General features: G+C 37.5%; 2 protein-coding genes across 2 annotated transcripts in view; both read right to left on the bottom strand.

Moving 5' to 3' along the window:
* LOC139739590 (kielin/chordin-like protein) overlaps positions 1-5,605 on the bottom strand; it is a 15,876-nt gene extending 10,271 nt beyond the window's left edge. The window contains exons 1-7 of the mRNA XM_071650193.1: positions 5,599-5,605; positions 4,930-5,073; positions 4,001-4,111; positions 3,518-3,619; positions 2,587-2,679; positions 1,777-1,959; positions 730-864 (exon numbers count right to left, since the gene is read on the bottom strand). Coding sequence (XP_071506294.1) covers positions 730-864; positions 1,777-1,959; positions 2,587-2,679; positions 3,518-3,619; positions 4,001-4,111; positions 4,930-5,073; positions 5,599-5,605 — 775 coding nt within the window. The remainder of the gene's footprint in view (positions 1-729; positions 865-1,776; positions 1,960-2,586; positions 2,680-3,517; positions 3,620-4,000; positions 4,112-4,929; positions 5,074-5,598) is intronic.
* A 6,364-nt stretch (positions 5,606-11,969) lies between these two features.
* LOC139739591 (uncharacterized) lies at positions 11,970-59,201 on the bottom strand. Its single transcript, XM_071650194.1, has 10 exons — positions 59,054-59,201; positions 57,820-57,927; positions 56,873-56,983; positions 55,529-55,639; positions 54,812-55,024; positions 53,915-54,022; positions 50,721-50,825; positions 49,340-49,444; positions 48,635-48,771; positions 11,970-11,996 (listed from the first exon to the last, which is right to left on the bottom strand). Exons 1-10 carry the CDS (start codon positions 59,199-59,201, stop codon positions 11,970-11,972), a joined length of 1,173 nt encoding a protein of 390 aa, XP_071506295.1.
* Positions 59,202-72,089: the final 12,888 nt, after the last annotated feature.

Genomic DNA, 72,089 nt, shown 5'->3' on the forward strand with positions numbered 1-72,089 from the left:
CTGAGAGGGAAAGAGCTGAGATCTCATCACCTTGACTTCATGGGGTCTGAGAAAGGGTGAGGAGGTAAGATATGAGATTTCGTATTCTCTACTTCTCGGTTAAGAAAGGCAAGAGAGGTAAAAACAAAGCTCAATTCAATACAAGGCAAATTACAAGATCTCGCGTTCTTGCTTTATCCAGGAGGCTAGGATGAGATGATTGACAAGGAATTGTCTTGTCTTCTTTATGGCACTAATAAACTTCACTAAATACCCATCACAGATCTTGCATTGCTCTGGCGATTGAAAAAAAAAAACACCTCACACATACAGTGTACACCATCTCATACGTCTCTTTATTAACCCATTAACTATCATAATCTGCTGGGCTGTGTGCAAAGCCAGTGGGTATTCAAAAATCTTGGAATTAAGGGGAATAGGACAATATAGGAGTGATATCACTAAATTGGGGAATACAATGTATGATAGGAGGTGTTAGTCTCTGGCAGCCTAAACCTAGTGAGATGTGATTTCCAGGCATGTAAAATGAGTGTACTCACTGTCAAAATGATTTTGTCACATACTTGTTTTTTATTCACAGTAAAATTATCAAGAGGTGTGAGCTGAAGTGCAAAAGAATCTAATTCCAGTTTTGTTTAACTGTTTGCCTTCCATAATGTCCCAGTGTGTAGTGGGAAGAAAGAACAGACCTGAGGGTGGAATTGATAGCAAATGGCCAGTCATACTCACTTTCTTCCAGCGCCTTCACACACATAAACCTAGATCCAGTGTAGCAACACATGTAGGGCAACTCACAGTCCTCTGCAGAATCACATCTCTTCTCAGAGATGATTTTGGGTTCTCTCAGTGACGGGCAACGCATTCCTGAATGAAAAAAAATTTGATATTTGCAGTGACATACAGACCATCTCGCTGGGAGCAAATCTGACTGACACTCTACGTTTCCAGAAGTCCTTCACACTGAAATGTTTAATATTTGTAATTACTCATTAAGTAAGTGAAAAATTGAGTCCATCGGGATTCGAACCTGAGGCCTCCGGATGCTAGCCTAGTGCTCTACCAACTGACCTATAGAAAGCCCTAGTACAGTGTTCGTACTACATTTGTAGTTTCTGACCATACGAGCATTGAGATTTAAGGGTTTCTTGGATGAACACTGGACTAGGATTTTCTAGGTGTACAATGTACGTACAGCAACTGTAGCTTAGTCGGCAGAGCATCGGGCTAGGATCCGGAGGTCTCGGGTTCAAATCCCATTGGAATCACATTTTCTTTGCTCAATTTTTCACGCATAAATCACATGCATTTCTGGTCAGTTTCCCTTTGTTTGCATTTATTCATGAAGTACATAAAACATCCAGAAGGAGGGAAAGAGAGAAAGTGTGTAAATTCATGAATACAAATATGAATCCAGGGATAACTGCCACTTCTTATTCAGCGAGAGTTTAACATTACTCTTACAGGGGCGGATCCAGGAATTCTGTAAAGGGGGGGGGGGGCAACTAATATTTCTGGTGCCACTTCCGGGTTTCATTTTATTTTTTCATTTTTATTTCTTTTGTTTTTAACAAATATTAAAGGGGGGGGGGGGGGGTGTGCGCCGGTTGCGCCCCCCTCTGGATCCGCCACTGTCATATATCTATCATCAAAATAATTTGGAATAATACTTCCCACACGAAGTTCAATGAGTACATGCATCACTGCTTTCTGCATGATCTTATAAACAACTACTGCTAGTACCCATAGTGAAGACAGCCAAGTTTTCAATATACTTACTGTTGGTACACTGACATGTTGGACATCCAGTCAGCGGGTCAAGATTGTATCCTTGGTGACACTGGTTAAGACAGAGTTGGTCTGGACACCTGTATTGACTGCTTCCCTCAGCCGAGACCAGACTCGAGTCATTCAGCATCGGGATACGGGTGAGTTCAGCCAGAGTGGACACAGTGTCTGAGTCTTTCAACAGACAGAAATGAGGAGTAGAAGCACAAAGTAAATACATGTAGCTCAGACAGGCCCATTAGCTCAAGTCGGGTGGACATAAAAATGTTTCATTATGTTCCACATTTCATATCACTACTTCTGACCTCTCAAGTCATGCATACATGTGGAACATCTTGTGGAGGTCACATCTTCCTTTAACTTGTTGAGAATAAGCTGATTTTGCTGTAACACATTTCCCATTTACACCTGCCCAAATTAGAATAACTCACATGGTATACAAGGGACTACAAGATGTAGTCTTTAACAGGTTAACAATTTTCCAATGGAATATCAAATTTTAAAACCCCATTCCACAGCTTTCCACACATTGCATTCCAGGGTTTCAGGATGTTTAAATGACTGCCCTCGATAGACAAATGGACAGAAAACCAAAAGACATGCTGTCTCTAGTATCCTGCTGGTTCTGAGGCAATAAAATGCACACACTCGTATCTTTCACATCACATACACACACACACAAACAAATTATCAAAATACAGGCTGACAACAGCTTTACTTAAATAATGACCATAAAGAGTAATGCACAAATTGAGAAAAATATATTTATCTAATTTGAATAATAAAAAGAGCAGAACTCACTTGGCAGTTTACATCTACAGATGTCACAGAGGCAGGGGCAAGTTGCAAGACCCAATGGACAGGTCAAGGAGCATGAATCCAGGATGGGACACCCTGTCATGAGGTGGTGAGAAAAGTTATCAACAGTTTCAGCTGATGCCTAGAGCTGCACAATTCTGATACAAGTGCTTGTCCCATTTATTGGTTCCAAGCCCAGTAAGTCCAGGTAGACTTTTTTGTGTGATACAGTTCCTTCCATGCAGATAAGGATGAAAGCACTGCAGTCCTTAGATATGACATTGAAATGGACATTTGGTGAGTGGGGGAGACATAGAACTCAAACCACCAAAAGATCCCACATGCTTTGCCATCAAAACCAATGAATGAATGAATGAATGAATGAATAAATAGATGAATGAGTGAATGAATGAATTAATGAATGAATGAATGATTGACTGATAGATTGATGGATTGATGGATGGATGGATGGATGGACGGACAGACAGTTGGATGGATGGATGGATGGATAGATGGATGGATGGATGGATTGATGAATGGACGGACGGACTGGCTGACTGACTGACTGACTGATTGATTGATTGATTGATTGATTGATTGATTGATTGATTGATTGATTGATTGATTGATTGATTGATTGGTTGATTGATTGACTGATTGATTGATTGATAGATTGATAGATTGACTGATTGATTGATTGATTGATTGATTGATTGATAGACTGACTGACTGACTGATTGATTGATTGATTGTTTGATTGTTTGATTGTTTGATTGATTGATTGATTGATTGAATGATTGAATGATTGAATGAATGAATGAATGAATGAATGAATGAATGAAAGAATGAATGAATGAATGAATGAGTGAGTGAGTGAGTAAATGAGTAAGAGAGTGGGTCCAACTTAGGCCATAAGATGCCATCTCTGGCTCACCTTGTGTTTTCTTGCACTGGCACATCTCGCAGCCAAACTTATCGGTAGCAAACCCCCAGGGACACTCCAAGTCACAGTACTCTGGCAGTGGCTCACATATTCCTGTGACAGGTCAATTGTACATCATATAAAATAACGCTCTCCAATTTGTTATGAGCTTAAAACTGAAGAAAGGGAGACAAAAGATCTACAGTCAATGTAACTTCCCATCATCATGCACTTGGAATTGCACCAGCATATTTAAGTTGCTGTCACGGGGACTTATCTTATACTTTTGAGGCATATAAATATATGTTATAACAAATTCTAATTTGGCACACATCCAAAGAGCACAATTAGTTCACATGAAATTAATTCTAGCACACTTTTTGGAAGTTGATGTGACACATGGACCTGCAATGAGAAGCTAAAACTGATTCCCTCCTCTATTTCAAAACACAGTTTTCTTCTTGCCTCAAATGTATGTGACATTTCTAAGCATACCTGGATGCCTGCAGGCACAGCGTGGACAATGGTTCCTGTCATTGGCCAGGCCATAGGGACAATTTGAGAGTAGTGGACAGCCATCCATTGGTGGACAATCATCAACAGAACCTAGGACACAGATGGTAACAGGGAAGAGTTAAGCAGCCTCACTTGGACGGAAAAGAATAAGAAGAAGAAGAAGAAGAAGAAGAAGAAGAAGAAGAAGAAGAAGAAGAAGAAGAAGAAGAAGAAGAAGAAGAAGAAGAACAACAACAACAACAACAACAACAACAGCAGCAGCAGCAGCAAAAAAATACATCAATGCAACTGGTTCCTGCCTCCCAGAGATTCTGAAATTTCAACAAGATGTGCACATAGGACTCAATGTCCATCAAAGTAATAAGATATGATGAAACTCTGGCAATATATTCTGAAGTACAGTGTATATGTATACCCCCACTGTGAGAGGTGGTGAACTATGTAGCAGTGGCAAAATCTGTAGATAACAGTGTCATGAATATGCATTTGTACAACAAAGTGGGTGTGGCCTGTTGGGGCAAGGTGGAAAAAAAGATGGATCGAGACTGGGACGATGCCATGTGAGGCGAGGGAAGAATAAAGTTTTGGTTACTTTAAGTTTGATATTATTGGTGGTGGTGATTTGTTTTGATGTCAGAATGTGCGACATGTTGTTGGGCCACCAAGATTTTCCCTCCCTTCCATAATAATAGCATTACAATAATGTCATGCTCTTTTACAGTTGGGTTAAAGAGCGAGTCCATCAATACATCTCAAAGTACCTCTTCATAGGCAAATGAGGATAGCTATCCTCAGTAATATAAAAATTAATCATCTTTACTGAAGACCTTGGTCCATTGATCTTGCCACACCTTTGACATTTAAAGACGCAGTAATGCTGGGACACGACAACGAGGTGCCATACTCACCAGTTTGATTGACACACTGACATATCTGGCATCCCAGGTGGTTTGTGTGGTAGCCCTCGTCACACACAAGAGTGCAGATGGCGGCGCTGAGGGCGGGGCAGTGTGATGGTTTGCTGTCATAACCCAGCAAGAAGCCACTTGCAACTATAGAAACAGAAACAAAGAACACCATTAATAAAAATCAAAGTGACAACAAGAATTATCCAATTGTTTATCAAACTTCCATCACACAAGTTGAAAAGATAAATGGTTTTGGTACGTACACATGTAGGCCTACATACGGTATTTAACTCGTTGAGGACGGACTGGTTTTGCTACAACACGCATTTCCCATAGACACTTGCCCGAGTATACTCGGGACTCGTCCTCAACGGGTTACAGAGAACTACATTATTGTAGCAATCCAAGTATGCAGACATAGTCATTAGCAAGTAAAATAGTATCAGTTTATTAGATCATAACAGATTCTAGTCACACATTGAGCCCTATAAAACAACTCATATGTTCAACAGTCCAAATAATCGTCTTCCCTTAAAATCCAGCCTCTCAATTGCCGACAACCATTATCACTGTTATTGTGGTAATGGATGTATATGGAAAGAGATATTGGAAAATAGAATACAGTGTGTACTACACTGTACTTTGTCAAAAGGTCAGGTTTCAACTTACCAGACATTTTACACATGCAAATCTCACAGCCGTTGCTGTCAGTGGCCAAGCCAAATGCACAGTTCATTCTATCCAGGGGTACCTGACACCCCTCCCCACATTCAGACCCTGGTAGAAAAATAAAGGTGGGATGATGGTAATCAAAAAACAGACAAACAAACAAACAAAATGCTGAAATGATGGTATTCAAAATGCCAAAATTAGTACAGTGCACCATCTTAATACTTTTAATCTGTCAGAGCTACAAGTAATTTTATCCTGCTTCCTACATGATTCTTGTCATCACAAGGTTAGATCCATAACCACACCTAGAGATCATACTAATTAATGTATGCAATAGGAATACGAAGCATGTTAAATGGGTATAACTGAGTTCAATTGTGATCAACTTTATGGTTTTTCCATTTGGGTGCAAAAATTACTTTAATAAGGACTTTTTTTTTCAAAGCTATTAGGAAGTGGGTACATTATGAATTAAAAGTATAGGAAATCAATTTACCATTTTTGCGCCAATGTGTTAACTTCGCTCCACACCACAAAAATACAATACATGACATGACTACAGATTTTTAACCGGATATGAAATCCTGCACGTTTTGCCTGTGATTTACATCACTATTCAAGGAACTAAAGCAAACTCATGGGGAAAAAAAGAAGGAAAATAGTAATGAAGGATGAGTTTAGGGCAAAATTCATGTCATATCTTCAACTTGCTTACTTGGCTTCTTGCACATGCACGTTTCACATCCATGGATGTCGGTGCCGTATCCGTGGTTACAGGTCAGATGACAATTGAAAGGAGTGACATCTCTGCAGTGCACTAAATTCAGAAAGTTGGAAAATCGCAATTATAGTAAAGTGGGCAGAATCAACACTTGTTAGCAGCTCATTAGTAGAAATGTTGCATCATTGATGTGAAAGCAACTTTAGCAAAGGGTGTCACCAAAAGGCAATGAACATCAATATAAAAATGATCACCACTTCTCTATTGATTCATGTTTTTTTTCTTTTTATGTGAACATTGATGACAGGACACAAAATCTATGTTCTGTTACTTCTTATTTTGAGTCAGAAAAGTAGCATACAATGACAATTAACTGACAAGGTTGGCAGGTTGGCATCACTTGATGAATTCACAATGTACTAGATATTAAATTGTCTACCAAGTTGGATGTACATGTACATACTTGAACATGATCTCCATTTTGTGCACACACACACAAAGCTAGCATGAGCCTACTAATGTTAACTTTACAATCATGTGCGACATGGCCCTGTAGGAAGTAGATAGTTCTGTACAAGTGTAATGGAAAACATAATTGGTTGAATTATAGAACCACATGGATAGCAACTACTCAGATATCATTCATGACTTTGCAGTTTGCAATTATGGAAATGGGCAATGGCTTGCTCCATACTCATTTATTTGGCAATCACGTACAGTGAATTCTACCTTATCACGATTTGGGATACATTGTAGTTAACAAATCTTGTTGGTTTTATTTCTATTCAAGGCAACCTTCTCCAATCTAAGACCATCTACCGTAAAATCAGAAACATCTGCAGCATGATACTTTCATGCATTATCACTGGTATTCAACTCATTGTCTCGACAAAATCTTTGAATGCAGTTTACTTTGGGAAATCTTGGCTCCTCACAAAAAAATTATGAAAGTTTCATGCTCACAAAAATCTATGGTTTTACAGTATATGCTGACATGCAAATTGTCCTTTTCTAGAATCTATCTCATCAGAAATATATGCACCTTGATGTTAATACATAAAATTAGAGTTTTCTTTCAAAAAAAGATTTGGGATTTACATTATCAGTCTGTTTCTCTATAAAATGTGATATGGTCATAATTACAAATGACGAGGGTGTTCATTCCAACTTTACACTCAGTCTGTAGAATCAAAGGAAATGAATGTTTTCAGTTGTATAATGTTCTTAGCACACTAACCACTGTCAGCGGATGAAAGAAAATCTTGCATGAAACACAACTGACCTGCAGTTTTACACTGACATTGCTGACAGCCATCCATGCCCACAGTGAACCCATAGGGACATTGCATGTCACAGTGCAGCTCCGAACACGAGTAGTGCGTCACTGACAGAGAGAAACAGGGTTGTATTCTGTTAGTGAAAACTGTAAAAATGTGTAAGAAACGTTGCGAAGTTTGCTCGGAGCGAAGATTCGTGAAATCAAAATGAATACAAAAGGTAACTTTCGTCTACACAATCCATTGAATGCCAGTGGAAATTTGTGAAAGTTTCATGCCATGAATGTTTCTGGTTTTACAATAAATAGATAATTGTGACAGAATCAACAGTATCTGTATCATTGATCATAATCATCAATGGTGGCATCATCATGCATTGTCATCATTATCATCACCATAGTCATTTTCACTGTCATCATTTCCAGCACAATTTAAACACAGCAGGGTCATGCATATATTTCTTTATATGCCATCTAGCTCTCAAACTGCCAACTTTGTGATATGATATATTGTCCATCAATCTCAGATCACATACTCTAGTGTCCTCTGCAAGGGCTTTCATCTTTTCAGGCCATAGTAATGTCTGAAGGTTTTGAATAGTTATTACAGAAGTTGTCACCTTCTGGTATCCACACATTTCCATCTCTCAATCCTCTAACATTCAATTCAATTCAATTCAATTCAATTCATTTATTTTCATTCTCATTTTTCTTCCAACAAACAATAACACAGAATAAATCAGGAATTATATCATAAGCATACATACATTAGAAAGTGCAAAACAAAAAATAACAAATAGAGATATACATACATATCACCAAAATACTAAGTTACAAGTTTGTTTGGAGGGGAAAAAAGAGAACTGAGAGGCAGTACCACATTACCACCTCTGTCTATTTTGCCCTAGTCTGTTTTTGTTTTTGTTTTGTTTTTGTTTTTGCTCCAAACAAACTTGGGGACAAAAGAAAGTCTTCATCACTTGTTCTGTCTTCCAAGGAGGTCCCTTACATCTACCTAATACCGCCTCAGCATAATTCATGTCTAAACTTTTTAGCACAAACTTTTCATTTCACTGTTGGGAGAAAATGTATTGGAGGTGAGGAATGGTGACAGTTCTCAGATTTAAATATTCTAAAATACAAAGGCAATATTTGTGTAGGATTAACGATAATGCACTTCACTAAGTGGTAAGCAAATAAGCTTGTCAAAGCACAGTAATGTCTCTTGTTTTGAAATACTGGGTAGTCTTTTCTTTCCCTGATTTATTACTGATTTCAAACATTTTAACTCAGACAGACTGGTCATTTGTATGTTTCTAATATCTAATGTAAGCCATAACAGCTGAACATATTCATCTGTGCAGGTATATTTGAATGAAATAATATCTCTCACTGTGTTACCCACATAGAAATAGCAGACACCACATATTCCTTGTTTGGGAACTTTCTTTCAATTTCTTGTTGGTTTAATATCATAAAATGGCAAAGTGATTGCCAGGCCTGGAACAGTCCATTTCAATTGCAGATGTGATTGCTACTTAATTCTCACGAAATGTACATGTATATTTCTATTAATCAACGCAAGAGGGCAGCATACTAGATTCAAACCATCCGACATTCCATTGTCATTGAAACACGGCATTAAAAAAAAATACAAATCTTTGCATTTGGTGTGTATGTTTGCAGGACATATTTTTTTATTTGCGCACTTCAATACATCGCTCTTGTCATGGCCCGAAAGGAGATTTTGTCTGCTGCTGTGTTTGCCTGTAGCCTGATGGCACCATTCTGTCTGTGCAATGGGACATATTTACCACAATGCACAACAGACTTGCTGGAGGAGGGCACCGCAACCTGCATGCTGCACAGTTCACCGAAGCATGTGTGTGAAGGAAAGAATACTTCTTTTCAAATTAAGATAAAAAATGTACAATATGACGAGGAAGGCCCAGGCAGCATTCCCCAAAATGGGATCGCACTGGAGAACATTGGAATGCCAGTAACCAGTGGTAGGGATGTACTGTCCCCAAACTTCCAGGGGAGGTGGAAAGTCAATATCACGTTTCAAGATACAGCGATACTGCTAAAAGTTGACATAACCGACGTTGATCAAGGTGATGAGATTCAGCTTGAGATCGTCATTACGAATGAAGGAGGAACACAACTGAGGGCGCCATTTGAAGAATTGGTTCATGTGAAAACCTGCACCACTACAGTTCCTACAAAATTAACCACAACAAAAATGCAGTCACAAGAGAGTAAGACCCAAGCCACCTCTGGAGGCACAGATGCCACTCAATCAAATAACAATGATGACTCCAGTACTGGAAAGTTTAACAATACAGACCAACATCCATCTGGAGAAGACTGTATTTTATGGAAAGTTTTATTTTCACTGGCATTTATCGGCTTTATTGCCATGTCAATCATCTCATATAAAATACATGTACACCATATTGCTATCAAGGAAAAGGCCATCAGCAACATGCATGGAGAAGCTGAGAGCCTGTAGACCTGGGGACCGTTTCATGAAAGTTGTCAGCCCTGTCAAGTTGTCAGTTACTGACAATAACCATAGTCAAACACTCCAGCTTCTCAGCCAATCAAATCCACAGATTTTGCTGAAATTGTCAGAGACTGACAACTTGTCAGCGCTGACTAAATTGATGAAACACCCCCCAGAACACCGTAGTCCAGCAACTTACTACTCCAGTCCAGTACCTCTCCAATCTGGCCTCTTTTTTTCCAGATCTCTCTATTATCCAGATGCAATCTTGGGTTTTGTTTTTGTTTTTTTGTTTATTGTTGTTGTTATTAATCTAATAATCACAGCAAAAAAGGGGATTTCATCAAATTCAAACAAAATTCCTATACAAACTTATATGAATTACATATTATTCTCAACATAATAAATATACATTCACATCTAATTTTTATCAAAACAACATGCATTTTAGACATTCACTACCCCTAAATCACAAGAACATGGACAGAAAACTTTTCATTAAACCAGGGCACGGTACAGACGATCTTTCATCAATGAGCAATTTATCAGTGAATTCTGAACACAGACAAGCTGACAAGGATGTGGCATGTTCACACGAAATTGATACACTGTACAGAGGCTGGTATGTGTTCCTCTCATTTTCATTGACACGTATATTAGGTCACATGCATAGCCATCAGTATGGCTATATACATGTATATATGAAGAGTTTGTTTGCAAACACCGATAAGTCCATTTTTGAAGATTTTGAAGTACGGTCTCTGTCATAAAGTACAAAATAATACCTTTTAAATGATATATTGGTCACTACATATGAAGGTACATTTTCGGAGTTATTTTCAAAAGAAGCAAACATTTTCTTATTATTCTCTTTATTTTTCTTGACCTTTAAACGCAAATATCTCCATTTGGCAAATATGGACTTATCGGTTTTCGCAAACAAACTCTTCATATATAGACTCGCACTGGTTTGAATTCATTGGTTGGGGCGAAGAAAGGCATTGACACTCACAATTTGTACACACACAATCACACACAAATTTAACCCAATTGCAGTGCACCAAGCACCGGGCCAGGTACGTGTAGGTAGTGCTAGCGTGGCTGTGGACTATAGTCCACCATATTGCGCAATTTGTAAGTGCGTCAACTTTGCCGCGCAACGATGATAGAATTTTGAAATTTACTGGTAGTTTCGTCGACTCAGTCTGTTTCTTTCCAAGACATGCTTGATACATTCCTCAATATTTAAGCAGGTAAATTTGACAACAAATTGAATTCATTTGGTTAAAAAAAAAATGCTCATAATTTTGTGCTGATAGAAAAGAAAGAGTTTCAGTGTATGCTACCTTTCAATATGATAGGTGACCTATACATGTACAGCACATATCATGTACATTTGTTTATAGCTATTTATATCATTCAGTAGGCAGCTGCGTGTATAAAACAATGATTCTCCCATATATTTGGTCAAATCCCTTATCCGGCTGAGCAGTGATCCCGACATGTCTGGATAGGAGAGGATGGACTGTAGTAAATAAATGTATACTGTCTACTAGTACCTCAGAAGAAGGATCTACATTTTATGCTGATTCAACAGCCAAGACAGAATCCCATTTATGAAATAACTGGCCAACAACGTGATACAACAGCAAGATAGGAACAAGGTGATTCTAGATGACGGCTGATGTCAGTAGATATCGTGATCCTGCATGAGCTGCAAAGTATAGTCTGAAATAGAGCTTTGTATTATCAATGATCAATCCTTGAAGTCACCTCATCAGCTGATTGATTTATCAACATTAACAAACTTCATCTTATCAATAAAGTTCCACGCTTGTCTGACATGGGAGCAACGATGAGCACGGCTAATCCCAGTCCATATCTGGGATGTACTGTACGGTAAGAGAAAAAAAAAATGCAGAAAAGAAGTGCCCAAAAAATCTTGAATAATTCATGACATTATCAATCCATGTATCGTCGATGGGGTGACAAGACCTCGTATCTCAAAAATGTCAAAAAAATTTTTTTTGGCTTAATGGTCAAATAATTGGTCAAGTGATGTCTTGGCCAAATCCCAACTTTCTTACTCCAAAAATGAAGCCACCATGACATGTCAAAGGAAAGGCTTTCCCATTCACTACAGTGCTTTGGCCGCCATGTTTTTTTGCTCTCCTGAACATTTGTCATTTTTTAGTTATGAGGTCTTGTCACCCCAGCGACGATATAGTTCTTTATCCTCAGACAGTCTAAAATCCTAAAGGCCTCATACAGGATCCAACTGTTTTTTCTTTGTTTCTTTGTTTGTGTGTTTGACTGTTTGTTTGGGTTTTTCGGGCAAAAGAACATGGAGGGAATGTTTAGCGTGTGTTGATATGTGAGTGAAAAAAACCTGAAACTTGTACAGGTGCATGCTGAAGGCTTGATCAGGGCATAGTGTGTAGCATAATACAATGTACAGGAGGTAGGCTAAATTTGATATCGGATGCTTTCTGTGTCCCTCATATTGCATGAACTAGTGTTTAACAGTATGTAGATAAATTCATGTGCTATACAGAAAATTGGTGTCGAGTGTAGCAAACTAGTGTTACAGGAGTCAGTTATAAATTCATGTGCGATAGAAAATTGGTGTAGAGTGTAGCAAACTAGTGTTACAGAATTCAATATGTAGATGAATTCATGCGCTAAAGAAAACTGGTGTAGAGTGTAGCAAACTAGTGTTAAAGAATTCAATATGTAGATGAATTAATGTGCTAAAGAAAATTGGTGTAGAGTGTAGTAAACTAGTGTTACAGTACTCAATATGTAGATAAATTCATGTGCTAAAGACAATTGGTGTAGAGTGTAGCAAACTAGTGTTACAGTACTTAAAATGTAGATAAATTCATGTGCTAAAGAAAATTGGTGTAGCGTGTAGCAAACTAGTGTTACAGTACTCAATGGGTATATGTAAATTAATGTGCTAAAGAAAACTGGTGTAGAGTGTAGCAAACTAGTGTTACAGTATTTGATATGTAGATAAATTCATGTGCTATAGAAAATTGGTGTTGATTGTAGCAAAAAGGAGTGTGTGTGAGAAATTAACCTTTTTAAGGTCATGAATATAACAGTGATTCACAAGTAGCTATGGTAGTGACTATTAAAAGTATTAGGAGTGTCCTATACATAAGAGCGTATCATATTCAATCATATTCCCTTCGGTAATGTTTATGACTGGCATGTAAAACATGAGTGTAAATTAATTCATGTACATCATACCATGTTAATTGTAGGGGTTTTTTTCATTCAAATTATTACGCCATGCATCATTATATTGTGTATTAGATACACTATCTGCCATGCTCATGGAATGTAGTCTTTCAGCTGTTACTTGTGCTATCAACTCAATTCATATACTGTATAAAGTAGTGCAGCACATGTCACTAGCCTAAACAAATCTTTCCCGTGTTAATAGAAATCAAGAGCATGTTACAATGTACATTCAAGCCATTATACAGTACTTTATCCATTCTCCAAGAGATAATCTGAAATCTACTTAACATATATTATCATAGTTCAGATGCCAAATACAGGTGACTTATTATGATCTTGGTAAAATGTACAGTAGTAGAACAATATCAGTAAAATGTTTGTATATTTGCTTCTTTTTTTATATCTCTTTGTACATGATGTACACTTGTATATCTATTCAGTTTGTTTCATTTTGAAATGTACATATTTTGCTTTTATAAGGTCTGTGTGCATATTGTATGTATTCTTGGAGGTTTTAAATGCTGTGTATATTGAGTAGAAAAAGAAAATGCTGCAATTCAATTGTTTACCATGATAAGTTATATTTGAATGTTTGGGTCCCCCCCCCCCAAAAAAAAAAAAAAAAAAATAGATTATTTAAAAAATAGATAAATAAATACAATAATAAATGAAATAACAATAATTAATAAATTAAAAAAAAATCACATTCCAATCCAAATTCTGTCTCTGATAGAACTCTGGTTTGTGAAAAACGACATGGTCTGAATTTAATGTCCATGTTCGCTACCTCCCTCATATGTGGAATAGGAGTCCCATCATTATAATTCATACACTATAACACATTGGTGTTGTGAATGACATGTATTAAAATGGAGCTCTATATTACCATTAAGGTTCACACAGCTCAAACAATGTTTGAAGCATATGTATGTGATATACTACAAATTGTGCAGCATATCTAAATTGTATATGATATGATGGCTGAAACACATTATGACTACTGAGGCTGTAGCCTATGTTACATAAACAAATAAGGCTCAAATTTATCCTCACATGTATGATATTTATAATTCGCAGGTAAATAGTCAGTGTACAGCAGTGCAATACCAGTCTTTTAAACAATGTGTACCTCAACATCACCCATGCTCATCATTAATGTGTACCTCAATATCACCCATGCTCATCATTAAGGTGTACCTCAATATCACCCATGCTCATCATTAAGGTGTACCTCAACATCACCCATGCTCATCATTAAGGTGTACCTCAACATCACTCATGCTCATCATTAAGGTGTACCTTAACATCACCCATGCTCATCATTAAGGTGTATCTCAATATCACCCATGCTCATCATTAAGGTGTACTAATTAACATCACCCATGCTCATCATTAATGTGTACCTCAATATCACCCATGCTCATCATTAAGGTGTACCTCAACATCACCCATGCTCATCATTAAGGTGTATCTTAACATCACCCATGCTCATCATTAAGGTGTACCTCAACATCATCCATGCTCATCATCAAGGTGTACCTTAACATCACCCATGCTCATCATTAAGGTGTACCTCAATATCACCCATGCTCATCATTAAGGTGTACCTCAATACATATGTATCACCCATGCTCATCACTAAGGTGTACCTCAATATCACCCATGCTCATCATTAAGGTGTACCTCAATATCACCCATGCTCATCATTAAGGTGTACCTCAATATCACCCATGCTAATCATTAAGGTGTACCTTAACATTGCTAATGGTCATCATTAAGTGTGTCTTTCCATGTACAGTTGTGTATTATGTACTAAATACATGTATACATGTAGCACCTGGTTGATATTTCACTCTCCTTTTTCTGTCATGATGTCATGGAAACTTGTTCAAGAACATAGTTTTTTATGGTGTAATTTGTTTGGAGCTCATGAATGTGGTGTGTTTGGGTGGAGAAGTGTGAGTAGATATGTTCCTCTAAGATTCTAGTGATAATTGTAGTTGGTAGAGGGTCTCATGGACAGATAGCAGGAGGATGTGGAAACACAAAAGCAGACTTGGAGCATTCCGGTTCACAATGAGATTATTAAGACTAAAACAGGGAGAAGAAATACAGAAGATACTGAGTCGGCAGTTTACCAAGCTTACACAAGAGAAACATAACAGAACAATAGATTAAATACTGAACTACATACATCCACATGTAAAACAAACCATGTTAACAGCATAATTTTAAGATAGTTACATAAGTTAGACCTCATCCTTCATAGCTCAGTTTATAACAGCATGTACATGTATCTAGTATGGTAGTAGCAATGAGACTCTACCTCCTGTTTTCTGGTTGACACTTGAAGCCGTACAAGAGGTACTTTGATGCTCTATTGGTAGATTTGTTTTTGTTTTTTTAATTCTAGCTGTACACATATTTCCAGGGAATTGGTACACTAAAGATTACTGTTATGCCATAGGTACATTTGTATCATTCATGTTGTTATAAGAGGGAGAGAGAGAGAATACACACACACACACACACACACACACACACACGTGTGTGTGTGTGTGTCTACGTACATAATATATGTATACATATATATATACACATAAGAGAGAGAGAGAGAGAGATGATTTCTCTTCTGTTGAATAAGCACTTATTTGATGTAAAATTGCACGCAAGTGGACAGATGTGATTCAATAAAAGAATGAAAGGGATGGTATACTTTTTGGTTGAGATGGGGTGACGGGTTTCAATTTTTTTGTGAGATAATGAGAAACCCCTTATGAAATATTAAAGAGCATGTAATTTTAAGAGGGATTCAAGGTCTATTTGATGAAAATTGGTTTTGAAATGGCTAAGATATCCAGAAAAACAGAGGTTCTTATAATGGTTGGTCCCACCTTTGATTAGGAAGACTTTGCTTTACTTTGTTTTTTTGATATCTCAGCCATTTCTAAACCAATTTTCATCACATAAACTTTTAATTCCTTTTACAGTTACATACGTATATCATCGCTGGGGTGATAAGACCTCATATAGATCTACAAAATGTCAAATGTTCAGAAGAGCAAAAAAAAAATGTCATGGTGGCTTCATTTTTGGAGTAAAACAGTTAGGACTTGGATAGGACATCACTTAACCAATTATTGACCATTAAGTCAGTTTCACCAAAATTTGAAATACGAGGTCTTGCCACCCCAGCGACGATATGCTCTTTAATATTTCATAAGTGGTTTCTAATTATCTTGCAAAAAGTTACAAGGAAAAGTAGAAATTACGCAGTGCGTAATATATGTCCCCGCCGGAAGTAGCATTTTGTAACAAAATGTGCAATATAGGTAAAAAATCAAGGTCAAAGGTCAAAGAAGTCAAAGGTCAAAATTCTGTGTAGAAGTTTTGAAGCCCTCACCTAGTGCCATCACATAAAGCAAATGGAATCGAAATTGGGTTAGAAATGGCGAAGGAGTAGCATTTTGTAGCCAATGTACAATATAGGTCAAAAATCAAGGTCAAAGGTCAAAGAAGACAAAGGTCAAAATTCTGTGTAGAAGTTTCGAAGCCCTCACCTAGTGCCATCACATAAAGCAAACGGAATCGAAATCGGGTTAGAAATGGCGAAGGAGTAGCATTTTGTAGCAAAATGCACAATATAGGTCAAAAATCAAGGTCAAAGGTCAAAGAAGTCAAAGGTCAAAATTCTGTGACGAAAGTTTTAAAGCCCTCACCTAGTGCCATCACATAAAGCAAACAGAATCGAAATCGGGTTAGAAATGGCGAAGGAGTAGCATTTTGTAGCAAAATGTACAATATAGGTCAAAAATCAAGGTCAAAGGTCAAAGAAGTCAAAGGTCAAAATTCTGTGTAGAAGTTTTGAAGCCCTCACCTAGTGCCATCACATAAAGCAAACGGAATCGAAATCGGGTTAGAAATGGCGAAGGAGTAGCATTTTGTAGCAAAATGTACAATATAGGTCAAAGGTCAAGGTCAAAGGTCACAACTGAAATTCTGTGTAGAAGTTTTAAAGCTCCCATGTAGTGCTATCATATAAAGCAAACAGAATCAAAATTGGCTCATAAATGACAGAGAAGTAGCAAATTGAACATTTTGATCACACACGGACGTACACACGGACGGACGCACGGACGGACGCACGGACGGACGCACGGAAGCACAGACACACACACGTACAGAGCCCGTTTCATAGTCCCCTGCTCGAACTCGTTCGGCGGGGACAAAAATCTGAATCCATAGGTAAACCAAAATGACCCCATTCTTTATAGTCAGAATGAGGAATAGACGGGAAAAAGTTATCCAGGGCCCTGTACATTGCATGAAAAGAGAAACGTCATAGTCAGAAAATCAAACACATATCGTAAGTACAGCATCAGCCAATCAGCATTGTGTATTCACAGACTTTTGAGTGATTTTTTTTTCTGACTTCTGTGTGATCCAACATTCATGCAACAACATCCAGGACAAATAATGCATTCTTGACATACATAGATGAGAATGTCTATTTGTGTGAGTGTGTGTGTGTGTGTGTGTGTGTGTGTGGTACATGTCTGTCATTAATGCAAGTATAATATGAAAGGGAGAAAAACAGCATTGTTTTTCCTCATTTTTTTAAAATACTAAAGAAGACAAACACTGAAATGATTGAAATATGAGAACAGATTATGCTCAGACAAGTAGAATGTTCAGTTTGACTGTTATTTAGATAGATATGCCCATACTTCTTGTCTTTTAGTCTGTCACGATAACATTTCTATTTTGATGAAGCTAACATTTAACACCAAGACAGGATTTACATTTCAAACCCTTGGCACAAGGTATATATTTTTCATTTAATTTCTATGAACCCACTACTTGACTTTACAATACCCTATTAAAGTGGAAGCAATGGCAAAAATACACTACTGTAAAAGTGGATATTTTCGCGTGACTAATCTTGCGCGCTTTGCCGGGTCGAAAGAGTTTCGCGTGTTTTTAATTCCGCGGAATCAAGACATCACGCACAGGCACATATGGCAAGCAAAAATATTCGCGTGCTTTTATTTTCGCGCTAGTTTCTGGTTGCGCGAAATGCGCGAAAATTTGAACACCGCGAAAATTTCCACTTTTACAGTATTTTAGCAATATTCTGGTGACCAATGTGCTTTTAGGCTGTCAGTTAAAACATTCAGTTGATTTACTTTGACCCTTACTACACATAACATTATCAACAGGCATTCAGCTAAAGTTATGGCTTAAAATGATATTTTAACAAAAGCAATATGACCTTTGACCTTCAGAGGAATGACAAAGACACTGCAGTATTAAAGGATTACTGCTAAAAAAAAAGGAAAAAGGAAAAACAAACACACACTTGTTGCCCTTGAATCATTGAATTTGCAGAGAACAGTTAGAATTAAATTTGCCTAGCAAGACTGGAGGGCTCATTCAGCCCCCCCCCCCATAATATCTTGGCCGTATGACAGCGTGATCGAGAGGAAAATTGACAAGCGCGTCACCCACAAGGTAATCTACAATAATAAACTGAAAGTAGGAGATTATTCCACAATTATTCAAATTTATTTTTACTAAATTGATTATGCTAACTTATGCATGAAATTAAAAATTTTGGCTGTAAATCTGGAAATAAAGGTACAAAACTGCTACTTTTTGGTCTAGGTACTCTTTTTAGGATTCTTATCGAAGATACATAAAAAAATTGCAATATCAAAATCTTTTCTTATGCATTTTATTGTTCTTAGAATTTCTAATGTGTTGTTTTCAACTTTTTGTAGTGTATTTTTTTCCAGTGGAAATCATCGGTGACTCTTTTCTGATCATAAACAGCATGAAATTAGTATTGAAATTGATTTCAATCAGTAAAAGTAAAAGTAATGATACATTTATGAATTTTGGCTAGAAACAGAATTTGCATTCAATTTCAAATCACATTTTTGAGCAATTTCGGGTCTGACATGCACTTGCAAAATACTGTGTAACTTGGATATCATGTGCATGTTACAAAATCAGCACAAGATGGCAGCAAATGAAAATCAAATAAATCTAGCGTGTTTTTTTTTCTCACCACTAATGGCAGACTTCTGTACTCGCGCGTGTGCGCCAAGCGCTCAGAGCAATTGTACACGTCATATTGCGATATCTTTCATTTCAGCCCATCCAGCGCATTACAATATAATCAATTCATAAAGCAGTTCAACCGAGCCAAGTACTGCATCAAAAGTTTTCCATTCAAATCTGCATTTTGTGAGTAAAATTTTTGTGACATTTTTGCTCTTTGCGGATTCTCTATGGCTATTGTTATGGCACTAAAGGAGATTTTGTTTGCTAGTGTGCTTTGTGGTGCTTTGATGGCACCATACTTCTATCTGGTCGAAGCATTGCCTGCCTGCACAACAGACATGCTGGAGCATGGCAATGTTACCTGCTTGCTGCACAGTTCACCGACGAATGTGTGTGAGGCTTGGAATACCTCATTTCTAATTAAAGTCAAAAATGTACAATACGACCAGGAAGGCCCAGGCAGCGTTCCCAAAAACAATATTGCACTTGAGAACCTTGAAGTACCAATAACCAGTGGAATTGAGGTACTGTCACAAAACTTCCAGGGGAGATGGAAGGCAAATATCACGTTCATAGAGACAGCAATAATGCTCGAAATTGACATAACCGACGTTAACCAAGATGATCAGATTCAGCTTGAAATTGTCATCACGACTGAAGGAGGAACAGAACTGGTGAGGGCGCCATTTGGAGAATTGATTCACGTGACCAAATGCACTACTGCAGTTCCTACAGAGCAAACCACATCAGAAATGCAATCACAAGACTATACTAACACTCAAGCTATCCCTGGAACCACTGATGCAACCAGTAAACCACGCCTAAATGGATCGCAAATTGCAGGCATAGTCTGCGGTGTCATAATTCTCATAATTGTATGTATCATTGCTTTCATCTTCAGAGATAAAATTCGTCAGTTTTGTTCTACTATAAGAAGAGACAGACACCATGGGAGAGATCCTGTGCCAGCTGATGATAAAGAAGTAGAGATGGAACAAAGAGCATGAGGAATCTCACAACATCTGTGATCCTGAACAAAGATGTAGAACATCCAATTTCCAAGCAACGCTATATGATCCCCCACCTTATTCAAACACTTTGTGATAATCACATTGATTAAACAGATGAGTCCACATCCCCGGTAAAATTAACTGGTTACTGATACAAAATTTAGCACAATTTTTGAGGACCACCAATATCATCGTGACCATGTTTGCAATTATATGTGTAATTGTTCAATCAATATCATCCACCTAAACTGAGCATTCATGACTAGTACTTGCCCATGCTTTATATGAACTACTTGATATTTGAACATTGTATCAGAGCACTTATCATGTACAACAAACTTTTATGATTGCAGTAATTCATGAGTAATGTACATTTTCTGGATAATTATTGTGGAGTATAAATGCATCTGTGTGAATGGATAAAACATGTATGATATTAGTCAAATTCCTATTTGGTTGAAGTCACATGATGTTGATATATTTTCGGATTGTTAAAGAGATTAGACACATGAGCTGGTCGACTATAAGCAATTGGTATATATGCTTAGTGACTAACATTGTCATGTCATATTCAAGGAGTTTGTTGTGATTTATCTTGGTGAAATTATGTTAGCAGTATCTTCATTGGTGTGCTACTCTTCTGATATCTATTTGTAAAAGATGTGCATCAATTTGTGTTATTTTGTTATGTATCTGTGGCTTGTATAGGTTTACGTTTCTGGAAGGTCTATAGTTTTCCTTGAAAAATCATGTTGTGTATACTGGAGTGGGTTGTAAAAATGCTGCAAGCTGGCTTTTTTGCTGTGATAGGTTTTGTTTTGTTTAGTTTAGATTTGGTTTTTTTTTTTTGCTTTTTTTTAAAATAAACTTTTTTTTCCAGTCTAATTTGAATTCACCTTTTTTTAATGGGATTCTGGTTTGTGAACATATGATGTAATCTAAGTTTAACGCAAATACTTGTCACATTGCTTATAAATATGCGACGTAAGTGTCTCATCATTACATTCAAGCTCTGTAATGCATTGATATTGTGAACGGCAAGCATGAAGTTTGAGCCCTAGATCTCTATGTTCACAGCCAAAACAATATTTGCAGCAACAGAGTAATGTACTGTATGTGATATAAATTACCATAAATTGTGCAGCAAATTATTTACTTATTACATAACATGATGGATGATCACTGTGCTGAGGCAGTTTATGAAGCAAAAGTAGCTAGCTATATTGAAAAACAAAAGGACAAAAACATAAGGGTCAAATATATTACCCAGTACATTTTTGATAATTGCTTGTAAATAGCCAGTGTATAGCAGCGCAACATCAACCTTTTATATCTTTGCTCATTACTCAGTGTGCCTTGCCATGAATATTTTAAATGTTAGCATCAGTATACTGCATTTTAAGAATGCTTATGGAATCATAATATTCCACACGGTTTGGTATCTCTTTCTCCTCTTTCCTTTATGGTTATACCTCTTTTTATAAAGGCCTGTATATTGCAACAATGAGACTCTACTTCCTGCTCTCTCATTGGTCTTTGATGCCTTTCATAAGACAGGCTACTTCAACACTGTTTTGTCCAATATCATTTCAGAAGTATGTGTAAATAATAATTATTGTTGTCAGTGTCATGTGATGGCTGTCAAAAAAAAAAAAACGGTTTTGTCAGATGTGATGAGATCTTTTTGCAAAATAAGAAATTTACAACTTGAACAATTACCTTTGCTAAGAACTAGGAGAAGGTTGCATGATTGTCAATTTCTAGTCAAGGGATCATATAGTTTTGGTTGAGACCTTACTTCAGGCTTCTAGCATTCTTTGTGAGGTGATGAAAAATCTTTTGTTTACTACGAAAGAGCATGTGATTCCAAGAGGGATTAAATGTTTATTTGATGAAAATTGGTTTTTAAATGACTGAGATATCCATAACAGAGCAATCCTTAAAAAAAAGGTGGGACCAGCCTTTTATTAGGATGTTTTGGATATCTTAGCTGTTTCATAACCAATTTTCATCAAAAAACTTTTAGTTCCTTTTTAGAATTGTAAGCTTCTTACCATTTCATAAAGAAGTTTTTAATATTTTGAAAAAAAAAAAGTTAAAACCTGAATTCTCACCTCAACCAAGACTATACCATCCCTTCAAGTCTCTCTTCTTCCTTCCAAAGGCTATTCTTCACCTTACACAGTATTTCAATGCTGCAATATTCTTGTGATACAAGCCAAACTCAATGTGGTACCTATTAGTTTCTGTTGGTGTGCTCAACTGAGTCCGTAGGAGAATTTCATGAATACTTTTTCATCTCATATTTAAAATGTAAAGTGCACTTGAATTTTGCCATTTTGCCACATGAACTATGCAGTCTATTAAGTTTTTGTAAGTAGTTTTCAATTTTGTAAAAACATGCATATCTGTACTGCTTTGTCTTTCCTTTTTTTAATCCCTATATTAAAAAAACAAAAACAAAAACGTAAAGCCTGCATTCAATCGATGAGCTGACAATGTCTTCTTTTTCGGTTATTCTCAATCTATTGAAACAATACTTGATATTTGCCACATACCTTTTCATTCACTTCTTACTCAATATCTCAGTGCCAATCATCCCATTCTAGTAGCAAAGAAATATTTCAACAAATTTTTCCCCCAAAAGAAAAGGCTTAAAACTAGTTTGGTGACATTCACCAAAAACTGTCAAAGAAATGACTCAATAACAACATTCTCAAAAGAGAAATAACTCTAACAGCTGAATGAATGAATGAATGAATGAATACATGACTGAATGAATAAATAAATTAATGATAAACAAATAAATAAATAGATATATACATGCATACATAAATAGATAGATAAATAAATAAATAAATAAATAAATAAATAAATAAATAAATAAATAAATAAATAAATAAATAAATAAATAAATAAATAGAGTTTGGGAGCATTCACCTAAAACAACCAAAGAAATAGCTCAACAACAGCCCCATAAAAACATAAATAGTTCTACCAAAGAGAGAAAGAGAGATAGGGAGAGATGACTCCTCTTCAGTAATGAGAATTATTGATTTGATGTACAGGCATCTGCAAGTGGACACATGAGCTGATGTGATTCAACAAAAGGATTGAAGTGAGGATGAGAGGTTAATGGGAAACATTGTCCAGGGCCCTGTCGCATAAAACCATATGAAGTCATTAGTCAGAAAATCAAACGTACATGTACAATGTAAATAAGATATCAGCCAATTATAATAGTGTTTTCACTGTGGATGCAACAGTGTCTAAAACAAACAATGCGTTCTTCACATAGACGAGAATATATCTATTTGTGTGTGTGTGTGTGTGTGTGTGTGTGTTGTGTGTGTGTGTTGTGTGTGTGTGAGTGTGTGTGTGTGAGTGTGTGTGTGTGTGAGTGTGTGTGTGTGATAGAAGTAAGTATAATATGATAATATGAAGGGGGAAGAATGTATATTTCAATTTCAAAAAGTACGAAACATGATAAACTCTGATACGATAACATATAATTAGAAAATGATGTGTTCATACTAAATTGTTTATGTGTTACAAACTTCAATGCTATGCCCATATTTCTTACACAATCTTTGAATGTCTGTCATGAGAACACTGCATTCATTATTATATTTATGGAGTTAACCTTCCATACAGAATTATAACTGTCATCCCCTTGGCAGAGGAATACTTTTAATTTAATTTCCAAACATTACACCAATTAGGATATTATTATTGGGCCTATCCTAAGTACACTGTGAAAGCATTGGCCAGAATATGCTATGTTATAGCTAAATCTAATGACCTATAAGCTTTTAGCTTGCCCTTCAAACATTTAATTGATTTATTTTGACCCTTATTACCACATAACATCATCAATAGACATTCTTAGCTGAAGTCATGGCTTGAAAATGACTTTCTAACCAAAGCACTGTAATCTTGGTCCTTGACCTTTGACTATTCATCACTTTCATATTCACTGAAATAATGGCAATTTTTTTTCATACTCTCAACAAATGTAAAATCATAAATGAACATTATTAGATGATACATTATGCCTGGAAATTTACTATTTTTATTTATTTTCCTGTCTTGTTTTGTTTATTGTTTGTTTGTTTGTTTGTCTGTTTGTTGTTGTTGTTGTTGTTGTTGTTGTTGTTGTTGTTGTTGTTGTTGTTGTTGTTGTTGTTGTTGTTGTTGTTGTTTTTGTTTTGTTTTTTTGGGGGGGAGAAGAGTGACTATTGACCACACCCTTTGACTGGGTACCACTAACGTATAAGGGCAATTACCCCCCCCCCCCCCCCCCCCCCCCTCAGCTAAATACTAGTTAGTGATAAGGTCACAGTAAAGATTAGGGTTAGGGTTAGGGTTAAGGGTTAGAGTTTGGGTTAGAGTTTGGGATAGAATTAGGGTAAGGGTCAGGGAAAGAGTCTGGGGTTTTAAAAAAAAAATTGCCCAGGAGGTAATTACCCTAGACCCCTATCAAGAAAATCTAAGGGAGAAGTTTTTTTCTCAAATTGTGATAACAAGATTTGGGACTAGCAGATAGACAGACAACCCGAAAATTTGTTGCCTCCAATAAGTTCTGCCAAGCTGAGGCATGAAAACACTGGAGTGAAGGATTACTAAAACACAGCAGGTAAAACAGACACACACTTGCTTCAATTAAATGCTTAATACACTTGCATGGAAGAGGTCTAGTTTTCTTCATCAAAGCGTTACACAATAAATTATCATTTATATGAAAACCTTCTGAGCTTCAAAATGGGTGGATCTATCTAGAGAGAAAAAAAAAAGGTACCTTTGTTCACTGAAACGGCTCATTACTCATGGAGCTCACATTCTGCACTTTGTGAACTCTCCCTATTGAAAAATTATTAATCTCTCATCTTCAATACAGCAAAGCCAAAGCTATTAAGTCCCAGAACAGTCCATTTTCATTTTAGTTGTAGTTACGCAAAATATATGTCTAGCCAAACACAAGAGGGTGGCAATAATACGGACTCATTCATCGGAGTTCAGATGTCATTCCGTTACGCATAGAAACTGAACGCCGCATCAAGAGCTTCACATTTCTGCTTTTGGTGTGCAAATTTGTATGAAATTTTTGAGATCTGGGACTGTTGTGATTCATCATCTGCTTTAGTCATGGCTTGGAAGGATTTTCTTTGTGTTTCTATGCTTGGATTATTTCTTTTTTCTTCATGTATCTGCAAGGCCGATGAATTGCCAGATTGCGAGAAACTGGTGAACGCTGACAATAGTTCCCAGCAATTCGGATTATCCTGTACATCAAAAAAGGATGGATGGCTTGGGCAGAACACTTCTCTTCAAATCAAAAAACACTTTTTATTTAGAATACATCCCGGAAGGTCTAAACGGCATTCCCCCGAGTGGGATTCAACTAAAGAGCCTTGGAGTAAATATAACCAGCGGAACTGAGGTAGTGTCACAAACCCTCAAGGGGAGGTGGGATGTCAGTTTGACATTCCAAAAGACTGCAATACTACTCGACATTGACATAACCAGCATTATGTCAGAAGATCATTTTCCAATTGAAATTGTCATCACGATAGAAGGAGGAGCAACGCTAAGGGCTGTATTTGGCCACTTAATAGAAAAAGTGATCACCTGCCCTACTGTAGTTCCTACTGAATCAACCACAACAGAAGAGCAGTCAGAAGAGAACGATGGGGTTTCCAGTACAACAGAAGTTATTGATACAAACCAACATCCAACTGGAGGAGACTGTGGAAAATGGCAAGGATTATTTGCAGGGGCATTTATCTGCTTCCTTTTTTCCTTGGCAATCAACTTAATCATTCTCTACCGTTTTCATAAAGGAATATACCAGCTACGTCAAGACCCACAATCTACAGGCAACCCACCACCTGCAAGCTCACACACTGCAAGCCCGCCACCACCTGTAGGCCCCGTACTTGCAGTCCTGCAACCAGAACAGCCGGCAGAAGAAATGCAACCGATGAATCCACATGGGCAATAGGCACAGCTGTAGCTAGGGACTAACATCACTGTGATACAACAGTATGACAGTCCCAAGTTGTTTCAAGATGATAGCTGATGTTGATAACTATTGTGATACTGAGCTGAAAATTACATTGTATAGGCAGGAAATACAGCTTTGTGCTGTCAATGATCAATTCTTGGAAACACCTCAGTTGATTTACTTATAAATCTTAACAAACTTAATCTTTGATATCAATCAAGCTCCCCACTTGTCTAGCATAAATAATAAGAATCCAAGTTTATATCTGGGATGTATATATAGGGTAAGAGAAGAAATACACATCTAGATGCAGTGCTCCATGGAACAATTTATATTTTCAGTTTATATACAGTTTTTAAATACATCCCAGACAGTTAAATCCTTGGCACCTCATACAGGTTCCAACATTTTTTTATTTTGGTTTTGGTTTTGTTTTGTGTATGTGTGTGTGGCAATAGAACATGGAGGGAATGTTAGTGAGTGTAGATAAATGTGATAGAAACAAGAAGGGCATTGTGTCTTGTACAGGTGTATTTGAGTTTGAAAGTTCTGAAGTTTTGATTAGTCGTTTGTTAATATCCGTGTTGCATGATACATGTAGGTACACCACGTGTAGATTAAATTTGATGTCAATGCTTTCTATGTTGATCGTTCATATCGAAAGAAATTATAACACCAACGGTTGTAGTCTATAAATTCATGTACAATAGAACCTTGGTGTTTAGAGTGTAGCACATAGAAGTTCATGCAATAAATCAATGTTTTTAAGGCCATGAATATGACAGATGACATAACAGCTACATTGTCGATTTTTTGCTTATTTGTCTGTTTCTGGCAGTATAGGCTAGCATGGAGGGAAAGTTCAGTGAATGTAGAAATATGTGCGAGAAACAGTTAGAACATGTATCTTGTACAAGTGCATGGGGAAGTCTTGATCAGTCGTTTGTTAACTCTTCATGTGCCATAGTGGAAACCCCCTGTGTGCCACATTATTCAGAGACACCAATAAAGTCATACTCTGAGGAAACATTCTGTTTTTCAAATCTCCTAACTTTTGTAGATATCTGTTGAGCTGGACATGAAGTGAGCAAAGTTGTAGAGAAAACGCCAAGCTTTGCATTGATATACATTGTGTGTCAAATCTGATTGTTTTTCTTTCAAACGACCAGTAGCTGACTTTTGCACACAAAACAGTGAGAGAAACTCGGAATTTACACGCAAATCCAGTAACGAACACTGATTGCTAGTCAATCAGCACATAAAATGCAAGCTAAATATGAGAGGAACAGAAGCACAAGAAATGCTTTCATTGTTCTGTGGCACATGGCGATTTACTGATCGGTTTGGGCGGCTTTGTGCATTTGAGCAGAATATGCGAAGTTGGCACGCCATCGACTGAGTTGGGTGTGCATGTATATATGTATGTTACATGTAGGCTAAATTTGATGTCAATGATTTCTTTGCCATTCATATAAAATGAAAGTGTTACACCATTCAATATGGAGATAAATTTATGTACAGTAGAACTTTGGTGTTGAGCGCAGCAAATACGGTAGAAGACAGCATGCAAGAAATGAATGTTTTCAAGGCCAGGAATATGACTGTTCATTCACAGCTATTTTTTTGTGTGTGTGTGTGTGCTTTTGTCTTTCTTTCTTTGTTTCTGGCAATATTGCAGCTTAGTACGGACGGAAAGACTTCAGTGATTGTAGATACATGTACGCGTAAGAAACAAGTATCCTGAAGTTTTGATCAGGAGTTTGTTGACAGGCATGTAGTATGACGTGTAGGCTAAATTTGATGTCAATACATACTTTGTGTGTCGCTCATGTCAAATGAAAGTGTTACACTATTCAATATGTAGAAACATTTAGATACAGTAGAACTTGGATGTTGACTGTAGCAAATAGAAGCCTACGAAATTGATATTTGACGGTCGGAAATATAACAGGTGATTCACAGCATAATGCGCTGCATGTGCATGGTAACTGAAGAAGTGTAAGGAGCCAAGTGTTAAGAGAATATCAGATTCAATTATATTCTCACACATACAATGTTAACCCATTAGTTGCTGAACCGCCCAAAACCAACTTTCTGATTTGATACTCCTTAAACTGCCCAAAACTGCCTGTCTGGTTTTGTTTTTTTGTTTTTTGTTTTTTGGAAATAGTTTTATGCCTCACAATTTTTATTGTTTTCATACAGAGTATATGATTATGTGATTTGACAGAGGTCACAGGTAAACAATATCAGAATTACTTTGTGACACACCAATCTCTTGGTAAAGTCTTTGTAGGCTTTCAAATAGGCAAACTTACAAAAGACAAAAATTAAACATGCAGAGAATCATTTTACATAATTTTGAAAGTTGTCGAATTGAGAGTAATATTGCTGTCCCTTCTAAGGAACAATTGGCCATTATGTACAGAATCTTCAGTTGCTATACAGGGTTATAAATTAGTGATTTGCATGTAAATACTGAGTGTGTAGTAATTCAATACCAGCCTTATTATTTCTTTTTAATAATTCAAATTTGTTTACATTAATGGCAATGTATTCATAATTATACTGTAGCATACTCGGTAGATGTCTGCCAAGCTCATGAAAATGCAATCTTTCAGCAGTCACTCTAATGCACATGTCACAAATGTCACAAATTTAAGATGTCTTTTGTGTGCTGACACAAATCAAGTACAATCTATCTCAAACCATTGTGCAGTACTTTACCCATTCTCTACGAGATACTATCATTTCATATTTAACATATCATATTCCATATGTCAAATACAGGTGCCTCATTGTGACTGTGGTAAAACAATATTAGTAATATCTTTGTATATTTTTAACTTTTTTATATGCATTTATTAATGATGTGTATTACTTCATGTTTCATTTCTAGGAATGTAATTGACTTTCATATCAAAGGTTTGTGTGCATATTGTGTGTTCTCTGAGAGGTTTTTATCATGCTGTGTATATTACAGTAAAAAAAAATATGCTGCACTTCAGTTGTTCACCATCATGATCACTTGTATTCAAGAATTTGCATTCCACTTCACAATTCTGTGTCTGATAGTATCAATATTTTTCCTAATTAAACCGTAACTGTACATATAGATGGTTTAGTCTGGCAACATTTTCATTATAACTATTGCTCACATTTTGTGTATTGAACAATACTTAACATTGATTATACTTCAAATGTTTACAATAGTTGTTTCTATCCCAAACTCACATTTTGGAACTATTTTAAAGTACTAATGCTGGGTTTCTATTTCATCTGCAAATAGTAAGTTATGCCTTTAATACCTCTTTTCGTCGGTTGAGAATGAGAAGGGCAATAAGTTGTCTTGAACACTAGGCCTATGGGCAACTTAACGCCCCTATCACTCTCACTCGACGTTTTCATAATGGTCTGTATATATTGTAACAAGGAGACTACCTCCTGCTCTCCAATTGGTCCTTGATACCTTACATGAGGTAGGCTACTTCAACACTGTTTCGTCCAAAAAGATTTCAGAAGTATGTGTAAATAACAATTGTTCACAATGTCACGGGATGGCTATCACTAATCAATTTTGTCAGATGTGATGAGATCCTTTTGCCAAAATGGAAATTTAAATTTGGTCATTTAGCTTCCCTGCTAACTAGGAGAAGCCCTTGTGTTTGTCAATCTCTCATTCCATTCCTCCATAGGGTATTGTTCCTCTCGCTCTGTATTTCAATGCTGCGATATTCTTTTGATACAAGCATAATCTGACCTGGTGTCAGATTTTCTTGTGGTGTGCTCAACTACCTAAAGTTCATAGAACTTTTTCATGAAGATTTTTTAAATTCATGTTTAAAATGTGAAGTGCACTTTGAAGTTTGCCATTCTGCTATTTAAACTATGGAGTCCATTAAGTTTTTCTACTTTAAGTTTTTTAAGTACATGTATATCACTTTGTTTAATCTTGTAATGTATTTGGCTCTCATAAGGTTTGTGTGCATATTGGTTTGTTGGGTTTTTTTAGGGTTATATCTTTGTCTTAAATAACTATGCTGAGTATATCGCAGTACATCTTGTAGATTGTAGAAATGCTGTAATTTTGTTTTTCACCATAGTAGGATTTACTCACAATACAGAGACTCCAACTCTACCGCTCTCGACGGGAGATCTCCCGCTGAAAGCCCATTTTTGCAAAATCTCCCGTTCTCCAGCTTGAGATTTAATTTCTCCCGCCCTGACTCTGTGTCTCCCGCTTGAAATGATTTCTTACTTAGGGTCATGGGCGTAAATCCCGGGGGGGGGGGGGGGGGGGGGGGGGGGGGATGGGGGGATATATCCCCCCCACTTTTGAAGGAGGGGGGGATGGCCTGTACAAATATCCCCCCCTGAAATTCTCCCAAGAAAAAGATGTAGGAACAAAAAAACAAACAAAAAGAAATGTGGTGATATTGATTTCAGCATGATGGAATATTGCATAGCCTATGATCTAGGCGGAGAATGCAGTTATTGTCTTTGTAATTTGCTGTTAAGCTAAACGTATGATGCAGCGAGGTAATTGTCTTTGCCAAGCGATACATCTGATGCGGCGAGACTACGAACAGTGGACGCATCTACCGCGTCCGCTAGGCGCCACGATCGGTGGCAGTTTTTTTTTTTTTTCCGTGTAAGAGGACTGCCACCGATTAAAAAAAAAAGAAAACAACGACAAACAACTGGATCATAGGCGGTGTATTCGCGCGCATCCACTGTTCGTAGTCTCGTCGCATCAGACCAACTGCATCCCCACCTAGGTTATAGGCTACATACTGTAATGCATGAGCCATGACGTTCGCACGCCCGCCTCGTGACGAGAGCATACTGCTGAACAGTGCTAGCAGCGCTCGCGTACTTCTCTCGCACGCCAATGCATGTAGAGCAATATCGACCGTAATGCATGCTTCATATGTTGAACTACTAAAGTTATAGTAGCCACACAACCAGATGGCAACCAGCTGCATGCAACCATGGAGGTGCTCTTCCCACCTCCTTGATGCAACACAGTCTGTAGGGCCATGGACGTAGGCGTGAACGAGTGCACAATGCCGAGCGCGATACGACTCACGTCGAGCTCCGCATGAGTTACCCAAAGATCTAGATAACAAACGAGTTCGTTAACAGCCTTATACGAGTTTCAGTCGTAGGAATTGCAACACATTTACCCTCTCCATATTGGCAGTGATTTTGCTCAGTTAGTATAATTCGTTTGCCTCCAGAAAAAACAAAAGGAACGGATGTCGATTCCCATATTTTGCCATATGCAATTACCTCCTTTAATCTAATGAACATTGCTTTAGATTAATGGTTCAGACCTATTAACCAGATTTCTTTTTGTTTTCATGGGAGATGTGCAAAAAACACAAGAAAGTTCACCTGTTAACAAACATACATCAATAGATTAATAAGACAAGTTTATTTGCAGCAATTTTATTGATATGCAACATTCATCTCACGAACAGAAAAATGGATCCTTTAATCCCTAATTAAACAATCCCACAGAAAAGGCAAGACATTCTAACAGTTTGCCAGAATAGTATGAAAAGATTTTCACTTTTTTTTTTCCAGTGAACAGGACCTACTTGGAATTGAGTACTGAAACGGATATTGTACCTTACCAAATCATTTTCACACGTTGGTAAGAATGTATAAAACCTGAAGTGTGCCGTGATCCAGAATGAATTTTACAACTGTTTTTATGAGCCTGTTATGCTGTTGGAAAATAACGTTGCTTATCATGTAATTGTGTTTAGTAGGGGCCAGATATGAAGCCATTAACTTGACAAAGATGGAAAAAAGGTGAGCAAAATAAATAGAGCTATCTCTACGAAAAGGAAGGGCTGAAATCATTTTGATTACTGCAAATATGAATGGTGTTTAAATAGTAATGAAATATACAAAAGAATCTTTAAGAAAAAATCTCAGGAAATTATTCAAATTGTCGGCATCATATGCCCAATTATGTTTGAACTTTCAAAGGCTACAGTATGTTAACATCTGATAGACCTGGGCTTCAGAAGTGCTCTGATATGTAGGCCTATGTTGTGAGATTTATAGTTAGTAAACGTTGGGTTGTCTTCAATTAAAGTACGGTTTGCTTAATCTATTCCTGTGAGGTAACTGAAGTTAAAAAGTAAAATTTCCTTCAATACGAGATGAACTTTCAAGTTTTCAATCTCCGCCTATACGGTCCTTATATAACCTTGCGTTTCTGATAATGTTTATTGGCTACTCTCCAAAGGAATGGGGTTAGACATAAAAGATGATATTCTATATGGTCGATTGGAATTAAGGAACATAATTATGTTATTAGAGTCCACAAAGATTGTCATAGAGACACATACGGAGAAAAAAAAATGTGCTTGTTTGTTTAACCTTGTTTGCTTTTTTACTGTTTTATGTTAAGGTTTTTAACACATAATGTACAAAACTGATCTCGCGGAAAAAATTTATTCAAGTGAATAAAACTATATATATTCACCTTTATCCAGCAATTTGTTCTCAATAGTGTTTTGATCAGAGGAAAACTAGTGTGTTAGTTGTCGCATGTCACAAGTTATCCCGGGTTACATGAAGAGCTGTCACTATACCTTGCCACTACAACTCGACTTCTGTGGAAACCGTTCTTCGTTATTCTGCCAGGTACCATTATATCCCCCCCCCCCCCGAAAAAAAAAGCGCAAGCGCGCGAAACCGAGCGCTTTAAAAGTTCAATCGTGTGCAGTGGATGAAGTTGGGGGAGACAAATCATTTTGTCCCCCAAGCAATTCCCGAGATGAGGTCAAATCTCGAACTTTCTTTATGGAAAATTGGACAACTACCGCCAGAATTATGCACCGGATCGCTGAATTGCAATCATAAATATGCAAAAGCTACTTGGTCCCTTTCGATAGACTTTGTACACTTTTGAGATTGACGTTTTATTTCCTTATATTTATCAAAGAGTGTGCAGCAGATCTTTCACTTACAAAAGCTCCCTCATATGCAGAGGCGTCGATGGAGGGGGAGGGGGATGGTTCCCCCATAAAAGTATTGGGGACAAACAGATCATTTTGCTCCTCCTTGTAACTCCCGAGGTGTGGAAATGTTCTTACTTTTTTTTGATAGAAGACTGTCTAAATATTTCACCTAAAGATGGCTGAATTTCAATTCTGAAAATACAAAATCTTCCTCGCGTATAAGAGGGGGATAGGCCTAACCCCTCCCATACCCTCCCCATTCAATCATTTCTACTTAATACACTTTAGATTGACAGATTTCAAAATGTTTCATCCAAAGTGTGCACCAGGTCTGTTACTTCAGTTTAAAGAAATGCAAATGTTCCTTGGGTGGAAGGAGATATCTAGATACTATCATTTAACGGAGGATCCCCCCCCCCCCTAAAAAATAGTATACACTTCTGGGATTGAAATTTCCCCAGATTACGTCATAAATGTGTTTACGAGATATTTGTTGCTGCCAGTAATTGCCAGCAGTTGCGCCCGGTGCGCTCCCATCCCTTAATTTCCAAAGCGAAAAAAGTACAGCTACAAACGGCAGTTTTTGGACTGTAAATTGTCAAAATTTCAAGCTCGCTCGCTTCGCTCGCTCGCATTGAATCGTCATGCCATTCTCCTGATGTTGCTGCCGGGTAATTGCCAGCAGTTGCGCCCGGTGCGCCCCCCTTATTTTTCAAAGCGAAAAAAATATAGCTACAAACGGCAGTTTTGGGACTGTGAGATGTCAAAATTTTCAAGCTCGCTCGCATCAGGGAGGTGGGAAGAGAAACACCTCCCTGCTCGCATTTAATCGTTATGTCATTCTCCTGATGTTGCTGCCAGTAATTGCCAGCAGTTGCGCCCGGTGCGCCCCCCTTTATTTTTCAAAGCGAAAAAGATATAGCTACAAACGGCAGTTTGGGGACTGTGAAATGTCAAAATTTTCCAGCTCGCTCGCATTTAATCGTTATGTCATTCTCCTGATGTTGCTGCCAGTAATTGTCAGCAGTTGCGCCCGGTGCACCCCCACCCCCCTTAATTTCCTAAGCGAAAAAATATAGCTACAAACTGCCGTTTTTGGACCGTAAAATGTCAAAATTTTCAAGCTCGCTCGCTTCGCTCGCTCGCATTTAATCGTCATGCCATTCTCCTGATGTTGCTGCCGGGTAATTACCAGCAGTTGCGCCCAGTGCGCCCCCCTTTATTTTTCAAAGCGAAAAAGATATAGCTACAAACGGCAGTTTGGGGACTGTGAAATGTCAAAATTTTCCAGCTCGCTCGCATTTAATCGTTATGTCATTCTCCTGATGTTGCTGCCAGTAATTGTCAGCAGTTGCGCCCGGTGCACCCCCACCCCCCTTAATTTCCTAAGCAAAAAAATATAGCTACAAACTGCCGTTTTGGGACTGTACAAATGTCAAAATTTTCAAGCTCGCTTGCTTCGCTCGCTCGCATTTAATCGCTATGCTATTCTCCTGATGTTGCTGTCGGGTAATTGCCAGCAGTTGCGCCCGGTGCCCCCCCCCCCTTAATTTTCAAAGCGAAAAAATGTAGCTACAAAAAGCAGTTTTGGGACTGTAAAATGTCAAAATTTTCAAGCTCGCTCGCTTCGCTCGCATTTAATCGTTATGTCATTCTCCTGATGTTGCTGCCAGTATTAAATTGCCAGCAAATGCACCCGTAGCGCCCCCCTTAATTTCCAAAGCGAAAAAAAATATATAGCTACAAACGGCCGCTTTTGGACTGTACAATGTCAAAATTCATGATCGCGTTCATGATCTTCAGTGTAAGAATTAAGACAAGAAGTTTCTCTAAATGATACCATTTATAGGCAAAATTGTTCAATAATAATCTACATAAAATGTACTGCTACCTTAAACATGTTGGACTGTTTCAAGTCGATAGAACACGCAAAAAAAAAAATGAATCAAATTGCACCATTTACAACATCAATATGCAAAAAGTATTCACTGTGGGAGGGGGAAACCCCCCTCCCACACCCTCCCCCCTCGCTCGCATCTCTCCCTCGCATCTAACCGCTCCCCCTAAGATCAAATCCTTGCTACGCCGGTGATAGGCCCCGCTATTTAGGCCTTCACAGTGATGTCGCACAGGCGGAGCAAGAGATGAAATACCAAGATGTTGTCATTCAATTATCTATGAATATTTCTTTTTCTTACTTGCTTTTTTTATAGGAAAAAATCCCAAATTTTACCAAAAGTGCGCACCAGATCGCTGAATTTGAGGTCTGAAAATGCCAAATTTTCCCCGTGTGGGAGGGGGATACCCCCCATCATTAAAACGGAACGATGCCCCTGTGATGATTGCTTCACTGACTTAGCTACAGGAAAATATCTACTACGTTATTCAAGAATTGGATATCCATATTAGCATTTCATCAAATTTATTTGGCCATTATTCAGGGCTGCGCTACGTTTTTGAAAGGGGGGGGGGGGGCAAAATCGCCTGTCAGTCAAGAAGAAAGAACATCAAAAGACAAGAGAAACAACGAAAAAAAAGTCTTCATACTTTTAAGGTCTGATTTTCCGCCGAAAGTCGGCTGACAAGAAAAAAACAAACAAACAAAAACAAGAACAAAAAGTCGTCATATTTTTGCTGCCACTTTCCTCCCACTTTGCATGGAAAAGAGTGAGACATTCGCTGATCCCTGTAAAGTGTATGTGTGTGTGGGGGGGGGGGGGCAAGCTTCCATCCCCCTCCCCCCCCCCCCCCCCCCCCCCCCCCCCCCCCCCCCCAGGGCTGCGCCGGTCCGGTTATGGGCTTGTAATCGTGGTGATGGTGACTATCGCCAATCATCCCCCCCACTCCTCAATACGGATTTACGCCGTTGCTTAGGGTCATCGTATTTTGAAAAATAAGCCTTAGAAAGCTCGAGAGAGAGCATCTAGAACCCTAGAGTTTCCAGGGCCCTTAATCGGGCCCTGGACCCCGGCCCCAAGGGACTTCGCGCTTCGGGCTCGTGAATAAAGTTGGAGTCTCCCGTTTGCTAGGGGTTTCAGGCGGGAGAATCTCCACATCAGAAGGTGCTTGGGGTTGGAGTCTCTGACAATATAATTTTTTTTTTCAATTCAAATTCAAATTCAAAATCCTGTCTTTGACAAGGATAAAAGATGTTGTTCTTTAATTCCTTACACATAGTTGTAGTGTAAATTTGATGCCAGCACTTGCAACAATGTACATCATTCATACTGGACAAAAGTGTCCATCATTACAGATCCATGCACAGTGATACATTGGTGTTGTATTCAGTAAGTGTGTGTAGCCCAAACATCTCTACACTCACATCCAAAACAATGTTTGCAGCAATGTATAAGATATGGTGGATGAATCACATGATGACTGCAAAGGATGTTTGAAAGGTAAATTAGCTGGCTATGTGAATAACAAAAAACAAGGTTGAAATACAATTTATATCCTCGCATGTATGATATTTATGATTTGTAAGTAAACAGTCAGTGTACAGCAGTACAAAATCATTCTATGTATTTACCCATCATTAAGTGTGTCTTGCCATATACATACATGTATGTATCTTTTGATACATTGTAGCATCTGTCCTTCATTTTAATAATGCTGCACGGAATTATACATTCCATAAAATTTCATATTTCCTCCTACCCTTTCCCTTATGGTTACATTTCTTTTTATAAAGGCCTGTCTATTGTAACTATGAGACTCTACCTCCTGCTCTCTCATTGGTCCTTGATGCCTTACATGAGATGTGCTACTTCATCCTGTTCCATCCAAAAACATATCATATGTAAATATGTCTAAATAACAATTGTTGTCAGTGTGAAGGGATGGCCATCACCAATTAATTTTGTCAGGTGTGGTGAGATTTGAAATTAGGTCATTTACTTTTGTCAAGAACTAGAAGGTCGTATATTTGTCAGTATCTCATTACGTTGGTTCTTTTTCCTTCCTGATGGTATCATTCACCTTGATTTTTATATTTCAACACAGCAATATTCTTTTGATATGAACAAGCAAAACTCAACCTGGTATCTGAGTTTCTTCTGGTGTGCTCAACTCAGTCCTTCTAAGGAGAATTTTGTGAAGATTTTCATTTCATGTTTATAGTGTAAAGTGCAGTCAAAAATTTGCCTAATCTAGCATTCAAATTTTGTATTGACCATTAATTGTTCATTTCATATTTAAAGTGTAAAGTGTAATAAAAAAAAATTGCCCATCTAGCTTTCAAATTTTGTAATCCATTAATTGTTGTCAAAGATGTTCTGACTCTTATCAACAGATGCACAACTGTACCACCTTGTCTTGATATTTAAACAGCTACATAAAAATAAAGAATGTAAGTCTGCATTCAATCTATGAGCTGACAGTGTCTTATTTTGGGTTATTCTGTATCTATTGAGACAATTACTTGATATTCCATTCCTTTTAATTCAGGTAATACTTTATATCTCAGTGACAATCATTCCAATTCAGTGTGAGGTTTGGGGGGCATTAACCCAAAACTACCAAATATTCTGTTTTCTTTTAGCAGGGTAGCCCTTTCAGCTCACTTGGAAGTGCTCTGCCAAGGAGCCCTGCATTACATACAAAATACAATTTGAGTAAAAAACACAAACTTACAAATATGTAACAAAGAGGAAACATAAACACAAGATTATATAAGTCCATATAGAGCGTACACGAGAAAGGGTTGCATACAGGCCAATGAAACAAAAAAAAAATACAATCAAGTCCGGGAGAGATAGAAAATAGTAGCAAAGAAAAAACCTCTCACACACTTTTACCACCACACCATATATATATATATATAAGACAAAAACAAGATTATACAAGTCCATATACATGGCTCGACACTAACTTTTTTGTTTGGTGGCCCGATGGGGCCACCAAAATCCTAAATTTCAAATTTTTGGTGGCCCGAGAGAAAAATTTGGTGTCCCGAAAAAAAAAAACATTAGAAGTTCTTTTTTTTTAATGAGTCAAATATTTAAGTTTTATGATAGTAAGAATTAGAAGGTGGACATATTTACTCATAAATAAACTTCAACAAACTTGCAACACTCACTCTCAGGCACTCATTCAGTTCTTTTCATCCATCCTTTAAAAAATTTAACTGCTAATTTCCAGCGCAAAAAGTTACGAATTTATTGACATACTTTTCAAAAAACTTTGGTGGCCCGAGGTGGGCCACCAAATTTGCCCTTTTTTGAAATTTGGTGGCCCGACTTTCATTTTTGGTGGCCCCGGGCCACCGGGCCACCGTTAGTGTCGAGCCCTGCCATATAGAACATACAGGAGAAAGGGTTGTATACAAGCCAATGAAACAAAAAAAAAAAATACAATCTAGTCCGGGAGAGATAGAAAATGATAGTAAAGAGAAAAAATCACACACACTTTCACCTCCAAACCATGTATATATATATACATGTATAAAAAAATCCAAACAGCAGCCCCCTCAAAAAATAAACAGCTTTTAGAAAATAAATACACTCACTAAAGAAAAAAGTTAGGGGGCATTTACAGAACACTAAAATTTAAAAAAAAAAACTCCACAAGAGAGAGAGAGAGAGAGAGAGAGTTTGTATAGGGATGCTCCTCTTCACATTGTAAAAGCATCTGCAAGTTAGTGGACTTTGAACAGATGTGATTCAACAAAAGAACAGGGATGCCAGTTAGAATGAATGAAAGGGCTTGAACTTTGTCCCTATATACTATACGGCCTGAATTTGCAGGCTTTTGCCTGAAAGCTGGCATCCCCGTAAAGAACTCAAGTTAATTAATATGACTTGCTAATGGAAAATATAGTCCAAGACAAACAATGCAATTCTTGCCTATTAAGTATGCCAAGTAAGTTAAAATACCGAGGTGTTTTTTTTTTTCTGGGGGGGGGGGGGGGGGGGGTGGGGGAGAGAATTTTTGTCAATTTTCACAGATACCAAACAAGACAAGCACAGTTATCTGTTCCTCTCCCATTTGCCACTGAGATGCTGAGATTGATGAAATGGCAGTTTGTTTTCCAGAGTCAATTTGAGTATTAAATCACATTTTGTCCTCGATCAGCAAGCATTACCATCAGAACACAATCCTTGAATAATGTCTGTGCAGTATATTTCACGGTATTGTGTGTGTGTGCATGTGTGTGTGTGTGGTACATGTATGTCAATAATGTAAGTATGATATAAAGGGAAGAAAAACAATAAATATTGCTTTTCCTCAATTTTCAAAATACCAAACAAGATAAACACTGAAATGATAAAATATGAGAAAAAAAAATGTATGTTCAAGTAGAGTGTTCAGTTTGACTGAAATGTTGTAGATTGATATGCCTACTCTATACTTCTTATCTTTTAGTCTGTCACAAGAATGTTGCACTTCTTTCTATTTTGATAAAGTTTACATTCAACACCGAGACAGGATTTACATTTCGAACCCTTGGCACAAGGTATCATTTCATTTCTATGAGACCATAATTTAACTTTACAATACCCTATTAAAGTGGAAGCAATGGCAAAAATATATACTATTTGAGTGACGTTCTGGTGACCAATGTGTCTTTTGGGCTGTCAGTTCAAACATTCAGTTGATTTACTTTTTGACCCTTCTTACCATATAACATTATCAATAGGCATTCTCAGCTGAAGTTATGGCTTGAAAATGACATTTTTGTCCAAATGGCCTTTGATATATCTTTGCAATTAGGTTCATTTGAATAATGGTAATTTTTTATGCTACCCGCAAACTTAAAAATTACCAATGGACATTTTTAGTTGATGGTATGAGTGGAAATGAACATATCTTTCCTCCCCCTTTCTTTTTTGGGTGGGGGGGTTGGGGATTAAAGGACAGTCACTTTCGACCTCAACTTTTAATTGGGCACTACCATAATGAACACCAATTCTACAACTTTTTTTTAAATCTATTTTGCCTCAAAAATCCGTAATGAGATTACAAATAAAATACCAATTTTAGCTACTAGTGGCTTCAGACTTTGAGGGATCTTGCGCAAAGTCTTGCATTTCTACCCCTCATGTAGCATACCTGGTCCTAGTACAAAGAAAATCCTTGGTTTTCCTTGAACAGAGGAGGTAAAAATAAGACACCTCTGATTGGCTAAAAACAGCAGAGACATGACAAAGACACTCTACTAAAGGATTACTAATAAACAAAAAGTAAAACAAACGCACACTTGTTGCACTTGAATCATAAAATTTGCAGGGAATGGCTTAAATTTAATTTAGCTCTGGTTTTTATCAAAATAGATTATAGCTTTACCATTACAGATCATTTCTTGCCTGTATTTTGTGGCGTTTGACCACAGTATGAAACACAGTATTTCATCACTTATGGGAAAAAAAAAAACATTTTCAGCTTCAAAACAGGCAAATTTGATTAAAAATAAACTAGAAACAAAAACTAAAGAAAAAAAAAGTAATCTCTGAAAATTGCCTAACATATCTTACTTATTCAACATAAGAGGGCAGCAAATTAAAAGCAAACAAAGAAATTATGTTTTCTCACTACTAAAGGCAGATGTTGGTACCCACGCGTACACGACGCTTGCTCACAGGGCAATTATATACATTGTATAATGGTATATTGTGATACCTTTCATTTCAACCCATCCAGCGCATTACAATATCAATTCGCTAAGCAGATAGGCCGAGCCAAGTACTGCATCAAAACTTTCCATTCAAATCTGCATTTTGTGAGTAAGTTTGTGAGGCATTTGTTGCTGTTTGCTGATTTCATCGCTTTTGTTATGGCACTAAAGAAGATTTTGCTTGCTGGTGTGCTTTATGGTGCTTTGATGGCACCATATTTCTGTCTGGGTACAGATTTGCCAAACTGCACAACAGACTTGCTGGAGGATGGCGCCATACCCTGTGCGCTGCTCAGTTCACCGAATCATGTGTGTGAGGGAGAGAACACTTCTTTTCAATTTGATGTAAAAAATATTGAGTATGACCAGGAAGGCCCTGACAGTTTTGCCCTAGGTGGGATTACACTGGAGAACTACGGAAAGCCAGTAACTAGCGGAACTGAGGTCTCGTCACCAAACTATCAGGGGAGGTGGGAAATAACTTTAACGTTAAAAAAGAGAGCAATATCTTTCAAAGTTGATATAACAAATGCTCGACGTCGAGATCAATCTGTATTTAATATCAACATCACGAAAAATGGAGGAGCAAATCTGATGACAGTATACAAAGGTGAATTGTTGACAGTGACCTCCTGCTCTACTGCAGTTCCCACAGAGCCAAATACCTACACTACTGCGATTTCCGTGGAGCCAACCACAACTGATGCTGCTTGTACGCCACCTCAAAATACATGTGGACGGCTAAAGCCGTGTTGTTTTATTTTCCTTGCATTTTTCTTAATCGCAGTGATTATCCTTGCTGTCATCTGCTGGAGACAAGGATGGTTCGATGCTTTAAGGGATCGCTTACCCTGCTGCTGAAGACCCTTGAGAAATAACACTGAAGTTGCAACAGTCGACATCACTGAAAGTCAATTCCACTCAAGACTGTGCCAACAGACTTGACACAGTCTTGCCTCCAGAGAGAGCACTAACAAGCTCACAGGATACCCTGAACCACGATGTTCCATTTCCGACGTGATGCTATTTCACATCTCTTTATAAACACTTGACGATAATCAAATTTATGACGTAAATTAGCCAACATTCTGGTATTACAGTTCAATAGGCGATTGATGCAAATTTCATCACATTTTTTTTTTGACCAATGGACAATAAGACCATGCTCGCCCCTAAGTTCAATCAATATCACCCAACTTTATTAGGCACTCACTTTTTGCCTGTGCTTCACTTACATCAATTCAATTCAATTTTTCACATTGTGTCAGTGCATCAATCTTTTTACACTAAACTTTTGTTGTTCTGATTGCTGTAATATATGAGTAATGTACATTTTCTTGCAAATTTCTGAAGTGCATAAATGGTTCTGTTTAAGTGGATATAAGCATGAATTACATATGAATTTGTATCTGGTTGAAATTGAGTGATATTGATATACTTTGATAATCATTGGATTAAGTAGGCACACAGATCCTCAGATTCAGTGCATGTGTTTTTCAGATTGTAAAAATCATTAAAAGGGAAAAGTATATTTCCATTGGTGTGCACAGGTAACATTGTATTTGTAATGTTATGTTCTAGATGTCGTATGTGTTTGCTGTGATCTTTAGTAGAATAATACTGGTAGTAGATTCGTAAGTTTGATCAAAAAGATAACATGACTTTATCTTTTCATTCCATAAAGTATTTGGGTATTTTATTTCAGGTCTGTGTGCATATTGTGTCACTTTCTGTGCATTTTATAGTTTTCCTAAATAATGATATGCTGTGTATACTGGAACATAGCTTGTAAAAATGCTGCAAGAAAGCAATTCGCTTGGGACAGCTTTTCATTCAAATAGCTTATATTTTTCTTTTTCAAATTCAAATTAAATATTTTGTCTTTGATAGGATTCAAGTCTGTAAACGTATGATATATTGTCAGTTTGATGCCCATGATTGCTACATCACTCATACATTGTACAATGTATGTGACAGACAACTCTGTATGTGTCCCATCATTATTCTTCATGCACTGTAATACATAAATATTGGCATTGTAAATAGCAAGTAAATGGACCCCTTCATCTCTACATTCACAGACAATGTAATGTTTGCAATTATGCATTAAGTGATATGAGTTACCACAAACTGTGCAGTTTATTTATGTATGATGGATGCATTACATCATGACTTCCGAGGCAGTCATAAAGCAAAAGCAGCTGGTTTTATTTTTTTTTAAAAAGCAAAACATTTCAAATACATTCAACGTGTATATTTATGATTTACACGAAAATATTGTACAGCAGCACATCTGAACCTTTTACATGTATATCTCCGCGCTTGCCATGTGTGTTTTAAATGTAGCATCAGTATTGCATATTGATTATGCCTTCTTTTTTTTTTTTTACTCCCAAGTTATTTAGTTATGTACAGTCAGATTGTAGCAGTATACTCTTTGATAGATGTCATTCTCATGGAATTGCAATTGTTCAGAAGTCACTCCTTTTGCTACGCATGAGTACTGCAGCACATGTCACTACAGTCCAGATTTCTTTCCTGTAATAACAGAAATCATGAGTAATTTATCTCCAGCAATTGTACAATACTTTAATCATTTTCTATGACAATCTGAAATTTTAAATTCAACTTGTTACATTCCAGATGTCATATATACAGAAGGTGTTTTGTTGTGATCTTGGTAAAGCGATATGTCAATTTTGTGTACATTTGCTCCTTTTTTCATCTCTTTGAACAAGATTTAAAACACAATGTTTCATTTTGAAATTTGGAATTCATAAGGTTTGTATGCATATTGTGTGTTTTCTGGGAGGTGTTAATCATGTTGTGTACATACTGGAGTACAAAAAAAAAATGCTGCCATTCAGTTGTTCGCTATGATATGTTTTACTCTAATATTTTCCCAAAATTTGCATTCCAATTCACTCTGGTTTATCAACATGTAGTCTGAATTTGACGTCCATGCTTGCCACATCACTCAAACGTGACATAAGTGGCCTATGATTATTATTCACGCACTGTAACACATTGGTATTGTAAACAGCAAGTAAATGGAGCCCTACATCTCTATGTTCACAACCAAAGTAATGTATGTGATTAATATGTATGTGATATGAGATACCACTAATGGTGCAGCTTAATATGATATGCTAGATGCATAACACTATGATTGCTGAGGCAGTTTACAAAGCAAAAGAAGCTGGCTGTGATAAAAACACAAAACAAAATATTTATGTACTCCCACATATTATATACAACGTGATTTTCACGTGAATAGCCAGTGTACAGCAGCACAGCTCAATATCTCTGTCCATCATTTTGTGTGTCTTGCCATATACTGGTATGTCTTGATAGCATCAGTTTTTACTTCAATAATGCTTTAGGAATCATCAATTTTCTGTAAAGTTTTGTATTTCCTTCTCCTCTTTCCTTTATGGTTAATACCTCATTTCGTCAGTTGAGAATTAGAAGAGAGTTAAGTTGTCTCCACCACTAGGCCTATGGGTTTAGTGGCAACTTAATGCCCTTATCACTCTCACCTGACGTTTTCATGAAGGTCTGTATATTGTAACAATGAGACTCTACCTCCATTTCTCTCATTGGTCCTTGACGGCTTACATGAGATGTGCTACTTCACCCTGTTCCATCCAAAAACATATCATATGTATGTCTGAATAATACCTGTTTTCAGTGTGAAGGGATGGCTATCACCAATTAATTTTGTCAGATGTGGTGAGATGTTTTTGCAAGATGGGAATTTTGAAATTTGGCCATTTACTTTTGCTGAGAACTAGAAGGTTGTATATTTGTCAGTATCTCATTACGTCAGGCCTTTTTCCTTCCTGATGGATTCAGTCACCTTGATTTTTATATTTCAACACAGCAATATTCTTTTTATAAAGCAAAACTCAACCTGGTATCTGAGTTTCTTCTGGTGTGCTCAACTCAGTCCTTAGCAGAATTTCATGAAGATTTTAATTTCATGTTTAAAGTGTAATGTGCAGTCAAATATTTGCCTATCCAGCATTCAAATTTTGTAATCCATTAATTGTTGTCGAAGTTGTTCTGACTCTTATCAACAGATGCACAACTGTACCACCTTGTCTTGATATTTAAACAGCTACATAAAAATAAAGAATGTAAGTCTGCATTCAATTTATGAGCTGACAGTGTCTTCTTTTGGGTAATTCTGTGTTTATTGAGACAATACTTTCATTTGTACTATCATTTCTTTTAATTAAGTTAATACTCTATATCTCAGTGACAATCATTTCATTTCAGTATGAGGTTTGGGGGCGAAAAGCTACCAAATATATATATATATATATATATATATATATATATATATATATACACACACATATAAAAGAAGTCCAAACAGCAGCCCCTCAAAAAACAGAGCTTAAAAAATGCATATACTCAACAACAACAACAACAACAACAAAAAACAGTTTGGGAGCATTTACAGAACACTAAAAAAGAAACATGAAAAAAAAACAAGACAGAGAGAGCTTGCGAGAGAGAGTTTGAATAGATATGCTCCTCTTCATTTTGTAAAAGCATCTGCAAGTGGACTTTGAACAGATGTGATTAAACAAAAGAACAGGGATGCCAGTTAGAACAAGGAAAAGTAGAAATTATGCGGTGCATAATATATGTCCCCGCCGGAAGTGTTGTAGCATTTTGTAGCAAAATGTACAATATAGGTCAAAAATCAAGGTCAAAGGTCAAAGAGGTCAAAGGTCAAAATTCTGTGACGAAAGTTTTAAAGCCCTCACCTAGTGCCATCACATAAAGCAAACAGAATCGAAATCGGGTTAGAAATGGCGAAGGAGTAGCATTTTGTAGCAAAATGTAAAATATAGATCAAAAATCAAGGTCAAAGGTCAAAGAAGTCAAAGGTCAAAATTCTGTGAAGAAGTTTGGAAGCCCTCACCTAGTGCCATCACTTAAAGCAAACGGAATCGAAATCGGGTTAGAAATGGCGAAGGAGTAGCATTTTGTAGCAAAATGTACAATATAGGTCAAAAATCAAGGTCAAAGGTCAAAGAAGTCAAAGGTAAAAATTCTGTGTAGAAGTTTGGAAGCCCTCACCTAGTGCCATCACATAAAGCAAACGGAATCGAAATCGGGTTAGAAATTGCGAAGGAGTAGCATTTTGTAGCAAAATGTACAATATAGGTCAAAAATCAAGGTCAAAGGTCAAAAAGAAGTCAAAGGTCAAAATTCTGTGTAGAAGTTTTGAAGCCATCACATAAAGCAAACGGAATCGAAATCGGGTTAGAAATGGCGAAGGAGTAGCATTTTGTAGCAAAATGTACAATATAGGTCAAAGGTCAAGGTCAAAGGTCACAACTGAAATTCTGTGTAGAAGCTTCAAAGCTCCCATGTAGTGCTATCATATAAACCAAACAAAATCAAAATTGGCTCATAAATGACAGAGAAGTAGCAAATTGAACATTTTGATCACACACGGACAAACACACAGACAGACAGACGGACGCACGGACACACGCGCGTACGGAGCCCGTTTCATAGTCCCCTGCTCGAACTCGTTCGGCGGGGACAATGAATGAAAGGGCCTGAACTTTGCTACTACCAGGGCTTGAGTTCAGCCTTTGGCCCGAATACTGTCTGCCCAGTATATTTCACAGCATTGTGTGTGTGTGTGAATTTGTTGAAGAATGTCTGTTCAATAGTCAAGAAATAATATTCACAAAACAGCAACTTGCAAAAATATTGCCAACGGCACCTCAAATGTATTGCATATCATCTCAGAAGTACAAGATTGCCAACCGTTCATAAAAAAATGGTAAATTCTTTTTTTCTGATTCTTTCAGTACAGTTCCCAATCATACTGCCAACCAGAAGCCTGTTTCATGAACATGCTTGCAATTATTCAATTTGCAGTATGTATTATTACCTCTGCAACAATTTACATACTCACAGCGGGGCCATGTTTTATCATGCAAGTTATCATCGATCTTGAAGTCAATTTTAACTCTGAACCACTTGAAAATCGATGATAACTTTTGATCAACGGTAAGTCTCCTTCTATCAACTTAAGATTGAACACTGTGACTTTTGAATGATTCAATTAAATAACAATTGTTGGACAAGCCTAGTTTCAGGCACTGTCTGTTTACGAATACAACACACTACAAAACAAAACACACAAAATCACGATTGTTTACTTTTTACAAAAGCTGACTGCGCAATGACAAACCACTGCAACAACAACAACAAGAACAAAATAGAATGTAGTTTTTGTGTCTGTGTAAGTGTAACCCCAAGATACCACAAACAGACCAAACTGGAGAGAAGGAAGGGAGCTAATGTTAGAGAAACTCTACAGTTAAATAGACAAATGTTCGTGAAAAGACCTCAGCTAGCCTAGAAAAGTATGAAAGGTATTTTGCTTCTTTAACTTTCCTTTGATCTTAATATCTAGACACCATCAAGAAAGATTTATTCACGTTTGATTTGGATCAACCTCCGAGTTATAACCAATTTGGGGAAGTTATGATTGATTTTGAAAAGATGCAATGGATGCGGGAGGATGTTATGATTGATTTCAATTTTAGGTTTCTTCATTATACACACTTATGATTGACTGTGCAGTCATGATTGACTTATGGACTTATGATTGAATTAGGAGAGTTATAATCTATTTCTAGGACCTATAATCAATCATGAGATTTGAAGAAAAAAAAAAGCAGGGCCCTGATTGGCTCTCTCATGGCTGTTGCCATAGGAACCAGAATACTTGCAGTCTTCTTTGCAAGATGGACCCGGATGTATTGCTGACTGTGCATCATCAGTGTTCTTCTGTTACTACTGTAAAAGTGGATATTTTCACGCGACTAATTTTTCGCGCTTCGCCGGGTAAGAAGAGTTTCGCGTGTTTTTAATTCTGCGGAATCAAGACATCACGCACAGGAGCATATGGCAAGCAAAAATATTTGCGTGCTTTTATTTTCGCGCTAGTTTCTGGTTGCGCGAAATGCGCGAAAATTTCAACACCGCGAAAATTTCCACTTTTCCAGTAGTTCTTTTCTTTTCAAGAGCTTTTTTTTAAAAACAAATTCAATGATTTGTAAAGAAATATTTGTATCAAAATGTATCTCAGCGTTGAGGGCAATGATAGATATAACTGAACAACAGGGGTGCAGAGCACACACGGTTTATTTACTCAAAAATATGTTCATTGTATTTAAGTCCTTTTATCGGTTAACACACAATTTTCATCTTTAGACAAATAACCAAGCATCTTTATGAATGCATGCCATGTCCATGCAGGCTTAGCTAGAACTTAATAAGTTCCCCATCAAGACTGAAAACATTTCATAATTTGATATGACCTTGTTAAATACTGGTTAATAGTATTTGAACACCTACTGTAAAACATGATATATTCGCGAATTGGAGCCGACAGCCTTTTCTGCGGCATGAAATTTTCGCAAACTGCCACTGGCATTCAATGCACACAGTGTAGACATACTTTCGCATGCATTTAAATTTCGTGAGTCTTGGCACTCGCAGAATTTGCAAACTTAAAATGCATGCGAACATTCCTCGTTTTACAGTAACTTGTGAATGTAAATCTCACCTTGAAGGCACAGGCATATGCCACATCCACCTTCGTCGGTCCGATACCCATGAGCACATCGCAAACTGCATGGCACATCCGGACATTGTCTGGTCTGGTTGATTCCGCTTTTTTGGGAACACCCAGTATATCATAACCTGCAATTAACATTGTGAGATCAGATAAGGTTGTTTTGCCAACTGCATTATTTCCACACCTATATTCAACACATGGAAATGCACACAGTACTAATAAAAACATCATAATGTACAATGTGATTGCCATGCCACGACTACTGCATGCATATGCCCTGTCGGATGAAATTGCCACCATGACTATATGCATGATGATTAGATAAATGAGATTTCAAAATTGAATCATCATTACCTCTAATTGGTATCATTTTGTCCTTGATACCTAACAGGAAAGGTAATGTGTGTTCTTCTGTCATCAACTTAATTCTCACAAGTACGATGACCTTTCACTAAGTACGATGACCTGACATCACATACCGTGGTACATGTACTGCTGTAGTATACAGTGATGTATATGTACACTGAGTTTCCAGAAAATACCTTCTTTGTAGTGTACATGCATTGAATAGAAACGGAGAAAATAGTGACATTGTGGGTATTAAGATATTTACACTTCAGCCACTGTTGTAGCAGTTTCCCTGTTGTCATCTGAATTATCTTGTACAGCAGATCATGCACTGATCTCGCTTACCTGGCTGCTTGCACTTGCAAACTGGGCATCCTTCCTGGTTAGTGGCATACCCATAGGTGCATTGCTTCATACAGTTCCACGGATTGACTGGAGGACATTCTCCCACTGTTTCACACACGCCAAAAAAACAACACCAACAACAAAAAATGCATAGAATATGAACAGACATGTGACTATATCTCAGATCATGAACAAACAAAAAAATCCTATAGCATGGCTTGACATTAACTCTTTTCTCTTTAGGAACCATATGAATCACCAAAATCATTACATTTGAAATGTTGGTGGCCCGAAGAAGTGTAGTGATGCTGAGTACACCGAAACACAGAAATCTCTTTTGATTCTTAGTTGCCCAATTGGGCCACCAAGAAATATGATATAAAAAAAAATTTGGTGGCCTGGCATCAATCTGTACTGTCCCCAGACCATTTGGGTCACGCAAAAGTTGAGCCCTGCTCATGGGTCGATATTTTACAGAAGGCATGCAAATTTGCACTTAACTTTGGGTCAATGAGGCTGATTTAGGGTTTTAAAGACACCATTTGGATGTTTGGTAGAAGATTAACTCAACCCTGTCTGTGATAGACTATGCTAATGGCATTTTCAATCAGTGGAACTGTAAGGGTTAATTCATACTGATGATAGTGTGGTATCGAAGATATAGTGGTAGTTGCCATTTATTACACGCTAGGCTCTCCTCTTTAAAGTAAAGAAATAAACGATGCTTTACAGCATGTCCACTTAAAATCTATCTTCACTACAGTCACATGGAGTATGAGGGACTTTAGAAAATAAGATACATCGTGTACATCAAGTTTAAAATCATACATGTACAGGGTGGGTGTGATGGCTTCATTTCAACATCAGACATTAAGTAGAATAAAATCCAAGATAAAATTCCAAGTCCACAATTTTGCATAGCAATGCTTCCTGGGCCAAGTAAAAATGTGATGATGGTAAACTTAATGAGGTCAGTAGGGCCAGCAAAATTTTGATCAGAAACACGCAGAAAAAGTAAAAGAAAAAAATATTTTCAAAAGTGAGCCATTTATTAGTAAATAAATTGAATTCCAATTTTATTATCATCTGAAAAGGAGAAATTTGCATGGCTGCTAACAAGTCCAGGTAGCAAGAAACACATTGCAGGACAATTTTTTTCAAGTATGGAGCAGAGACAGTGCTGGCCTAGCTGTTGATGGCCCAGAGCAACATTAAGTTCTGGGCAAGTGAAATATGAACAGAGAGAAATCTGCTTGCCCAATTACATGGGCACATACAAAAAATAAGAAACACAAAAAAAAAAGTTAGTTTGGATCCCTGGTTAAAGAACAAAAAGGGGGAGATAAGACAGAAAAATGGACGAAATGAAAGTCGCACTCACCATGTCTAGCACAGCTCTGGCAGACTGGGCATCCATACGAGTCTGTTGAGTGGCCATGGACACACCTTGTTGAGCAGGTAAGATCACTCACAGGCTCACACCTCACTATTAGAGACAATCACAAGAATACAGGAGGTCAGCTTACAGTTCTGATTAATCTATCAACTTGGAGAGTTTGGGGGTCAATGAAGGTACTTTTAAGATTTAGATTTTTGTAAATTTAGCAAGACATCTACTGTAGCTGCTACATGGCATTCATGCATGTATTTCATTCAATTTACATCCCATGAAAAAGGGATGAGAAAAATAAAATTGACACATTTCTTGCATGCTCACACAAACAAGGTGTTCAAACTATGCATACTCCTTAGTGCTACATGTACACACAAACTAGAAATATCTCCCTGTAAATAAGATAATATCTATATATATGTCATGCTGCATCACAAAATGAATAGAGTTGCCAGATTGATACAAGGAATTTTCAAGGTCTAATACAGAGGGGAAATTCTTGATTTTAGATATATATGTGACTCATCAAGATTGGATGATCTTAACCTTTCAACGACAACAACAACAAAAAATGGAACATAAATGTGCAATGACATTATTTTTGAGAGAGTTTACATGTGCCCACCAGTGCATGGGGTTATCATTTGTAGTGTGAAAGGAAAAGGTAAATCATATCAAATCTCTAAGAGCACCACTGTGAAGGGATTATCAATTCAAACCAGAAGGCTTGATGTGCTCATTTAGAACATTTTTTCTTGATTATGCCAAAGTTTTAAAGTTATTGCCAACTGTAATCTAAATTTCTTTGCTGCTTTCAAACACACTTGCACATGATAATTAACTGAAAGGGAGAGGGAGAAAACTAAAGAGTCAAGGTAGATATAAAAGGGTCTACAAAACTGTTGAAAACACTTCTTTTACTTAACCCGCTGAGAACGGACTGATTTTCCTACAACACGTATTTCCCATAGATACTTGCCAGAGTAAACTCGGGACGCATCCTCAACGGGATAAATTCTACATCTATGCCTTCAAACCTTTAACTTTAGACGACAATTGGATAAATCTCGAATGAAAAATACTCTAATGCCCAGTGGAAAATCAAGGGGGGATTTTTTGTAGGCTTTGCAATGCACAGTCCATACAGGCATCTGTATTTCTTACAATTGATTTTGTGGGTTAGAAGTATTCCTTTGTGATTTTCCCGCTTCTTCACGCTGCTCTATAGTACTGGGGTGCCTGGTGAACAGGATATCAAATATTCAGACCGTAATGCCTTTATTTCATTGTGTGAACCTGAATGAATGGCACGGTTGAATGAATCTATAATCATATGCAGACACAAAAAGCATCCCTCAGGGGCTGAGAAAGAAAAAAAAATAATTACTACAAAAGTGAATGCAACCATCACTACACAGCTTCAGGCGTCATCCCCTCACATACATTTTGTACATACAAATACATTGTACACACACATACACATAAAAAAAAAGATGCTTTCAAAGAGGGATCTATTGAAAAATATGGACTTCATTTGTCAAAGTGGTTTATGAACTTCATTCATCTGCAACTTTTGTGATCCTTGTGGGGCATCATGCGATGCGCAACATGATGATACGAGGATCGCTTTGTGTATGGCATTTTTGCCGCGTCCCAAGAGCCACAAACAATATCTAAAATGTATCGTGCATTCACCGTGCAAGTACACGCATGCACATGGCAGCGATGGCAAATTGTGGCGTCAAGTCAGATCAGCTATAGCACACCACACCAACACAAGTAACAGAAAACAAAGACAGGGTCTGTCGGGTTGGCTTCATGGCAGCGACACTATCTATGGATGGCATAAATTTTGACTGTCTGGATCACAATTTAGAATGTGATGTGAAGAAGTTTGTTTAGTTGATATCATTAGCTATTTAGTTGATATTTAGTTGATATGATCATAAGTGACCATGTATCACAAAACCAACAAAAAGCCCTTGATTTTTCTGTGAGGACTAAAAAAAAGTGTGAAATTGGTCAACCAAGTCAATTTTTAGTTTTCGGTATTTTCTGAAATGGCTATTCCTCTTGTACATTATTTGCAAGTTTTGGATCATAAAATGAATGAGAAAGTGGGTTTTCAGCAGTTTTTCTACAACCATTTTAGATTAAGTGCTTGAATAGACCCTGTACTTCAGAGCCTCTTTTCTCAGTACATACTTTTCCTCAGTATGTGCTTTCTTTCCAAGATTTAGATAGGTTAGGGGAGTCCGTTATAAAATGTACATCATTTTAAAGCTTAGAGTCTGATCTTTCAAAATCTGCCTTTAACTAAAAATTCATGTCTGGCGACTTTTTGTTTGCTTTGTGGTGCAGGGTGACATATACTGTGATACTGATATATACTGATATATGAAATGCACATATTCCTTCCTTTGTCAATGTGGCTAAGAGATTGGGTGTGTCATGCCATTTTCTATAAAATATGAATGGATTGAAAGGGGGGGAATAAAAAATTGGATAATAAAAGCACCCTCAACAGTGCCTCACTAATGGAAAAAGGATCAATCACATATGGATGAATACGCATATTATCATATCTAATTCAGTGAACATCATAAAATCTCGTACAAAGAGTTCCAATACGACCTTGGCTAGATTTGCCAACAGATGGCGACAATCCGAGAAATTGACGGGCAACATAAACATCGATGATAACAAATGTTTGCAAATAGCGTACAATATGTACCTCGTTGACATTTTTTTTTTTTCCATTTCCCATCTTGGTTTGAGGTTTTGTTTCAAAAAAAACCAAAGAAGATTACTAAAGTGTGTACATGAAGTTTGTAATGCGGATATTGGCAAACTAGTATTGGTTCATCAACTTAGTTGAATGTTCAGAATCAAGTTACCTAACAAATTCCCAAAAGAATGCCTCACTGAAAAGCAATCATTTAATTAAACTATAGTAATAAGAGCTTTTTAAATTGCACAGGTCATAACCATGGCAGACATTTGCAGAGTAACTGTCTACTCATACAAATTCAACAATAGAAATACCAAACATGTAAACTTTTTCACTCGTCGTGGTCCTAGATTGCTCAAGCCACTTTCATTTAGCTGCTCTACATAGAAAATGGAAAATTATACTTTCTTCAGGAAAGCATTTTTCTGTAAATGGAACTGGAGCATCTTACTCTCTCGTCTGCAGACGCAAATCTCGCAGCCGTTCCGACCGGTGACGAGCCCGAAAGGACACGTGTGGACAAGGGGACACAGCAGCGGGTCGACTGTTGGACAATTCTCTGTAAACAAGGAGCAAGTCAACAAAGTATTGACGATCACAACTTATGTAGTGTAGAAAGAGTAACGTGAGTTAGGAATATCATTGCAGCAAGAGCTGTTTGAAATCAAGGAGTACAGAAAATACTCCTTTACGGGGCTGTTGTCCTATACCCCTCAAAATCACAGGGATTCATACGACTAACTGGGAGATCTTCCTGTATCATACATGTATGCCTACTATGAATAGACCACATAATGCTTGAATTGTGAGTTTTTTATATTCTATGGCTAGAACATAATGAAAATTTTCAAGCATTATTCAGGGAGCCTCCTGATCAGAGCAGCATCACAGAGACTTAAGTAGCAACTCTGCTTTATACATATCAAAAAGTTGATACTACAAAAATCTACTAACGCTACTTAAGTCTGTATTCACACATCAATCAAATATTTGTCAATTCAATTCTTCACACTCTAGAATAAAAGACTTGTTCTTGAATGGATCAGTGTATCACAGAAAGGATATAAACAGCATACAAGCGAGATCTACATCGAACGGCTTGGAGTTACACACAGCAACAAAGAAAATAAGAAAGTGAGAACTGAAGAAAAACGCATCTGTGTTGACCCACATTATGGCAAGAAATGCATGCGAGAAAAGAAATTCAAGTGCCTGCATGAAAATAAATCTGCGTAAAAGGAGAGTGGGAAGGGGAACGCAACTCCATACCAGTGAAAACTCAGAAAGGGAGAATGGATTATGGTTCAAGAAGGGAGAGGCACAAGAGGAATAGAATTGGACATCTCACCTTGCGGAGTCTTGCACCTGCACACAGGGCACCCTGCGAGGTCTGTGGCTCGACCGTTGGGACAGACCAGCTGACACACCTGGCTGTCCACTAGGGGACAGAGACTCGTGGGGACCAGGGCCGCCGCGCTGTAGGGACCATGAGGAAAGCCGATCTCCCGCCAGTAGACTTGATAGACGGGGGTGCTGATGGACACGAAGGCACCGATTGAGACTGAGAGGGAATGAAAGAGGGGCAAGAATGAAGAAACACAAAGTTATTTCCTTGACCAAAAGCTGCTGTGGTCATATTTCTCTAGAACTGATGCTAGTGAAAATTTTTTTGCAGGTCAAATTAAACATGAAAATATGACCAATATTAATGTCCCTGATGTACCATAGAAAGCTTCTCAATAAACATTAGCTTCTGCAAACAGGTACTCAAGTTTGCCTTCACTTATTTACTTTCAATTCAATTCTTTTTAGCGGGGCAGTGGTTGTGATCATAACACTCAGACCAATGCATATCAAGATTTCATGAATTTGAAAATCAGGAGAAATGTAATCACAAAACTATCCCACTGAATTTGTGGGACCCAGCAGATCCAGACATTTAACCTGTTGAGTATGAGCTGATTTTGCTACAACATACATTTCCCGTAGACACTTGCCCGAGCATACTCGGGACTCGTCCTCGACGGGTTAATCACGGGAGAGCATGCAGAAAGAAGGCACTCACATGGCATTCTACAAGCACAGATCTCACAGCTGTTGGAGTCCGTTGCGTAACCGTGGGAACACATGCGATTGCACTTCTGTAGAACCTGAGGGCTGCACAGAGGATCCCAAGCTGTAGGACGAACCATTTAGGAAAAAAAAAGGAAGAAAAAATATATATATTATATGTGACCCTGCACCCCAAAATGAACAAAAAAGTCGCCAGACATGAATTTTTAGTTAAGGTCAGATTCTGAAAGAGCAGACTCTAAGCTTTAAAATTATATATTACTCGATTCAAATGGACTCTCCTAACCTATCTAAATATTGGAAAGAAAGTACACACTCTCGATAAGTGTGAACTGAGAAAAGAGGCTCTGAAGAACAGGGTCTATTCAAGCGTTTAAACTTTACCAAGCCGCGCTAGTTGGGTGATAAATGGAACAAATAACAGGGTGATAACCACCAGAGCAACAACAATGAGGGTATTAACAGATCAAGCTGAAATTTTGAATACTTTATTAACACATTCTGTTGATGATCAGTGTCAACTTTCAAAGCAGTAACTTTATCCTTCCTAAAGTTATTGGAGTTTAAAGTGATGAGCAGGAACAGGGTTTTTAAAAAATGAAAAGATTACTCTTTGAGAAACACCTAATCACACTTTTCCACTAAAAAGTGTTCCAGAAAAATTGCTAATAACCCAATTTCCTTTTCATTTAATGATCCTAAACTTTAGTATGATGTAGAAGAAGACTTGTTCTTTCAGAAAATATGAAAAAGTCAAGATTGGCTAGGTTGACCTATTTTACCTATTTTCAGCTCTCACACAAAATTAGTGTGTGCGACTTTTTGTTCGTTTTGTGATGCACGGTCACATATACGTATATTTACATGTGTGTGTATCATCAAGTTTTAAAACATTCCTCATATTAAAATTCTTACGCAAGCTCTTTCTAATATTCTCATATAAAGCATTTTCTGGTCGTAGCTCTCATTCACAGCATTGTAGGATCATTACAAGTTGTGTCATGGTGAATGCTAATGACTATCCATCAACATCATTACAATACTGGCATGATGAACAAGTCAATATACTGTATAATAATAGTGACAAACTTGTGATTGTCCTTCTATGATAATCTTGGCTCAAATCTCATCATGCCAGCTTTGGAATAGAGGCCTGGCCATCTCCCATGGAAGCCTTGTAAAAAGAAACAAATTCTTCTTCAACAGAAATGTGTCCTTAAACATATATTTTTGTTTTAATTCTCTAGCAGGAAAATGTGAGAACACATTGTAAAATATCTAACGTGAGCTGGAGTGTTGTTGCACTGTAAACGTCAGATCCAACTGCCCGACTTACCACGGCGTATGCAGCGACAAGCACTGATATCCGGACAACCAAACTCATCTGATGCGAAGCCTTGAGGGCAGGAGTCCTTGCACTTGATAGGAATGACTGCCGGACAAGGGGCTACGGGGCAGGTGGAAATTTGACAAAAGTGCACCAGTGGTCACAATACCAGAGGAAAATAACCTCCATTATTTTAATGATTTTCAACATTATTTGAATAGATGACTTTCATTCGTAGGTCATATGATGTAAAATTTCACATCCAATGACAGTGAAAATTGACAAAATATATGTTTATAAGGATGTCATTTTTTTTTTCCTGGAACAGAAGTTTAATATCTACTGAAGATCACCACAAAAGACAGACAAAGGCTAGAAAGTTCAATACTATCATATTGTATGGAGGGAGTGTGTGCGGGTGTGGGTGTGTGTGTTTTAACAACATGTAAATTCATATCCTGAACAACCTCATTCCAGCATGCATGTAAGATCATTGCAAGGACTGTTGAATTTTGAATGCACATATAGTACCTTGGTCTCACCATACAGCACATGACCACATCAGTTTCAAACAGGGTACATAATAGGCATACATGTAACTGAAAATATTTGAAATGCACTGTGGCTCATAGCTCACATAAACTATATTGAGATTCCCAAGAGCTGTTTGCATTTGGACAAGGAAATTGGGATGTCTTCATGAAAGAAGCAGATTTTGTGTGGTACAGTGGTTTCACCTCTGAACCCACAGATAGGTATGACACCAGAAAAACTTTAGTGAGCTTGCACAGTAGGGACCCTAAGACACAATACTGGTTATCATAAAATGTTAATCTATTGAGAATGAAGGATTGAGCACTTTGGTTTACCTCACTAGACCTTAACACTGTGATTTTGTTTAAAATGGATATTCTGTGGACTACCTCTCTGGTACAATTTGTACATGTACCACTTACTTGGACGTCTACATTTGCAGATGGGGCAGCCATCTTGATTTGATGCCAGGCCGTATGGACAAATGTTGGCCAGTGGACAGCTGTTAGAGTCAATCTCCAGAGAGCAGGCTGTAAAAGCAATCAACCAACCAACCAAACAAACAATTCACCACTGTCACATTTGTAATTCATTAAAACACCTATACACATCAAAAAATTATCCTGAATTTTATGATACACAATACCTCTATATGCTCGCCGCCTGAAATGTGAAATGCTGCAGTCCTATCACCATGGCATAACAATACCTCCACAGCAAGAGTGCACTTCAAAATGGATGATGCATTGTTTCAACTGAGTCTTAGTCAAGCTAACTTTTTGACCAAGTTTGTCTATTTGTTTGCTTTGGGAGAATATGAACCCAAAGAATGCTAGTGAGATTGCTACTCACATTTCATGCATCAATACAGTGTGACACACAAACTGCACATCTGTGGTTATCAGTCACTGTCACTGGCAATAGCTTGCACTCAAATGAAAAATGCTCTCAAGAAGAAAATGAAAATCATCAATCTAAGCAGAGATCCATGAGTCGCCTAGAAGACACCAAGGAATATCTGAGTATGATTGAATATCATCTATATAGGACGTTTTAGCGGTGCATTAAAAATGCGTATTGTTGTCCGCTCAATTTTTACCGTTCAATATCAGAGCATATTGAACGAAACGCATAGGCCAACGTATTAATTCCCCATAGGCTACCGTTGTTACCTACCATTCAAGAACACACCATATTCAATTCTGTCTCGTCTATTGCACGAGCGCTTGCTGAATGTGCAAACGCTTGCTGAATGCGCAAACGCTTGCTACTAGTGCGCGTCGTTTTGTTACAATTCACAAGCGCGCAAACATCTTGCTAGTTGCTTGTTTCATACACAGTTTTAGGGGCTTCCCCTTTTCAGTGCTGGGATGTGACAGTCAACTTCAAAGACGAGTAGAAGCCCGGTAATTGCGAGCAGTTTATGCTTGTTCTACTTGATTGTATAGATGATAATAATTATATTGGATGGCCTTGATTCATGGAATACCAGGGAATATTGCACTCGTTAGGGTCAATATTGCACTCATCTTCGATTCATGCAATATTGGCCCTAACTCGTGCAATATTCCCTGGTATCCCATTCATAGCCATCCAATATAATATAAATATTGTATGGTGCGCTGGTGACAAACGTTCTTCGATATGTCTCTTCACCTGCTGAAAGGCAGCGACACACTGTGCATCCCTGCTCGTCGGTGGCAAAACCAGCGTCACAGGACAAGTTGCAGGCGCCGGGAGCCGGGCACGTCACCGTAGGGATCCACTGGGGTGGGACTAGGCTGGGGACCTCACTGATCCCCATGGACCTCGCCAGATCCACCATGATAGTGGTGGCTGCATGAGTGAAGATGTAGAAAATGAAGGTCCTAGTTGTAGTTTCAAGAACAGTACATATTTGTACCAGGAATCAATCAAATAAAATAATCATTCTCTCACATTCCAATGTCTTAAAATGAAAAAACAAAGTACACAAAATAATTGCAGGCATGTTGACTAAGAGTGAATATGCTGAGAAGAATTTAGTTTCATAAATTCTATGACATTCCATTGAATGATATCGATGAGAACATCGCCAAAATCAGTGCTCTAGCTTTCTTTGTGAGCAAATTGAATGTAGGTGATTTTAAGTTCCATCTTATAGAAGCTTACTGGTGGCCATTACTATTTGAGAAGAATCACTGAAAATCCGTGACAGTTATGGATGAGGATATCTTTTATGTAATCAGGCATTGTTTGCATTTGAAGCAATCTTCTTAACAGATATAAAGGGGAAAAAAAGAAATAAAAAAGTCAAGACTCCCACACACAAATTCACCAGAAGGAAATGACTGATGGTGATGATGGTGAAAATGGTGATGATGATATCATCAATGACAATTACGATGTATGTGACAATGACAGCAAAGACACTGACAATGGTAGTTGTATTTCTACGCACCAAGAACTGCTGTAACAAATTTACATTTAATATCAACAGAAGGAATAACATAGTGCTGATGATTAAAATCAAACAGTACGGCAGATGGTGTTGATAATCTTGATTCAACCATGTTGATGATGAAACATAATGATAATGGAGGTGATGGAGACAATAAATTTGATTGTGGTGTGATGTCTTTGTCTCAGCATAAATAATGATACCAGTCAACAGTTGAGTCAATGGTAATATGAATGATTGTGAAGGCGATGATGATAATGGAGGCAGTGATGATGATGATGATAATGAAAACGATGCAAATCAGCTAGAAATGATGGCAACAACAATTACACTCAAATAAAGATGAAGAGGGGTGAGGTTGAAACATTAGGAAAAGAACAAGAATATGTCAAGAATGTGTCAAGTGGGCAAAAGACGGTGATTTTTTGTGGCAAACCTGGAACTTTGCACCGGCATACCAGGCATCCATTCCGGTCAGTGGCCAGACCAAATGGACAGGTGATCGGACAGTTGGTTCCAGAGAGCTCCTCTGGGCACTCATCTGGTGCTGATATGAACACACAATAGATACATCATTTTATCATACTTAGTACATATACCAGCTACTTTTTGCACTTGCCCTCAAGACAAAAGAGAGGAGATGATCTACCACACTGAATCTGGCCTTGCAACGACAGACGTTTGCTATTAGCTCTTTATGTGCCATGTTCGCACGTCCCACTCAGTCGATGGCGTGCCAACTTCGCATATTCCGCTCAAACGCACTAATCCGCTTAAACCGATCGATAAATCGCCCAATCCCGCGGTACAATGAAAGCTTTTCTCGAGCTTTTGTTCCTTTTACATACAGCTTGCATTCTATGTGGTGATTGACTATCAAGCGGTGTTCCCAACTAAATTTGCGTGTGAATTCTAAGTTTCTCTCATGGTTTCATGTGCAAAGTCATGCCTTTACAGTAATGTAGCAACTGGTCATTAAAAAAATAAATAGAAATAGATTTGTAATACAATTTATATCAAAGCAAAGCTTGGCATTCCTCTTCAACTTTGCTCACTATTATGTCCAGCTTTATAGAAATTTGTAGAAGTTATATAGATTGGAAAAACAGAATTCTCTCTCAAAGCATGACTACCTTCGTGTCTCAGAATAACGTGGCACACAGGGGGTTTCCACCATGGCAAATAAAGAGTTAAACAGGACCAGCATTTTACATGCATTTTTTTCCAGCAGCTCTCTCAATGTTTGATGGAAAATAATTACATCTTGTTTCCCCAACAATAAGATTTGAAATGAACTTTGGTGTGCACTCATTACATTACTATGTCAATGCAATAGCATATATCTAAAAACCCTGTATTTTCTTTTGATATTCTGTTGATTAAAAAAATATGAAAACCTAAACAGAACACAAACAAATGTAACACTGTCTATACAATGAATTAAAGTGATTCATATGTACATAACTCAAAGTATGAAGTTTAGTGTTATCAATTTAGATATGTGACTTTAATAGAGCACACGCAATAAAACAATTTTTAAAAGTCCATAGCCCCATTGCATGGTGTGTGTTTTTTTTTTAGAAACAAACTGACAAAAGAAAGGGAAAACTAAAGGTCAGCACACAGGTAAAAATCACTGATAATTAATGTAATTTTTTACATACTAGTCACTATATAGTCTTACACGGCAACTCTCTTTAATTCTACTTCCGATTGGTCTCAATCATTATATTGTCGTATCACAACATCAGTGCACTCATATAACCGAAAAATGTTTCTGCAAATACTTACAGGTATTCCTGCATCTGCAAATTTCACACCCATTGGGATCGGTCGCTCTTCCCGCCTCACATTCCAAAGAGCAACTATCATCCAGTGAAGGGCAAAAAACTGGAAACAAAGACAGAAATACTTGATTATGTGTGTAGCAAGCATTCATAACAGGGTCATCAAAGTTGAATTGCTGGCCAGGGGCTTTAAACCCTTTATACTGTACTTTGTTTACCAATGGCCATGCATGTTGGAGTGTTTTCCTTGCCAATAGGGACAGATGTGTGGAAACTAATTGTAATACTAAGTAGAGATTACCCAATCTCCTTAGTCCTTAATCCTTAATCCTTGCTCCATCATCATAGCCTTCCTGCTGGGCTGAGGAACATTGATACATTGACATTGATGAGTGGGCTTGCAGTGAATATACATGTACATGTTGTACAACCAGATCAAGCTTGGAGAAATCACGGAATGCCTATAAAGAGTTTGGCAAGGTGAAAGGAGACTGCTGAATGATGTTCAGACATCTACATTTGAACAACTCTAAATTTGTTATACTGGGTACCTACAGAGTTTCAGAATTTATAGCGATTGGGATGAGGAAAAAGAACGTTTTCAAAACTTATAACAAATCGTTTTTTTTTTAATATAATTTTGGTTTTTCAATTTTTGTTTTTCAATTATATTTTTTAACTAAAACAGTTGACAATAACCAAAAAAAAAAAAAAAGGGATGTTACCTGAGAAAAACCAGGGTAAAAAATTTGTCTTATACTTCTTGTAAAACTCATATATTGTACACACAAACGTCATTGGAAACTGTCATTTTTGGTGACATTGCATCTCTGTAAGAGTACCCCTGATTTTCACAAATATGGTCTCAAAATGTGCATAAGATGTGAAAGAAAAACCATGAAATTTCAGCAATTTTTTTTTTTTGGTGACATTGCATCTCTGCAAGAGTACCCCTGATTTACACAAATATGGTCTCAAAATGTGCATAAGATGTGAAAGAAAAACCATGAAATTTCAGCAAATTTCAGCAAATTTGTGTGTGTGTGTGTTTTAAAATCATCGTTAAAATTGTAGAGGGGGCTTACATTGTATTTAGCACCTAATGAAACAAAAACAAGTATAATTAAAGACCACATAGAGAACGGTTCAAACCATATTACCTGGAAGCTTGCAAGCACAAATTTGACAGCCATCTTCGTTCGTGGCCAGCCCATATGGACAAGTATGGCGTTGGTTGCACGATGGAGACAGAGGTGGGCAGAGGGCGGTATCTGTCAGAGAGGTTTGAAGATGGGAGTCAGATCTGGGGGGGGGGATTTCATGAAGCATTTTGGTCCGATATTTATCTGACAAACTGTTACAAGCTACTGAAATCCTTGCATCTGACTGGCTGAGAGCAAATTTGTCCGACAACTTGTCGGACAAAATGCTTCATGAAACGCCCCCAACAAGTGTGTATGTGAGAGAGACTTACAGACAGCACGTGAACAACACTGGGGGAGAACATTTTTTTTAACTACACTGATGCACACATAACAGTGGCACACAGCATCTGTATCACAGTCATCAACTTTATGGTGTACAGCCCTTACCTTAAATGGCAGCAATATTGATTGAGAACATGCATTTCCAACTGCTAAAATAATGAACAACAACCGAATCTCTAATATGAAGTTTCCACAAATTTAAGGTAAGGATACATGTACGTGTATGTCCATCCCCCTTCTCTTCTGCATCATTATGCTTTATGAAAACTCCCCAAATGCAATCTTGATTCATGCGAGATGCATGTGGCTTAACAGCAAGCAATATGGCCATGAACCACTGCTTACAAGAAATATGCAATGCAAGCACAATCAGCGGTAAAACATCCTGTGTGTTCATTGGGATATGCTGTGCAACTACAATTAAAAGTCCCAATTTGTGCTTGGGGTGTCGTTCTTGACATACAGCTCAATCGTGGCAAAAATATTTGAAAACATCTATCTTAAAGTTACAACATAAGCTATAAGCTCATTTAATATCACATGCACACATAAAACACAAGCAAGTACTCAAGCTGTCCACTCTGCTCTTGGTAACAAAGAATGCATTTAAGTCCTTACATAAGCTGCTGCTACAGTGTACCATCTTAGCAGCTTTCACCGTTTCTCCTTCCTCTCTCCTCCCTCCCCCTCTCTCAGTGATTTTTTCTGTTGTTTCATACTTCCACTTGTGCCTTTGTTTGCTTATGATGGTGTTTGTTTATTTACCCCGCACAAACAAACAAACCACAGTTTGTTTCCTGTACATTTTCTGTACATTCATTGTAAGGCTCATAAAATGTAAAGATGCATGACAGATTTAGCCATTGAGTTGCATTTGTTTCAGTACTTTTACACTTCAGGTTTTTTTTTAATACAGCAAATACTTGTTATTGGTTACAGCTCAAATTATATTCTTGCCTTGAACGATTCCTTTTCTTGCTTTATTCATTTGTAGGTCAGAGTTAGCTGCCTTGTGCTCGCGTTTAAGGTGATCAATGTTTGGTTCCACATGAGATCACCTGATTTAAAGCAATCGAATTTGAATGACATCAGAAAAGAGATGAATTGCTTCTTCTATATTCATCACAACATGAAGTAAGAATGTTGATGGATTATGAAAAGGATAGAGTAAGCAAGAGGATTTGTTCAGTGCACAAGATATGAGTGAGAAAAAAAAAAACTGTGCAGCTTAATACTGACCTTTCATAGCACACTTGCAAACTGGACATCCCATGGCATTTGTGGCAAAGTCATTATCTGGACACTGGACATCACAATGGAAGATGGGGCAGTATGTGGCCTCGAGCGAGGGCTGGACAAATGGGTACGGAGCTTGGAATGTGGGTAAGGCCGATTCATAAGTGTCCTCTTGAGGTGGTACAAACGGAAGAACTACAATACGCAGGAATACGAAAAAAAAAACGTAAAAAAAAAGAAGTTAAGAAAATCATTATCATTCCCAAGATATGGGGGAAGAAATGAGGGAGTAAACAACAGTGGTTACACGCGACATTCTGTCCTTCAAAATATTTTACTAAAGGAATGGAATATTGTGAGAAATGATACTTCCACAGAGATGATCTTCGACATGGATTATGAGAGCAACATCTGACAACTCATTACTGCATTACTGAACTATGACAGCAGGAATGCCAACCTTCTAAACAGAATTGCAGTATTCTAAGGGCTGAAAAGGTGTATTTTTGATGGAAAAGATGTAATTTCTGTGAAATTTGCAGTACCGTAGTTTATGGGTAAACACGGGCTAACGGGTAAACTCGGCCCCCAGCGCGCATTACAAGTGGCCAAGTTTACCTGCTAGACTGAGTTTACCCATAAATATGGTATATTTTTTGGAAAAAAAAACAACAGTGCAACATACTGCAAAAGAAGAACAATTGGCATTTCTGCGATAGTCACAACATGAAACATTGCAGCATTATATCCTTTTTCATATGAAGTTTCCTACTGTAAAACTTACTTGCAAAACAGAAAAAAGAAACAATGATTCATCTCTATATCTATGTGGTATGTTAATTTTGCTGCAAAACTCTGGTTCATGTTTATACAAATGGCTGTACCCTTGAAAGCAAACCAAACCTTCAAGCAACACAAAATGACTTTAAAACAGACAATGTACTAGCAGCCAACTATGCGCACTGGTGAACAAAAGCCTTTATATACTGTATGTGACAACTAATGAGCCATGCCTCATTTAGCCTGCACGTTTTCACTTTCAATCTCACCTTTGACCCTGCATTTGCATATTTCACACCCCATGGCATCTGTGGCGAGCCCTTGCTCAAAGAAGGCAGATAGAGGGCAGGCTTCAATAGTTACTTCAGAACACAGCAAAGCTGTGAGAACAATGGTGGATTAAAAAAAGGTACAGTAGGCATAATTTTCTGTACAACAAAACTTATCACAATCATGATTTTATATTGCACAAATAACATCATTGCATACATATATTACAAAGAGAGGAAATGCAGGCATTGTTAAGAACTTGTTTTCGTATTCTTTGATAGGTGTTGATTGACATAATCAAAATGCAAATTATTATCCACTATTTGTATCCTTGCTAATTTTATGCATTTTTCAGCAACTAACAATATTGACCCAATCAAACATGACTAGCTAATTCATATCGGTAATGTTTCAACTGTACAATTATTGTAGATCTGTAATGAACACTTCATAATAGAATGTTTCATAACACCTTCATTGTACCAACAAGGAAGAACATAGTCAGCGAGAATGAGAAAAAAAAAATTCAATGATTGAACATTTTCATGTACATCATACTTGTCCCATATGGTTTATCATCATTCTCTAAAAACATACATGCCCTACCTCTGTTCATCAGCAAGATATGGAGAACTTTTGATCCATCCCTACTTCTGCTGATACCAAAAATGTCTGCACTAATTTAGTATTTTCTGTGTGTACTTGTAAGTGCCTAGAATGATGAGTGTAGTGCATACTTCATATTAAAATCATACAAGGTCACCATGTGTCAAAATACAACAAGAAAATTAACATTTGGATGACTAAAAAATTATTTAGATACCAGTAATACGCCTTGTTGTCTCACATTTCACCCTTCATATACATGTAGCAGAGCACATTCTCCACTCACAAGGGCAGGTATGCTTCTGTCGATCCCAAAGTTACCAAAGTTCCCAAAGTTGGGTGGATGATTCTTACTAATACCAAACCAATATGCATTATTTGTATACTGCAACCCTGTCCCTCTAAATGTAATGTTATTCTTGATAGGGCTAAAAAATACATGTATGTGGCATTTCAGGTTTCCATCACCAGTGTTCAGGGGAGCGAAAATGTCTACTCACATGTGTTCTTGCATGCACAGACCTGGCAGCCAAGGGCATCAGTAGCCAGCCCCTTGGGACAGTTCAGGCTACAAGAGGGCAGCGGGGAGCATGGGGCTGTGAAGAGATATTCAGTGGTGATGCTTTAGTTAGGGATTTATCATCAAAAGGAAATGATACAAGATATTATAAACTACATCATCAACCACTGGTAAAACTCAGTTGTCAAATTATCAAAAAATTATATAACCATGTCACAAGGAGGCATATAATATGGACACAAGAACGGCTTTAAAAAAGGGTAACAGCCCAAGAATATTGACAATCTGTCTGAAATAATGCTAATACTAGCACTTACACACTTCTAACCTAAAAGGGTGGGTAACTACAGAAAAATGCAGTTTTGAAAATATCGTTTTGAAGTTCTAGATATTTTTGTCAATTGTATGGGAGATAATCATATCATGATATGTTAATTTGAAGCATCATAGCAACACACCAATGACTCATATCCAACACTCATAACAAGACACATTCAGTCATTAGAATTTGAAAGGAGTAGTAAAGATATCAAACTGATCATTTTTTGATAAATGTTACAATTTCTAAATGTAAACAAAACAAAATTGCCAAAGTTTGCATTTTTGCATTGTGATGGGCAATAATTAATCAATTGATATATTATAAGAATCAAAATATAACAAATACAGCAAACATCTTGTGACTTACATCCCTGCTTGCACCTGCACACTTCACATCCTTTCGAATCAGTGGCTAAACCGTTCGGACACGTGTTGACGAGTGGGCATTCGTAACTCAGCACTGCTGTGCAATTTTCATCTGTATAGGGAAATGAATTTGATTTGATTACAGCTACATTGTACAAATGAAATCTCTTTATTTTTCCCCTTTTTTGAGAGGGAGTCTCCTTTCGTGTAGATTTTTCATCAAAGAATACCTGCAATATTTTTTGTCTGCACGGAATTTTCACAGAATTCAAAGTTTATCCTCGAGTATATTTAGAAGTTAGTCCATGGCATTCAAACCTTGCTCAGGTAATTTTGGTAAATGATAGGAAACACAGTAAATGATAGGAAAAACTAAATTGCAATTGTCTTTGTAGAATGATTGGAACTTTCTGTTTAACAGTATGCAGTTGACATTGTGTCATTTCTGAGCCAAATGTATAGCTTTCAGCAAAAAAATAAAAGGTCATACCAGGTAAACTGAAGAAAAGAATGAATCACTTTTTTATCAATGGCTGTAATCAAAATAGTGGTGAAATACACGTATCTATCTCCAGACAACAACTTGCCACCATCACGAAAGAAAGAAATGGAGATTGCATTTGCATAAACTCAGAAACATGTACATGTACACAAAAGTTAAGTGTGTGCATATTTACTTACATTGTACATTCTGAAATCCTCACACACACTTCCAGGATTTAATAGCTATAAAAGGGGTATTACCATAACCCATCACAAATGAGGTATTGTCATTAGCAATGGAGTTTGAAAATACCCAGACCAGTGACTGAAAGCACAGGGGTTAAGACAGGATTTGTAAGACAGGATCTCCTTGCCTGTGATTGGTCGTTTGCATCGGCACACAGAGCAACCCATCCCGTCCGTGGCCAATCCGTGCTGACAATCCATCTGGCAGTGCTGGGAGACAGGTGGACACACTACCACTGGCCTGAGGGTGAGAATACTAAGCTCTCTTGCTGTGGAGAAATCATAGCAGTGAGGTACACATTGGGTTACTTGTATACCAGATTTAGATTTATGTACATATACAATTTATGTAGTAAAGCAAACAAAGTATTGCTCTATCTTTATACACTATACGATACAAGTTCTGCAAAAACAAACCACACTTCGAAGTAAAATTGGACAATTCACACGGTTCACTTCACTCAAGGCCTGGGATGCAGAGAGTGATATAATGTAGACTAATTGATCATACTGTGCCTGTCCTCTTGTAATGAATAAGTGCTAAATACAGTGCAATTTAACACACTTTAAACTCTATATCATCCCAATATAATAAATACTAAATATTTAAGCACAAAAAAAAAGAGAAAAAATCTGCTTTTTGATAGATCTCCATGGAATTATTTGTCTTCTTTATAGTTCTGCTTGGCTTTTAGGACTCAATAAGCTCTTTATTATAATAATAATAATAGTAGACATTTATAGAGCGCCTTTTCCACTGGATGCAAAGCGCTATTATAGAGAGAATCTTACGCATCTTGAATTTTTCAAGAACAGTTAAATACAATCAGGTACAGGGTCCACAAGTGCCATTAAAATAGAAATTGGGAAGGATGGAAATGAATAATTTTTTATCAGACCAAATATGGACAAACTCTTTTGTATTGGACTCATTATGATGGTCACAAAACAGTCACTGTTTATTTTCTTTGGTTGATGGACAATTTTCAGCTGCTATTTGGGGAAACACAATATGCATCTCAAGATTGCATGTGTCTCAGAAGTGATTATGACCCACACTTTACAGGTCTATACCCCACTAAATCTCATACATGCTCCTCCCCTGAACCTTTCATTTTTACAATGTGGTATTTCATCCCAATCCAATTCTAAAAGTTTAATTCTAATAAGTTAAAGCTTTCCAGTGGCAATATGCAATTACTTCTGTTTTTAATAGTCAAATCCACTGCGACTGGAGAAAGCTTTGACATAGGCAGGTAAAATTTGGCTTCTGTGGGGCCAATTGACACACACTTTCCATACTGCGATATGAAAATTTTAATGTCAACTTTGGCATGAAATGGAGTTATGCCCCTTAGACTTATAAGCAGAACAGATTAATGGTCTGGTAATGCTTCGTCATTCACCCTCCTCCCCTCTAGCTTTACAGTAGACACCAACTGTAAACGCAGAAATTTTCACGGTTTATCAATTTTTGCGGTATATTGATTTTAGTGTATTTCGCACTACCTTTGGCTTGTGCAAATTCTAAACCCCGCAAAAATATCTTCACAATTTTATCTGGATATTTCAAAAGTGTTGACAATTGCACAACATGAATTCTAGAACCTGTGAATATGTTTTTGTACCGCTCATCGCAAAAAATTAATCGCATGAAAATATTGACGTTTACAATATACGTCGTATGGACTAATCCATAAAGAGGGTAAGATACTGTCCCTCATTTTTTTCTCATGGTATCAAAGCTACAATTAATTCTCACCTTGGTTCTTGCAAACGCAAATTTCGCACCCTTGCTCATCGGTGGCCAGGCCATACGGACACTTGTGGGGACAAGTGAGAGCCACTGTGGGGTCACACTTTGTGTCATCTGTGATTGAGATATGAAGGATTTCATTGGTTAAGGTGATTAAATGTTGATCTTCACACTGTTCACAGCCTAGATAGATCATACAACAACAAGGAAAAGTAGAAATTACGCGGTGCGTAAAATATGTCCCCGCCGGAAGTAGCATTTAGTAGCAAAATGTACAATATCGGTAAAAAATCAAGGTCAAAGGTCAAAGAAGTCAACGGTCAAAATTCTGTGTAGAAGTTTTGAAGCCCTCACCTAGTGCCATCACAAAAAGCAAACGGAATCGAAATCGGGTTAGAAATGGCAAAGGAGTAGCATTTTGTAGCCAATGTACAATATAGGTCAAAAATCAAGGTCAAAGGTCAAAGAAGTCAACGGTCAAAATTCTGTGTAGAAGTTTTGAAGCCCTCACCTAGTGCCATCACAAAAAGCAAACGGAATCGAAATCGGGTTAGAAATGGCGAAGGAGTAGCATTTTGTAGCCAATGTACAATATAGGTAAAAAATCAAGGTCAAAGGTCAAAGAAGTCAAAGGTCAAAATTCTGTGTAGAAGTTTTGAAGCCCTCACCTAGTGCCATCACATAAAGAAAACGGAATCGAAATCGGGTTAGAAATGGCAAAGGAGGAGCATTTTGTAGCCAATGTACAACATAGGTCAAAAATCAAGGTCAAAGGTCAAAAAAGTCAAGGGTCAAAATTCTGTGTAGAAGTTTTGAAGCCCTCACCTAGACTGTAGTGCCATCACATAAAGCAAATGGAAATGAAATTGGGTTAGAAATGGCAAAGGAGTGTTTACTTAGCATTTTGTAGCAAAATGTACAATGCAGGTCAAAAATCAAGGTCAAAGGTCAAAGAAGTCAAAGGTCAAAATTCTGTGTAGAAGTTTTGAAGCCCTCACCTAGTGCCTTCACATGAAGCAAACGGAATCGAAATCGGGTTAGAAATGGCGAAGGAGTAGCATTTTGTAGCCAATGTACAATAAAGGTCAAAAATCAAGGTCAAAGGTCAAAGAAGTCAAAGGTCAAAATTCTGTGTAGAAGTTTTGAAGCCCTCACCTAGTGCCATCACATAAAGCAAACGGAATCGAAATCGGGTTAGAAATGGCGAAGGAGTAGCATTTTGAAGCAAAATGTACAATATAGGTCAAAGGTCAAGGTCAAAGGTCACAACTGAAATTCTGTGTAGAAGTTTCAAAGCTCCCATGTAGTGCTATCATATAAAGCAAACAGAATCAAAATTGGCTCATAAATGACAGAGAAGTAGCAAATTGAGCATTTTGATCACACACGGACGCACAGACAGACAGACAGACGGACGGACAGACAGACACACGGACACACACACGTACGGAGCCCGTTTCATAGTCCCCTGCTCGAACTCGTTCGGCGGGGACAACAAAAAATATGTTTTCGTCAACACCTTTAGAGTCCTGTGCATGATTGGGTTACTCATAGGCTGATCTGACTGTGTGTCCATCTATAGATTCTTTCCCAACCAGTCATCGTTGTCATCATCATCGTTGAGACTACACTTACTAATTTGGTACAAGGATACTTTCTACTGGGTCTGGAAAAAGGATAAGAAAATCACTCCCTTTAAGGCTCCAATTGATCCTCACCAAAGATTCTGCATGTACAGATGTCACAGCCTCTGTCATCCGTGGCGTAACCATGGAGACACCGCAGGTCACAGGTCAACGGACTGACATGGTAGCAGCCAGCTATAAAGGTACGAAACACAGGCAATCACGTCAAATATAACTAAATATCTTCTAAAGGTTTATGACTGACCATGCTTAGCTACTTGTAACTTTGAAGAAAAAGATTGATGTAAATATATGACCAGTAAAAATGTAACAGAATTTGGACCTGTTTGTATTTCCTCAATGTAATCAATTACATCCTTTCAACATAATCAATTCAATTGTGATATAATTCTCAGAAAGCTGTAACATACAGTGGCAATAATATACAAAGTTTTGTCCATGGATGATGTCAACTAAATCTTCAACCAATGCCTCATCAATAAAGCCAAGTTAAACGTTGTTCTGTTATAAAGGCTCGTTTTAAGACAGACAAGGACAGTCAAACAGATTATCAAATTTGAGCAAAGTTCTCAGTACTGAACAAAGACCATAGATACATACATTGTACTTGAAGGTGACTAACATCAAATGTTTTAAATAGCTTGATATGATTATTCCCAAACATTCCTCTTTATACAATGTACTGTATATGGACTAGCAAACTTTAAGCAGAGTATCAAAAAGTACTAAATCATCAGAAAGACATTGA

Source organism: Diadema antillarum, unplaced genomic scaffold (genome assembly GCF_040938485.1).
Source record: "Diadema antillarum isolate AM-2024a unplaced genomic scaffold, OU_Dant_1.0 seq00000807_RagTag, whole genome shotgun sequence".
Taxonomy (NCBI): Eukaryota; Metazoa; Echinodermata; class Echinoidea; order Diadematoida; family Diadematidae; genus Diadema; species Diadema antillarum.

Coding starts and splice junctions, on each gene's coding strand:
- LOC139739591 (XM_071650194.1), bottom strand. CDS start 59,201: ATGGGGATCAGTGAGGTCCCCAGCCTAGTCCCACCCCAGTGGATCCCT. Junction 57,928..59,053: donor GTGTCGCTGCCTTTCAGCAG/GTGAAGAGACAT, acceptor TTGCTTTTACAG/CCTGCTCTCTGGAGATTGAC. Junction 54,023..54,811: donor CAGGTGCAAGACTCCGCAAG/GTGAGATGTCCA, acceptor CCTTGTTTACAG/AGAATTGTCCAACAGTCGAC.